The following is a 72089-nucleotide window of genomic DNA, read 5'->3' as shown; positions in this document are numbered from 1 at the left end:
TAAGTGCCCTAGAAATCTGATCCTCTGGTATCTCTAAAATAATCACCCACCATCCCTCCCACACTTAATCCTGTCTAGCTATAGAAGCCCATTAATGTCCCTGGAATAGGCCAGGCACCATGTAACCTCAAACTATTTCTAAGTCTGAACTCCAAATTGTGCTCACATATCCGTAGCTCACTTACATGTCTTCACTTACATCTTTGGATATTACCTTCCAATGAGCTCTACCTAGACCACACGATGTTAAATTATGAAAAACACTTCAACACTCTTGTCCCCCTCCCCCCATTTTTTGGCATTTTTAGAGCCACACCTGAAGCATATGGAAGTTCCCAGGCTAGGGTTAAAATCCAAGCTGCAGCTGCCACCTTACACCACAACAACAGCAACCAAGGATCTGAGCTGCATCTGTGACCTACACTGCACCTCACAGCAATGCCACAGCCTTATCCCACTAAGCAAGGCCAGGCATCGAACCTATTTACTCATGGATACTAGTCAGGTTCATTAGCACTGAGCCTTGATGGGTACTCCTTGATCTCCCCTTTTTAAGCTACCTTTACATATAGAAGCTTTGCCTACAAAATATAGAAATTATTTATTTCAGACATAGAAAATGATCTTCCATAAAACTTTCATCTCAGTAAAGAAACAATGACAATTTTTAAAATAAGTAAAATTTAGGAAGGTTAAATATTGCTATGGAAAAAAAAGGAGGAGGATGAGCTGGATCAAGAGTGCTGGAATGTAATCTCTACAAGGAAATACATCTTTTTTAACTTGTATTTCCAGAATGCAGAAAATTTCCTTGCACATAGTAGAAATGCCCATAGTTATTTTGAGGTGCATAAATTATAAATTCATGTATTTAGCTTTTTCATATTAGAAGTGAGATCTCAGGGGAAAAGACAACATTAATTTCCCAGACTACAATTAGTCCAATAGCTATAGACTGGTCTCTACACAAATATCCACTTTAGGGGGAAAAGTTAGTCTTCCTGGAATAGGGAAATTTGGCAATTGGATTGACTACTCTGTGAACCCCTATTCTCAAAAGAAAAATTAAATTAAAGTTTATTTATGTTTTAGAAAATCATCAAAAGTACATGTTACCGCATTAAGATGATAAGCATTTTGGACTTCACTAAAACTAAACATGAGAAACTTAACTGAATGTTTGTAGCTTTGGAAGGCAAGGGGCCAAGACAAGGAAGCAATGTAAATGTCCATCAACAGAGGAATGATAACAAAGATGTGCTACATATATATACAAGAGAATACTACTCAGCCAACAAAAAGAATGAAATTATGCAATTTATAGCAACATGGATGGAGCTAGAAATTGCCATACTAAATGTGCTAAACCAGACAGAGAAAAATATACATCATATGATATTGCTTATATGTGGTAACTTAAAAAAAATGATACAAATGAACTTGTACACAAAACAGAAATAAGACTCATGGACTTAGAAAACAAACTTATGGTTCCCAAAGGTGGAAATGGGGAGAGACAACTTAGGAGTTTGGGGTATACACACTGCTATATCTGAAATAGATAACTAACAAGGACCAATTGGATAGCACATGGAACTATACTCAATAGTTTGTAATAACATATGAGGGAAAACAACCTAAAAATACATATACTGTATAATACATATAAAACTGAATCACATTTTTATATACCTGAAACTAAAAAAAAATTTTAAGACAACTATAATCCAAATTAAATAGTAATCAATGAAAAAGTAAAAAACTAATGTCCAAGAATAGATCAGCATAATAATACTCAAAATATATGTATACATCAAAGAATCTGTAAAAATACCAAAAGTAATAAAAAATATAAAACATTAAAAAAAATTTAAACACACACATACACATACATAAAAAGCTGATTGGTGCTTTAAGACCACAAGATGAATGTGTGTTGTGGTTAATGTCCTATGTAGGGTTATGGAAGAATAAATGGACAAGAGATATGACTAAAGGGAAAGAGATTATTCAAACAACAATGAGAATTTAAAAGAAAGTTAGAAAAGGACTAAAGACATGGGTAATAAACACAATTTTTAAGTCTTTTCTAACAAGATCAGTGAGTGAAATAAGAATGTGGTTAGGTGATTCTTATGTGGTGAAAAGGTTACTGTTTCTGAAAAGTATCCCCAGAGCAAAGTCATGTCTCTGTTTCTCAGGCTGTAGATGAAAGTGTTCAGCATGGGGGTGACCACTGTGTACATCACTGAAGCAATGATGTCTTTGTCATGGGACTGGCCTGATGAGGAGGAAAGGAACAGGGCCATTATTGTTCCATAGAATAGAGACACCACAGAGAGGTAGTATCCCCAGGTGGACAAGGCTTTGCAGATCCCTTTAGTAGAGGGAACCTTCAGGATACAGGGCCCAATGCAGCCATAAGAGACCAGGATGCCACTCAATGACAAAACAACTACAGACCCTACAGTGAATATGACAAGCTCATTGTGAGTGGTGTCTGAGCAGGACAGCTTAAGAAGGGCAGCAGGGTCACTGAAGAAGTGGAGGATGATGTTGTCAGCACAGAAGGACATTCAAGCCAGGTGGAGGGTGTGGGTCAGGGAACTGGCACAGGAGAAGAGCCAGGATCCAGCCAACAGACCTAGACACAGATGTTCCCTCATGATGATGGTGTAGTGAAGAGGGCAACAAATGTCCACATAACTGTCATAGGCCAGAACTACAAGAAGAAGGTTATCAATGCAAGCAAAAAATATGAAAAAATATATCTGTTACCCATTCTGCATAGGTAATGGATTGATCCTGAGTCTGCATGTTCATCAGCATCTTAGGAACAGTGACAGATGAAAAGGAGATGTCTGTAAAGGCCAAGGGGCTGAGGAATAAGTACATGGGTGTGTGGAGTTGAGGGTCCAGACTGATGAGCAGGATGATGACCAAACTTCCCAGCACTGAGGTCAGGGACATGCCCAGGAACAGGGCAAAGAACATGCCCTGCTGCTCTGGCCTGATGGGGAGACCCAAGAGGAGGAACTAAGACATGCTGCCCTGGTTCACCCTCCTCATGCTGCTTTTTTCTCTTCTGGGAATGAAGATATATGGGAAATGCCAGGAAATTAGAAGTTTTAACTACAGCATTTACCACGTGGTCACACGTGGTTTCTCAGAGTGATTGTGTCAGTGTACAGACAGATCTCCCTGCACTGCACTCACACACTTTGCTCCATCCTGTCTGGTGAGAGCAATGCAACATGATTTGTCTGAACACTGACCCAGTCACATGGCAAAAGTACATGACTTCAATCCATGGCTTTGCTGGAAATCAGGAAAGGTCTTTTTTTACAGAATGGTGTGCACCTTCCAGTCCTGCCAGCCTTGGGGAAGCACTCCTTTCCCTCAGAGTGAGCTGATTAGTTCATCTGGCTCTTGGAAAGTGCTACACTTGCACCAAGAAACTCTCCCAGTCCCCTCTGCCTGGGGTAAGAGCACCACAGCCCAGGAGCACCAGGGCAAGCCCTGCCCAGCCATGGGAAGTGAGCCTACACTTCCTTGCACACCTGCCAGTCCCATTAGCCCTCAGAAAGCACTCCTTTGCCTCAGAGACAGCTGGTTAGCCCTGGACACACTCAGGAAGTGCTACACTCACATGGAGCAAGCTACCCAGCAAATCAGCCCTTGAGAAGGGCTCTATGGACCAGGAGAGCCAGGGAAAGCCCTGCCCAGCCATGGGAAGTGCACGTACAATGTAGTGCACATCTGCGAGTATGGCCCACACCTGGGAAGCACTCCTTTGCATGTGAGCAATCCAGTTAGCCCTGCCATGCCTTGGGAAGAGCTGTACTTCCATGGAGAAAGGCTCCCAGCACTTTCTACCCTCAGGAAGATTTCTGTGGCCAAGGAGCACCAGGGCAAGCCCTGCACAGCCACAGGGAGTGCACCTACAACATGAAAAAGAAAAACACAAGTGGACAGGATTAAGATGGCGGAATAGAGGACTGGAGCTCAATTCTCTCCTAAAAAAAACAAAATTCACAACTAAAGACTGAGCACACTTCACCCAAATGGACTGGAAACCTTAAAAAAGATATCCTGCTCCAGAAGAAAAACAGGACGACACATCAAGAATTAGGAGGGGTGAATTTGTGATATAAACAACCCCATACCTTCTGAGTGGGAAGCTCCACAGAATGGGAACTAACTGGTTCACAGAGACTCACCTACAGGAGTGAGGATTCTGAGCCCCACATTAAACTCTCTCATGTGGTGATCTGGCACAGGGAGAAACATCCCTGGAGCATCTGGCATTGAAGGCCAGTGGGGCTTGTGTGCAGGAACTCCATGGGACTGGGGGAAATGGAGACCGATTCTTAAAAGCTGCACACAGACTTCACAGGCACTGGATCTCTGGGCAAAGCAAAATCTCCATAGGAATCTGGGTCAAACCTGACTGCAGTTATTAGTGGACAACCTGGGAAAACAGGGGTAAATGTGGCTTGTTGTGAGGGAAGGACATTGAAAGCAAAGCTCTTGGGAATACTCAGCAGTGTGACCTCCTCTGGAGGTGGCCATTTTGGGAAAATCTGGCCCCACCTATCATCAGCTGCTGAGAAGCCCCAGGGCAAACAACAATCCAGGTGGAATTACAGCCCCAACTCTCAGTAAACAGGCTACCTAAAATCCCCTCAGGCACACAGCTGCCTCTAATCCCATCCAGAGACTAAGCCCCACCCACCAGAGAGATTAGAATCAGCCCCACCTGCCAGTGGGCAGGCATCAGCCCCTCCCATCAGGAAGCCTACAGCAAGCCCCCCATACCAACTTCAGCCACAGGGGGGCAGACACCAGAAGTAAGAGAGCTACAACTCTATTATCTGTAAAAACGTCACCACACCAAAAACCTATAAAAATGAAAAGACAGAGAACTATAACTCAGATGAGGGAGAAAGGAAAAACCCCAGAAAATCAGATAAGTGATCAGGAGATTCTCAGCCTCCAGAAAAAAGACTTTAGACTGTTGATGCTGAAAATGATGCAAAACATTGGACATAAACTGGAGGCAAAGATGGATAACTTACAGGAAATATTGACCAAAGAGATACAAGATATAAGACTTAAGAAGAGATGCAAAATACAATAATTGAATTAAAAAAATCACTAGAAGCAGCTAACAGCAGAATACAGGAGGCACAAGAATGAATAAGCGAGGTGGAGAACAGATTAGAAGAAATTATGAATGTGGAACAGAAAAGAGAAAATGACTGAAAAGAAATGGAGAGTCTCAGAGAACTCTGGGACAATGTTAAATGCACGAACATCCACATTATAGGGGTGCCAGAAGGAGAAGAGAGAGAGAAGGGGACAGAAAAAAATATTCCAAGAGATTTTAGCCAAAACGATCCCTAACGTGGGGAAGGAATCACTCACTCAAATCCAGGAACCACAATGAGTACCATATAAAATAAACTCAAGGAGGAACACCCCGAGACACATATTAATCAAACTGACCAAAATTAAAGGCAAAGAGAAAATCTTGAAATCAGCTAGGGAAAAGAAACAAATAGCATACAAGGGAACCCCGATAAAGTTATCGGCAGATTTTTCAACAGAAACTCTGCAGAAGGGAGTGGCATGATATACTCAACGCGATGAAAGGAAAAAACCTCCAACCAGAATACTTCACTCAGCAAGGCTCTCATTCAGATTTGAAGGAGAAATCAAAACCTTCACAGATAAGCAAAAGCTGAGAGAATTCAGCAACACTAAACCAGCCTTACAACAAATACTAAAGGAACTTCTCTAGGCAGAAAAGAACAAGAGAAGAAGGAAAGAAAAAAGAGCAGCAAAAACAAATCCAAAGCAATTAATAAAATGGCAATAGAACACATATATCAATAATTACCTTAAATGTTAATGGACTAAATGCCCCAACCAATAGACTGACTGAATGGATACAAATACAAGACCCATACATATGCTGTCCTCAAGAGACCCACTTCACTTCTAGGGACACATACAAATTGAAAGTGAGAGGATGGAGGAAAATATTCCATGCAAACAGGGATCAAAAGAAAGCCTGGAGTAGCAATACACGTATCAGACAAAATAGACTATGAAATGAAGAATATTTTAAGGGACAAAGAAGGACATTACATAATGATCAAAGGATCAATACAAGAAGATGATATAACAATATTAAACATCTATGCACCCAACATAGGTTCACCACAATATATAAGGCATCTGCTAACAACATTAAAATGAGAAATTGACAATAACACAATAATAATGGGGGAATTTTCAATGGTGAAAAGCTGAAAGAATTCCCTCTGAGATCAGGAACAAGACAAGGATGTCCGCTCACACCACTACTCTTCGACATAGTTTTGGAAGTCCTAGCCACAGCAATCAGAGAAGCAAAAGAAATAAAAGGAATCCAAATTGTAAGGGAAGAAGTAAAATTATCCATATTTGTAGAGGACATGATACTATACCTAGAGAATCCTAAAGACTCTATGAGAAAACATTTAGAGCTAATCCACGAATTTGGAAAAGGAACAGGATACAAAATTAATACACAGAATTCGATGGCATTTCTATACACTAACAGCGAAAGAGCAGAAAAAGAAATTAGGGAAGCAATCCCGTTTACCATTGCATCCAAAAGAATAAAATACCTAGGAGTAAACCTACCTAAAGAAACAAAAGACCTGTACTCTGAAAACTATAAGACACTGATGAAAGAAATCAAAGATGACACATAGATGGAAGATATACCATGCTCGTGGATTGGAAGAGTTAATATTATCAAAATGACTATACTACCTAAGGCAATCTACAGATTCAATGCAATCCCTAGCAAATTACCAAGGACATTCTTCACAGAACTTGAACAAAATATTTTAAAGTTTGTTTGGAAGCATTAAAGACCCAGAAGAGCAAAAGACATCCTGAAAAAGAAAAATGGAGCGGGAGGACTCAGGCTCCCAGACTTCAGACTATACTACAAAGCAACAATCATCAAAACCACATGGTACTGGCACAAAGACATAAATATAGATCAGTGGAACAGAATAGAAAGCCCAGAATTCAACCCATGCACATACAGCCAAATCATCTATGACAAAGGAGGCACAAATATACAATGGAGAAAGGACAGCTTGTTCAATAAGTGGTGCTGGCAAAACTGGACAGCCACATGTAAAAGAATGAAATTAGAACACTCACACACACCATACACAAAGATAAATTCCAAATGCATTAAAAACCTAGATATTAAGACCAGACACTATCAAACTCTTAGAGGAAAACATAGGCCAAACACTCTCTGACATAAATGATAGCATCATCTTCTCAGATCCACCTATCAGAGTAATGATGATAAAAATGAAAATAAACAAATGGAACCTAATCAAACTTCAAATTTTCTGCACATCAAAGGAATCTCTAAACAACACAAAAGGACAAGCCATAGAATGGGAGAAAATCTTTGCAAATGAATTGATGGACAAGGGATTAATCACCAATATTTATAAACACCGTCTGCAGCTCCATACCAAAAAACAAACAACCCCATCAAAAAATGGGCAGAAAATCTAAACAGACAGTTCTCCAAAGAAGACATACAGATGGCCAAAAAACACAGGAGAAGATGTGCAACATCCCTCATTATTAGAGAAATGCACATCAAAACCACCATGAGGTAGCACCTTACACCAGCCAGAATGGCCATCATCCAAAAGTCTACAAACAATAAGTGCTGGAGAGGGTGTGGAGAAAAAGGAACCCTAGTACACTATGGGTGGGATTGTAAATTGGTGCAACCTCTGTGGAAAACATGATGGAGATTCCTCAAGAAAATAAAAAACTGAACTACCATTTGATCCAGCAATCCCACCCCTAGGCATCTATCCAGAGAAAACCATGACTCAAAAATACACATGTACTCTGATGTTCATGGCAGCCTTCTTTTCAATAGCCAAGACTGGACACAACCTAAATGTCCATCAACAGAGGAGAGGATCAAGAAGATGTTGTACATATACATAATGGACTATTACTCAGACATTAAAAACAATGAAATACCAGCATTCTTAGCAATGTGGATGGACCTAGAAACTATCATGCTAAGTGAATTCAACCATACAATGAGACACCAACATCAAATGCTTTCACTGATATGTGGAATCTGAAGAAAAGGACAGACTGAACTTCTTTGCAGAACAGATGCTGACTCACAGACATTGAAAATCTTATGGTCTCCAGAGGATACATTTTGTGGGGTGAGAGGATGTGCCTGGGCTGTGGGATGGAAATCCTGTGAAATCAGATTGTTATGACCATTATACAACTACAGATGTGATAAATTCATTTGAGTAATTTAAAACACATAAATAATTAATTAAAGGAAAAACACAAGCAAGATGAAGAAGCTCAGAAACCATTCCCAGTTAAACCAACAGGAGAACTTGCCTAAAGTAGTCAACAATGAAACAGGCATCTGCAATCTGACATATTTGGAGTTCAAAAGGGAGATGGTGAAAATAATGAAGGAATTAAGAGAAGATATGGACAGTAATGCAGACTTCCTCAGCATGGAACTAGAAAATATAAGGAGAAGCCAAGAAAAAAAAGAAATTTGCAGAGATACAAACTGAGATAAAGGCAGTAACAACCAGAATGAATAATGCAGAGAAATGAATTAGTGATGTGGAAAATAGAATAATGGAACTCACCCAAAGAGGACAGCAGACAGAAAACCAAAAAAAAAAAAAAAACACAAACAGAATATAAGAGCCCTATGGAGACCCATGGGATAATATAAAGCAGGCCAATCTATGCATAATAGGAATTCCAGAAGGAGAAGAAAAAGAAAAGGGGATTGAAAATATATTTGAAGAAATTATCACTGGAAATTTTCCAAATATAAAAGATACTGATTTCAATATATGGGAAGCACAGAGGGCCCCAAAAAAGTTGAACCCAAATAGACTCACACCAAGACATAATAAAAATGGCAGACATTCATGATAAAGAAAGGATTCTAAAGGCAGCAAGGGAAAAGCAAAGTGTCACTTATAAGGGAAACCCCATAAGGCTATCATCTGATATCTCTACAGAAACTCTACAGGCCAGGAAGGAATGGCAAGAGATATTTAAAGCACTGAAAGGAAAAAATATGCAAGCCAGAATACTCAATCCAGCAAGAATATCATTTAAAATAGAAAGCAAAAGAAAGAATTTCCCCAAAAAAATAAGCTAAAAGAATATAACAATACAAAACCCATTCTAAAAGAAATACTAAAAGGGATTCTCTAAATTAAAAAAAAAAAGAGGAAGAACTAGGATGGAGGAAACCACAATCAGAGAGCAGTCACGCAAATAAGCCAGTATACAGATCTAATCATGAAGATGTTTAAAATAAAATAAATTTTAAAAAGACATCAAAATATTAAATTATGTTATATATATCTTATCACAATAAATTTTTTAATTTAGAAAATACATCACAAGAGTCAATGAATCATTAACTAAAAATAACAATCTAAAAAATAGTAACAATCCAAAAAATAAATAAATCAGCTCATTATTTGGGCAGGATCAGTAAGCAGACAATAGTAACTAAAGATGACAATGATATGAAGAGTTCACCAAAAAAGATCAAGTAGCTTCCTAAAAATGTGAGTTTACTTCTGAGGTCTTGCTCTCACTTCCAGGAAACAGTAAAGGTGCAGAACACATCCCTCTAAGAGGAGTAGATCCATGTCACTTGATTCATTGCATTTTTAATAAATTTGCCAATAAATAGTTTCCTTCATATCTGCTGTTGTCTCTCTCTCCCCTTCTATCACCAGGGTTTTAAAATGATTCAATTGTGAGCATACATGCAATGGAAGGAACATGAGAATTTGCCAAAGGAGGTGACCAGAGAGCCAAGATATTACAGATGCTGTAGGACCAAGGACCTATATAAGAATTCACAGCCATCTGATTAACTAGACAAGGTTCCAAAAGTGACCCCAACCTGTTCCCCAAAGTGGAAATGTGGATATCATTAAACATCAATTAGGAACATTGCAAGAAGTTTGGTAGCCTTCAAACCATCTGAACAAAGAGTACCAACTTAGCATAAAGAGGACTTTGTTTGTTACCTGTTTATGACCAGAGCTGAGACAAAGAAAAATTCAGGCTGTCAGGCTGTCTGACCAGGTCAAATGCATACATATATTTTCAAAGCCCTCACAAGGGCCTCTCTGCTCTACAGCCATCCAAGAGAGGAGTAGGATATTGTGAGTGTGTTATACACAGAAACAGACACTCAGCATGACACACATAGTGACACAAAAACAAAACCCCAGTTGCTGCATTTTGGCCCTCTCCTACCTAATCTCATCCTAGTCAGAAGTTCAGAGGTTTGCATGGATTCATGTCAACTTACTTACAACTTTATAATGAAATATGTGTCATATTCCACTTAAAAAGCATGCAAACATGAACACTTCTACACTGTTGGTGGGGAAGTAAAATGGTGCCACCATTATGGAAAACAGTATGGAGATTCCCCAAGACATTAAAAGTAGAAGTACTACATGATCCAGAAATCCCACTTCTGGGTGTATACCAGAAAGGATTGGAATAAGATGTATCTCAGAGATACATCTACACTCCCATGTACATTTCAGCACTGTGCACAATAGATAAACTACAAAAACAAGCCGAATTCCATCAACAGATGAATGGATAAATGTGGCATATACACACAATGGAATACTATTTTGCCTTAGAAAAGGAAATATTGCCAGATCTGACATGGATGAACCAGGAGGACATTATGCTAAGTGAAATAAGCCAGTCCTACAAGGATAAAAATTGCATAATTTCCCTTTGAGAAACTCATAGAAGCAGAGAATAAATGGCAGTCACCAAGGGCTGGGGGGAGGGGAATGGTAGTGTTGATATTTAATTGAAATAAATTGTCCACTATGCAAGATGAATTCATTCTAGAGACTTGCTCTACAGCATATTGCCTAGAGTTAAAAACACTATACTGTGCATCTCAAAATTCCTTAAAAGAGTAGATCTCATGAAAAGTTTTCTCACCGTGAAAAAAGGAAACAAGGACATTTTGAGAGGAGGCAGATATGTTGATGACCTTGATTGTGGTGGTAGCTTCATAAGTGTGTGCACATGTCCAAACTCCTCAAATTATATACATTAAATATGTATAGTTTTTTGTATATCAATTATACATCACTAGCTGTTAAAAAAAAAACATGCAAAGACCACATCCAGTAACCCATACATCTCATAAACCATACACATGCACACACACAGAAACTCCACTAAACACCCGAAGAATCATGTGTGGTCAAACCCAATACACAATTAATGTAAAAGGAAGAAACATGCACAGAGCAACCCAAGCACACACACATGTACTGCATATTTCCAGCCTCCATGTACAACAGGACTTTCCACAAGGATGGAAATACTCTATGGCTGTTTTGTCCAATATGGCAGCGCCAGTCTCTTGTGGCTACTGCAGACCTGAAATATAGCTAGTGCAACTGAGGAACCCAAATTTTAATTTCAAGTCATTTTAATTAATTTTAAGTTTATGGCCACTTAAGGCTGGTGGTACCATGTAGGTCAGTGTGTGAATCAGTCATTAAGAATACATGGCTACACAAGTAATGTAAACACATTTTCTCTATCTCTTTTTCCTAGTCCTCACATCATCACACACATGCAGGCCAAGTGATGGCTCCCCACCCTGTTCAGATTTTGGCTGGTCCAGGCTGCTACCTGAGCTCTCATTTCTTATGCCTCCATGGCCTCAGGATATTTAGCACTTCCCCACCTGTTTACAAGAAGGAGAACAATGAGTGGGATCCACATTTACCAACAGGACTGAGACCCCAGGGAACACACCCCCAAACTTCTGGTTGGAGAATAAGATAACTGAGTTAATTGCTCATTTTCTTGCCTTCCTCTTTAGATGCAGCTAGTGCAGGGACCAAAGAGACTGAACTACAGGTGTCCCAGAAGATGTCTCTAATGTCAGTGATACCTTGGTCTTCCCTTTGCCTGCTCATGAGGAGGAGAGGCCATGAAAACCCTTGAACTTTGAAGAACCTACAATGGTATCTGCCACTCCGTACACTGAAGGAAGGACCAAACAGAGTACTAGACCTTGAGATTCTCACATAACTGACCCTGAAGTGTGTTGGAGCTCACATCCCATCACCATCAATTATTCCATCCATATGAAAACACAAAAGACCCACAAAAGCTGAAGCCATCTTGAGCAAAATGGACAAAACTCTAGGCGTCACACTTCCTGATTGCAAACTATACTTCAAACCTTTAGAAATCAACACTGTATGTTACTGACATAAAAACAGAGATATAAAAATAAGTAACAGAATATAGAGCCCAGAAAGAAACCCGCACATATATGCTCAACTGATCTTTGACAAGGGAGCCAAAAACACACAATAGGGAAAGGTGAGTCTCTTCAACAAATGCTGCTGGGAAACTGATTATCCACACACAAAAACATGAAAGTAAATCCCCAACAGTGAAAACAACTATCTGTGCCATCCCATTATGGGGACAAAACTGTTTGCCACCTTTGTTGGCAACAATGTGTCCATAAGGGAGCTATTCAAGTGCATTTCACAGTTCTCAGTCATGTTCCAACAACATGCATGGATCTAGATGCTATTATCCTCTGTGAAATAAGGAAGAGAGACAATGTTAAATATCATGGTATCTCACATATATCTGGAGCCTAAGATTCAAAACAACTAATCAACAAAAAAAAATAAATGTAAACAGACTCAGAAGTACAGAGAAGAAACGAGTGATCGTGTCTGGGGAAGAGGAATGAAATAGGTGATGTGGGTGAAGAGGAACAAGCCTCCAATTATAAAATAAAGAAACCTTTGGATTTAATATACAGCATAAATAATATGATCAAAAATACTATAAAAGCTTATGGGGATATATTTTTATTAGATTAACAATTAATAATGTATGAAAATGTCAAATCACCATATAATACACCTGAAACGAATATAATATTGCTTATGAACTACATTTCACACAGCACCTGGAGAGGTACTTGAACCCTGGACCCTTAGATTAAAAGTCTGATTCTTTATGACTGAGCTACACAGGTCCTGCAAGCTGTATTTCAAAAAAAATATTCTTCAGAATTGCTTTGGAAATTCTGGATTTTTGTGGTTCCATGTAAATGTTTGGATTGTTTGTTCTAGTTCTGTGAAAAATGTCCTGGGTAATTGGATAGGGATTGCATGGAATCTGTAGATCACTTTGGGCAGTATGGCCATTTTTACAATATTAATTTTTCCAACCCAGGAGCATGGAATATCTTTCCATTTCTTTACATCTTCTTTGATTACCTTGATTAACATTTTATAGTTCTTGGCATATAAGTTGTTTACCTCTTTGGTCAGGTATATTCTGAGTTATTTGATTTTTGGGGGTGCAATTTTAAAAGGGATTGTATTTCTGTATTTCCTTTTCAATATTTCATTATTAGTATACATAAATGTTACTGATATCTGAATGTTGATTTTATATCCTGCTACTTTGCTGAATTTTTTGATCAGTTCACGTAGTTTTTCTCATACTGTGTGAAGTAAGTCAGAAAGAGAAAGACAAATACCATATGATATCACTTATAGTTAGAATCTAATATATGGCACAAAGGAACATTTCCACAGAAAAGAAAATCATGGACTTGCAGAATAGACTTGTGGTTGCCAAAGGGGAAGGGGAGGGACTGGGAGCTTGAGGTAAATAGATGTAGAATGTAGCCTTTGGGATGGATTAGCAATGGGATCCTGCTGTTTAGCACTGGGAACTATGTCTAGTCACTTATGATGGAACATGTAATGTGAGAAAAAATAATGTATACATGTATGTGTAACTGGGTCACCATGCTCTGCAGTAGAAAAAAAAAAATATATATATATAAATAAATGATGAAAATAAATAAATAAATAAAATATATATTCTAAATAAAAAAATCAGTAAAGGTGCTTGATGCTAAAATAGTCCACAAACTATCATTCATAATGGTGAACATTTTCATGAAACATAGGCTAAGGCCTTTACTCATGTTTACTAATTAATACCATACATCAGCCTTACATGCCCAGATTGTTTTCAAAAATTGCACAACTTCATTATGAATTTCTGTTCTTTGGAGTTCCCTTTGTGGCTCAGCAAATTACAATCCCAACTAATATCCCTGGCCTCCTTTACTGGGTTAAGGATCCAGCATTGCTGCAAGCTGCATTGTAGGCCACAGGTGCTGCTCAGATCCCTTGCTGCTGTGGCTGTGGCATAGGCTGGCAGCTGCAGCTCCATTTTTTCCCCTAGCATGGGAATTTCCACATGTCACAGGTAAGGTCCTAAAAAGAAAAAACTGTTTAATTACTAGTGATTTTATCCTTAATCAATTGGTTAAGTGGTTCTCTACATTAAGTTATAGGTTCTCTACATTAAGTTATAATTTTAACCTCTGTAATTAATTATCATTTGGTCAATATTTTGAGACTATACAGCCACAACACTTTTCTTAATATAGTTCTACCCACCATATCTAAAATCCATTGATGGTTCTCACATTGAGCACACTATTGCAAATGTGGTGGTCAAATGGTGATTTTCTAATTTGATCATTTCCTCCATGTTCATTAACTGTATTCTCCTATAGGAAAGAACTTCCCCATACTCCACAACATTTGATTTTTCATTGATTTATTTATATCATCATGGACTCATGAATTCTTATTTATTCTCTGAGTTGTAACACATTACTGATGTTTTTCATTTTGAAGCTCTAATTATTCTAGATTTGGCCAATGGGAGCCCTTCCAGATGGCTCCTGTGTCCCCATGATTCATTGAGCATATTTTATTTTCAAGCTCAGCAAAAGTTCCCTGGTCTTATCATGTCCTGGCTCCAGTCCTAGAATCTGCCATTTTTCTAAGTCACTTTGGTTCTTGTTAGAGGAGACTGATACTTAAAAATCAAATTTGACATTGTGTGTGTTCATCCCTTACAAGGCTTCTAAATGATCTCAGAGAATACAGCCAGGAAACATATATAAAAGAAACACAGGATGTAGAAACTAGAAACAAGCAAACTAAAGGAATGCTACCCATAAGATGTGGGTCAGGGGTGGGACAGAAAGAAGGGGAGATGGGAACCAGATTATACTGACATATAATTTCAGTCTGTTTATACATATCCTGGGTTCAAGTTGATATCTTCAATTCTAGCTCAACACCATAGGGTTCTTTCTAGCCTCTCTTTTTCCACATACATCACACCTTCTCCCAATAGAGTCAGTGCCTTTTTCAAAACAAGTTTACTTATTTATGAAATCTTTGAATATACAGAATTTCAGAATCTTGTATTGAAACCACTGTTAATGACCAACTAACTTCAGCTCCAAAAAATGAGCTTACCATAAAATGTGCTTACATTTTTGTTATTGTTAAGAGTAGTATACAGACAAAATTCACTGTTCAATAATAACTTAATTACTTTATTTTCCCCTTTACTATGATTATGGTATTAAGTCAAAATATAGTTAGGCTCATTTTTTGCTTTATTCTATTTTCCTTTATTTTCCACCACCTTCTTTTTATTTTTTAGTGGTAAAAGATAACACAGTCAAAACTACACAAAAAATATGCTCATCTCCCCATCTTTCCTATCCTATTCCCACTCCAACCCCTGTAGATAAGCAGTCTCATTAGTTTCAAATTGATTCCTCATGTGTTCCTTCTTCCTCATATACTGCCTTCCCTTCTTTTTCACATAGGAAGTAGCATGCTATAAATGCTCTTTTATGCACTGCTTTTTTCCATTTAATAATTTATATTGGAAATCCCTGCATATTGATTCATAGGTATCTATGCCACTATTTCTTCATAGCTGTTAAGTACTCAACTTCATCAATGTTCCATAGTTCCCTTTTGAAGACCTAGAATAAAATAGCAGTGATGAATGTACTAAATGCCACCTAATTGTATACCACAAAGTGTTAAAGTGGTACAACTCATGTTGTATACAATGTTATACCAAAATAAAAAAAATTAAGAAAAATAAGTCATAAACTCTATGTGAATCACAGAAAATAATAATAAAATAATAATAATGTATGGTTAATAAGTTAATGGAGGGGCTCTGGAATAACAAAATATATATTTAATTACTGAAAATGGACAAAGAGAAGAGACAATAAATATGAAATCAGTTGTCTCAACTACAAAACAAATAGAAACATGGAAAACATAAATTCAGACACATTCTGATTACATTAGATGTTAAGAGATCAAATTCTCCAGAAATACAATGATGGTCAAGATACATAAAAAGAATAAAACTGAACTTACACTGTTAACAAACAATGCTTTACAGCTATAAGGACATAAAAATGTTTAAAGTGTTAGAAAAGAAATGCCATGTAACACCAACTGAAAGAGTGCTGGTATATTAATATCAGAAGTAAATGAGTTGTGAAGGTAGGAGCCACTGCTAAAGACAATTCTCCCCACATTATAAATGCAGTGGTATGCTAATAAATGAATAATAAATGGCCCTTCATCATAGGAGAGCACTATTTTGTAGCATTTGCCAATTTACATAGCATTATTATGCGCATTGTGACTGATTTCAATCCACCAGCTTCATGTCACTGACTTCGGAGCTGAAAAGAGATATTAACAATCAGCTTGCAGCCAGTGCAAGCCAATTTCAGCACATTCTACAGAGAAGAATCTGTCCACAAGGCACAGAACTTAATGCTAAATTGGTGTGTTATCAATAACCAAGTATATAAAATATATAAGCAAAAGCTGACACATCTAAAAGGAGAAAGGGGCAAAACCACAATCATTATTATGTGTAATATATTGCACAGTGTTTTCCACATATATTAAAAGAGATGATGGAGCAGAAAAATAATTAAAGAATATTTAACAATGCAAGTAACAAACTGGACCTTATTGATATATTAGCACCATGTATGATGACTGAATGCATATTCATTTGAAGTTACAGAGTTGCCAACCACATGATAATTTTAAAAGATTATCTCACTATGCACATGGATACCATGTGAGGATTTAGTGATTATCACTTCAAGAAGTTAGCCCTATTGACAAATATCTCAAAGGCTTGTTTTATGTCTCTGTTCCTGAGGCTGTAGATGAAGGGGTTCAGCATGGGTGTAACTACTGCATACACAAAGGAAGCAATTATGTCTTTGTCATTAGATTCCCATGATGAGGAGAAAAAGTGAACACTAGCAATTGTCCCATAATATAAAGACACCACGAAGAGGTGGGAGCCACAGGTGGAAAAAACTTTAAAGAGACTCTTGGTAAAAGAGACACTCAGAACTGCAGTCCCGATATGAATATAAGAGCCCAAGATACTACTCAAAGGCAGGATGAAAAGTATTCCTCCCACAATAAAGATGACTAGCTCATTGATGGAGGTGTCTGAACAGCTCAACTTCAGGAGGGTAGTGAGGTCACAGAAGAAATGGGGGATGGTATTGTCCACACAGAAGGACAGCTGGACCAAGAGGAGGGTGTGCAACAGGGCAAGGGTAGAACAGAGAAACCAGGACCCAGCTACTAAGGAGACACACAGTTCCTGTCTCATGACAGTGGTGTAATGGAGGGGCTGACAAATGGCCACATATCTGTCATAGGCCATCACTGCAAGAAGGAAATTGTCAAGACAACCAAAAAGTAAGAAAAAATACATCTGGGAAATGCACCCTGCATAGGGGATGGATTGATCATGAGTGTGCATGTACATCAGCATCTTAGGGACAGTGGCTGATGAAAAGGAGACATCTGTGAGGGCCAAGTGGCTGAGGAAGAAGTACATGGGGGTGTGGAGGCGAGGGTCCAGCCTGATGAGTATGATGATGAGCAGGTTCCCCAGCACTGTGGTCAGGTACATGCCCAGAAACAGGGCAAAGAACAGGCCCTGCTGCTCTGGATGGATGGGGAGCCCCAAGAGGAGGAACTCAGACACGTGGCTCTGGTTCTCCCTCCTCATGCTGTTTTTCCCTCACCTGGGAATTGCGGGAAATGGGAAATGTCAAAGAACATGCCATAAGATTATAGTCATTTCCATTGTACTATGAAAGCTCTTAATTTTTGCTACATTTCCTTTTGTCTTAATTGTTGGTGAATGAATCAGTCTTTCCAATTCTGGCTCCAATAATACATCAAAACCTCACATTAACCAAGGCTTTTTGCCAAAGAAACAAATGGATATTTATTTTTCATTCAATAAATAGTTATTGAACAACTGCTTTGTCCCCTATTGAGTAGATAGGAGTCAAGAAGGACTGAGAAGTCTCTGTGTTCATCTTTACATCAAGCTAGGCTCAAATCTCTGTAATTTGCTAAGATGGAAATGGGAAAAGGGCACCAGGTAAGAGGCACCTCTTAAAAAGGAAATGAAACTCCTTACATTCAAAGAGAATTACTAAAGCTATGCCATGGGCTTTTGGTATAGTTCATTGCACCCTATCTGTTTTGAGTCACTTAAAATCCATGTTTATCAAAACTGTCCAATCCAGGCTTCCAAGCCACTGTCAATAGTCCCAGGCACTGTTCCAAGTGTTTTACACACACTTTCAAACTGAGTCTTCACAGTAGCCTTAATAAATATTCTAACACACACTTTAACCAGAAGAAAACACAGGTATACATTATTTAAATGTGCAAAGATACACACAATTAAGTGCAACAGATGGAATCACAACATAGGACTGTCTGACCAATATCCATGCTCTTAAGCACTCAGCATGGAAATTAGAGGGTCAGTAGTCAAAATATAAAGAGAAGCTCTATTATGTCAGCTAACTTTCTCCAATATGTTCCTAACTCCCTCTAAGAAAAATTTATGACCCATATTTACATATCACACAAAGGACTTTCACATACTTTTAACATCTCAAAACAGTAATTTTATTTTAAGACTGCTTGGCACAAAAGGTAGATTTTTTTTGTCTTTTGTCTTTTCATGGCCACACCTGTGGCATATGGAAGTCCCTAGGCTAGGTCTCCAATCTGAGCTGTAGCTGCTGGCCTATGCCACAGCTGCAGCAATGTGGGATCTGAGACAGGTGTGCAACTTACACCATAGCTCACAGCAACACTGTATCCTTTACACACTGAGCAAGGCCAGGGATTGAACCTGAGTCCTCATGGATACTGGTCAGGTTTACTAACCACTGAGCCACCATCAGATCGCCACAAGAGGCAAATATTATATCTTCATTTTATAAATGTGTAAAGTGTAGCTAAGAGAAAATTTACTTACCTCAGGTGACTTGGCTTTTGATGGTGGATTCCAAGTTAATATTTCTTTGGAAATTAGGTTAGAGGTAGGGTTACCAACCACATAGCCCTGAGGAAGGACTCAAGATGGGCACTCTCACTCAGGTATGATGGGGAATTGCATGTCTCCCTCAGAGACTAAAATAGAAGAACAAAGCTGACTTAATATTGGACCTATTTCTTTTACTTTAACTTTGTATTCTATTGTTTTTGCTATGAGTAAAGAATGTTGCCTCTGGCCTGAAATAGACAGAAGAGCCCATTCACAAGACTCTGATCTTTAAAGGTGTAAATTTTCCCATTCACATGGAGATTAAAAAGTTGCAGAACAGAGAATAAAGTTGTCTAGTTGGAGGTTTTTTGCAAGAGCACTGTGACCTGTCCTATGTGGACAGCTGCAAGAACAAAAGATTCCAACACCAAGAAGTTTGCAGAAACCAAATATACACTTACCTCCTTTAATATAAGAGAAGCATGAATGCTATCTTAGGGAAGATGGTTCTTTGGGACACCATCTTCTCCATATGCTGGCTTTCCAAATACATTCACTATTCCTTGCCCTCAACAAACTGTCTCTCGACTTACTGGCCTGTCATGAAGCAAGCAATACAAGTTTGGACACAGTAACAGGAGCAGGATCTTGCTTGGGTCACTGGTTATTTCAGTTCATGGCCACCAAGGAGGACAATAAAGACCATTTATAGTGGCATGGCCACTCACTCAACAAGCAGCATTGTTTTGGTCCTCACAGAGAAACTGGAAGAGAACAAGATGAGCTGAACCAATCAGTAATCTTGATTCAAGTAGGACCTTGTGAAGGACGCAGCTTGGCCATGAGCCATGGAAAGAAGGTCAGACTGTAAACTTGAAGATTGAGAAGGAGCCTTTGGATGGACCTGTTTTCCAAGACTTCTGCCAGTCCTGCCCCAGACAATAGAGAAAGAGGAAACTTCATGACACAAACATGGAGTTTGCAGCAAGATAATAAAAATACCTTCTTTTTTACCCAGCACCAATTATGTGTCAGGCTTCATGCTGAATAATTCATGTGCTTTCCTCACTTAATCCTCAAAATAACACTGTGGTGTAGGAAGAGTTACTTCTGCACCTGTGAAGATTCTTAACCCTCATCCAATTGAAGTCACTTCCTAAGACCACCTAAACATTTGAGGACCAGACTGAGGAGTGGACCCCAGTCTGACACAGAGCTCATATCTATTAGTATGTGCCACATACCCAGGGGTGGAAACACATGTGAACTTGCTCATCAATGCAGTGATCAGCCACTGTTGAAAGACTGTTAAAGGAATATCTCGGCTCATAGGCATGAACCAGAAGCCCCTAAAACATAAGCTAATGTGCACACTTAAATTACTGATGTGTAACTTCTCACCATCTTGATCTATAGAACAGTAACCATGGCTGCTACATAGTCACTAGTACAAACATTCATTGAAGGATGAAATGTTCCAGGCTCCACTGACCTACTTCCAACGCAGGTGAAGGTGATCAGTGAATGAGATATTCAGACCCCACCCATAAGAACCAACACTATAAACACTCCCTGCAAAGACAACATAGAGTAAACACACACACACACACACACACACACACACACACACGCCCCGTAGAGACAAAACTCATGAGGAAAACATACATATATCCACATTACAGGAGGAAAGAAACACAGGCCCATGTAGAATGACAAGCCGACATCCAGGCATAGAAACACATCTTGCCCACCTAGAACTCCCAGCTTGCTCAGATCTGGGCCACTCCTTAAGCGAGTTCAGGCACCATCTGATCCAAGACGTTTCCTGAGTCTTGACTTTCTATTGAGAACACCAGGAATAAAACAGAAAGCCTCTCTGAGCCCATGACCTCTTGAAGTTCTGTATCTGTTCTTGATCTCCAGAGCAGCAGGCAGGAGGACACCATTTTACAAGCCTTAGGAAGGATTCATAAATAGTCCCTAAGCTCCCTGTTAAGGAAAGAATCACTGTAGACTAATTGCCTCCAAATCCTTTTGGAACTTGGGCAAGAGCCTCTGCAGGGGCTGGAGGGACTTAGCTGCTAGAGCTACCTCAGGGGATGTCCCAGATCTCAGGGATACCCTGGGATCCTCTCTATCTGCTCATAGCGCCAACAGGGAAATAGGAAGAGCTTAGTCATCTTCCAACACCAATGTTGCCAATACCACACTATGGTCCAGGAACAGAAAGTCTGGCTTCTGCAAGCCCCCACACTGCTTATAGTTGCTGCCACAAGAACACAAATATAGCTTTCACTTCGCATCCTGCAGGAACCTTCTCTCACCTAGGAGAGACTTCAGGGCATGGAGGGAACCTTTTCCAGGGATGTGTAAAGGAAGTAGATTGAGTCCTTGGGCAGTACTCAGAAGAACTGGGTCTGGGTTATGCTTCTCATTAACTGTTGGCCCTGAGCAAATTAAGTGTCCTTTCAGTCCTGTTTCATCAGGTGTAAAGTGCAGATAGTTATAGCATTGTCATCATGAAACTATTACTGAGATTAAATGACATGATTCATGCTAAAGCACACAGTAAGTGCACAATAAATGTCATCTCTTGGCATGGATTATCTTTGTATCTTCCCAAATTATATAATTACATCTAACTCATTGACATTGTTATAGCACCGATAGTACATGAATCCCTGAATTAATTGGTTAATGAATTCTTTGGATCTTAGCAAGAATCTATTCCCTCCACAAGAAAGAACTACATTTGTCCCCACAGAATAATGATACAATTATATGATTCAAATTTCAGTAGACTAAGCTATCCACTTGTGTGCTCCCTTTGGGTAACGTATGATAACTGACATCTTCATTGGCTAGGTGGCTGCAAACTCCCTCTGGGCCAGAGAAAGCCCTCAGGCAGAGCCAAAGCACAGCTAGGAGCTGTCAGCTTGCTGAAAACTTTCTAATGCAGCTTCCAATAACCCAAGTGGGACAAGGAGCTTCACAGCAGCATCAAGTATAATCCACACCAAGTGCTGCCCACATATGCTTGTGCCCCACACTGAGCCTGAAGGATGTCAGTCATCACACACTTGACAAACAGAATTTAAAAGGGAGAGTTAGTGGAACAAACTACAGTCTTTGCTGCTACAGATGATCCCAAAGCTGTAAATGAAATTCATCATTGCCTTCCTCTACCACCCATACTGATTTCTTCTATGTTCCTCCAACATGACCTCCTTTCAAGACTGCTTCCCTGCTCTTCATTCCTGAAGTGTAAGAATTCTTGTTTATCCTGCTGTTTACCTATCATATGGCAGACCTACAATCACCTGATTAAGGATATCGCTGGTCAGGAAAGTTGCCCAGTCCTTCATGATAATTAGGATCAATTACTCCCAAACTTAGAGGGACACCTTTCTTTGTCTCAAGCTTTCCAGAATGAAGAAACTAAAATCACCAACTACCAGACTTTAAGATCAGGGAACCCTCGCATATTCTCTGTGGAAGCCCACCTCCCACAATCAAAGACTAAGACTTCTAAACTCACATTAATGTTACAGGGATGATAAATACCCATGTGATGAAAGATCCTGAGGGATGAATCATTAATTTAAATGTAAAACAAAGAACTAGTTACCCTAAAAGAAAAATGGGATAAAAACATAGATGACCTTGGATATGGCCATGGATTTTTAGATACAACACCCAAGGCACCATCCATGAAAGAAATAGTTGATAAACTGGAATTGATTAACATTAAAATCCTTGCTCTACAAAGGATAATGTCAAAATAATGAGATGACAAACAATAACTTATAGAAAAATTTGCAAAAGACATATCCAATATAGGACCATGGTCCAAAATATAGAAAGAACTCTTAAATGCAACAGTAAGAAAACAATCAGGGGATTAAGATGGTGGAATAGAAGGACTGGAGCTCACTTTCTCTGCAAAAACAAAAACAAAAACAAAATTACAATCAAATGCTAAACAAGCTTCAACCAAATGGACTGGGAACTTGCAAAAAGATATCATACTCCATAAGCCAAAAATAAGGTCACATCAAGATGGCAACTGGGGTGATTATGTGATATAAGCAACCCCATACCTGCCAGTGGGCAACCCACAAACTGGAAAGTAGTTTTATTACAGAGACTTATCAACAGGAATGAGAGTTCTCAGCCCCATGTCAGGTTCCCACACCTTGGATCTAGTATTGGGAGAAAGAGCCCCCTGGAGCATCTGGCATTGAAGGCCAGTGAGGCTTGTATGCAGGAGCTCCACAGGACTGGGGAGAACAGAGACCCCATTCTTTAAAGGCACACACAGGCTTTCATGCACACTGGATCCCAGGGCAAAGCAGCAGCTCCATAGGAAACTGGATCAGACCTGACTGCACTTCTTAGAGGATATTCTGGGAAAACAAGAGGTGGCAGTGGCTCATTGTGGGGTAAGGACATTGGCAGCAAAGCTCTTGGGAATATTCATCATCATGTGTTCCTCTAGGGGGTGGCAATTTTTGGAAAATCTGGCCCCACCCATCAGTGCTAAGAAGCCCCAGGCCAAACAATAATCCAGGTGGGATCACAGCCACACCCATCAGTAAAAAGGCTGCCTAAAGACCCCCTAGGCACACAACCACTTCTAATATCACCCAGAGACATAAAAATCACCCACCAGAGTGATAGAAATCAGCCCCACCTACCAGTGGGCAGGCAGCAGTCCCTCCCTTCAGGAAGACTACAGCCAGCCCCTGTACCAACTTCAGCCACAAGGGTGGCAGATACCAGAAGTAAGAGAGGCTACAACTCTATTTTCTACAAAAAGGACACCACACCAAAAACCTATAAAAACGAAAAGGCAGAGAACTATACCTCAGATAAGGGAGAAAGAAAAAACTTCAGAAAAACAGCTAAGTGATCTGGAGATTATCAACTTCCATGAAAGAAACTTTAGATTGATGATGCTGAAGATGATGCAAGACATTGGAAATAAACTGGAGGCAAAGATGTATAACATACTGCAAATATTGAGCAAAGAAATACAAGGTATAAAACTAAACAAGCAGAGATGAAAAATAACTGAAATAAAAAGTTATTTAGAGGAAGCCAATGGCAGAATACAGGAGGAAGAACAACAAATAAGTGAGGTGGAGGACTAGTGGAAATAACTGATGCAGAATAGAGAAGAGAAAAAAAAGCTGAAAAGAAATGAAGAGAATCTAAGAGAATTTTTGGACAATGTTAAATGCAACAACATCTGTATTATAAGGGTGCTAGAGTAGAAGAGAGAAAGGGACAGAAAAAATATTTGAAGGGACAATAGCTGAAAACTTCCCTAACATGAGAAAGGAACCACTCACTCAAATCCAAGAAGCACAAGTACCATATAAAATAAATCCAAGGAGGAACACTCCAAGACACATATTAATCAAACTGACCAAAATTAAAGACAAAGAGAAAATATTGATGGCAGCTAGGGAAAATAAGCAAACAACAAAGAAGGGAACCCCAATAAGGTTATTGGCAGATTTTTCAGCAGAAACCCTGCAGGCCAGAAGGGAGTGGCACAATACATTTAACGTGATGAAAGGAAAAAACGTCCTACCAAGATTACTTTACCCAACGAGGCTCTCATTCAGATTTGAAGGTGAAATCAAAAGCTTTCCAGATAAGCAAAAGCTAAGAGAATTCAGCAACTCTAAACCAGCTTTACAACAAATACTACAGGAACTTCTCTAGGCAGAAAAGAAAAGACAGCGACAGGAAACAAAAATACCACAAATGACAAGGTTTACCACTAAAGGCATATATACAGTAAAGGTAGGAAATCAACCACATACAAATACGCTATGAAAATCAGAAATCATGAGAAGAGGTGGGTACAAATGCAGGACACTGGAGATGCACTTCCAGTTAAGAAAACAACAACTTAAAACAATCATATATATGTATTCCTATATCAAAACTTCAGGGTAGCTCCAAACCAAAAATCCACAATTGATGCACACACAATTGAGAAAAATTAACTCAAATACAACACTAAAAATAGTCATCAAGCCGCAAGAAGAGAGAACAAGAGAAGAAGGGAAGAAAAAAGAGCAACAAAAACAAATCCAAAGCAATTAATAAAATGGCAATAAGAACATACATATGAACAATTACTATAAATGTAAATGAATTAAATGTTCCAACTAAAAGAAATAGACTGGCTGAATAGACACAAAAACAAGATCCATATATATGCTGTCTTCAAGAGATCCACTTAATTTCTTGGGACAAAAACAAATTGAAAGTGAGAGGATGGAATAAAATATTCCATGCAAATGGGAATCAAACGAAAGCTGAAGTAGCAATACTCATATCAGACAAAATAGACATTAAAATGAAGAATATTTTAAGGTACAAAGAAGGACATTACATAATGATCAAAGGATCAATCCAAGAAGAAGATATAACAATTGTAAATATATATTCACACCACATAGGATCACCACAATACATAAGGCAACTGTAAACAATCTTAAAAGGAGAAACTGACAATAACACAATAATACTGAGGGACTTTAACACCCCAATTACAGCAATGGACAGATCATCCAGACAGAAAATCAACAAGGAAACACAGGCCCTGAATGAAGTATTAGACCAGATGGACATAATAGATATTTAAAGGACACTCCATCCAAAAGCAACAGAACACACATCCTTCTCAAGTGCACATGGAATATTCTCTAGGACTGATCACATCCTGGGCTACAAATCCAACCTTGGTAAATTTAAGAAAATTGAAATCATATCAAGCATCTTTTCTGAACACAATGATATAATACTGGAATTCAACAACAGCAATAATACTTCAAAAAACCCAAACACATGGGAACCAAACAACATGCTACTAAACAACCAATGGCTCACTGAAGAAGTCAAAGAGGAAATTTAAAAATACCTAGAAGCAAATGACAACAAAGATATGACACTCCAAAACCTATGGGATGCAGCAAAAGCCATTCTAAGAGGAAGGTTTATAGCAATACAAGCCCACCTCAGGAAACAAGAAAAACCTCAAACCAAAAAGCTAACTTTACATCTAAAACAGCTAGAAAGAGAAGAACAGATAAGACCAAAGTTAGTAGAAGGAAAGAAATAATAAAGATCAGAGCAGAAATCAGTAAAATAGAAACAAAGAAAACCATAGAAAATATCAATGAAATGAAAAGCTGGTTCTTTGAAAAAATCATCAAAATTGATAAACCCTTAGCCAGACTTATCAAGCAAAAAAAAAGAGAGAGGCCTCAAATCAATAAAATTAGAAATTAAAAAGAAGTCACAACAGACATCACAGAAATACAAAGGACCATAAAAGACTACTATATGCAACTATATGCCAATAAAATGGAAAACCTAGATTAAATGGAAAAATTCTTAGAAAAGTATGATCTTCCAAGACTAAACCAAGATGAAATAGAAAAGATGAATGGACTAATCACAAGAACTGAAATTGAAACTGTGATTTAAAAACTTCCAATAAACAAAAGTCCAGGACCAGATGGCTTCACAGGAGAATTCTATCAAACACTTGGAGAAGAGATAACTCCCATTCTTCTAAAACTATTGCAAAAAAAACTGCAGAGAAGGAACACTCCCGAACTCATTCTATGAGGAAGGAACACTTACAAACTCATTCTATGAGGAAGGAACACTCCCAAACTCATTCTACCATCACTCTGATACCAAAACCAGACAGACACCACAAAAAAAAAGAAAGAAATTTGCAGGCCAATTTCACAATGAACAGAGATGCAAAAATCCTCAACAAAATAATAGCAAACTGCATCCAACAATATATTAAAAGGATTGCACATCATAATCAAGTGGGATTTATCCCAGGAATGCAAGGATTCTTCCATATCCATAAATCAATCAGTGATTGATATACCACATTAAAAAACTGAAGAATGAAAACCATATGATACTCTCAATAGATGCAGGAAAACCCTTTGACAAAATCTAACATCAATTTTGATTAAAAAAAAATCTTCAGAAAGTGGGCATAGAGGGAACCTACTTCAACATAATAAAGGCCATATATGAAAAATCCAGAGCTAACCTCATTCTCAATGGTGAAAGACTGAAAAAATTCCCACTGAGATCAGGAACAAGACAAGGATGTCCACTCTAACTGATACTATTCAACATAGTTTTGGAAGTCCTAGCCATGGCAATCAGAGAAGAAAAATAAATAAAAGGAATCCAAATTGGAAAGGAAGAAGTAAAACTACCACCATTTGCAGATGACATGATACTATACCTAGAAAGTCCTACAAATGCTACCAAAAAACTGTTAGAGCTCATCAAAGAATTTGGCAAAGTCACAGGATACAAAATTAATCCATAGAAATCAACTGCATTTCCATATACTAACAATGAAAGATCAGAAAGAGACATTAAGGGAATGATCCCATTTACCATCACATCAAAATAAATAAAATACTTAGGAATAAACCTACCTAAAGAGAAAAAAAAGACTTATACTCTGAAAACTATAAGGTGCTGATGAAAGAAATCAAAGATGACACAAGCAGATTCAAAGTCATGCCATGCTCTGGGACTGGAAGAATCAATATTATCAAAACGACTATACTACCCAAGGCAATCTACCGATTCAATGCAATCCCTATCAAATTACCAAGGAAGGATATTTTTCACAGAATTAGAACAAAATATTTTAAAGATTGTTTGGAATCTCAAAGGAGGCAAAATAAACACTGGAGAAAAGATAACCCTTCAATAAGTAGTGCTGGAAAAACTGGTCACCAAATGTAAAAGAATGAAATTAGAACACTACTTAACACCATACACAAAAATTAACTTGAAATGGATTAAAGACCTAACTATAATACTGGATACTATAAAACTCTTAGAGGAAAATATAGGCCAAACACTCTCTGACATAAACCACAGTAATATCTTCTCAGATCCACCTCTTGGAGTAATGATGATAAGAATGAAAATAAACAAATGGGACTTAGTTAAACTTAAAAGTTCCTGCACAGCAAAGAAACCCCTAAACAAAATGAAAGGATGACCCACAGAATGGGAGGAAATACTTGGAAATGAAGAGACTGACAAGGGATTAATCTCCAAAATTTATAAACACCTCCTGCAGCTCAATACTAAAAAACAAAAGGCCCATCAAGAAATGGGCAGAAGATCTAAACAGATAATTCTTCAAAGAAGACATACAGATGGCCAAAGAAAAGAAAAATCAAATGAAAAGAAGTTCAACATCACTCATAATTAGAGAAATGCAAATCAAAACCACTGTGAGGTACTGCCTTACACAGCTAAAATGGCCAACATCAAAAATCTACAAACAATAAATGCAGGAGAGGGTGTGGAGAAAGGGGAACCCTATTTCAATGTTCCTGGGAATGTAAATTGGTGCAACCACTGTAGAAAACACTATGGAGATTTCTCAGAAAACTAAAAATAGAATTACCATTTGATCCAGCAATTCCACTCCTGGGCATCTATCCAGAGATAACTATGACTTGAAAAGATACATGCATTCCAGTGTTCATTGCACCACTGCATACAATAGCCAAGACATGGAAACAACCTAAATGTCCATCAACAGAGGAGTGGATAAAGAATATGTGGTACATATACACATTGGAACATAACTTCCCCATTAAAAGGAAAGAAATAACGTCATTTGCAACAACATCAATAGACCTAGAAATTATCATGCTAAGTGAAGTTATCCAGACAGAGTCACCAACATCATATGCTATCACCTACATATTGAATCTAAAAAAGGACACAGTGAGTTTCTTTGCAGAACAGATATTGACTCACAGACTTTGAAAAACTTATACTATCCAAATGAGACATGTTGAGAGGTGGGGGGATTCACTGGGGGTTTGGGATGGAAAGGCTAAAAAAACTGGGTTGTGATAATTGTTGTACAACTATTAATGTAATGGAATTCATTCAGTAAGTTAAAAAATAAAGTTCATTAAAATATATTTATAAAATAAAATAAACAATTGGCTGAGGCATGGTGGCAGAAGAATAAGAGGACATGCTCAACCTCTCCCACAAACACATCAACATGTAAAACAGCTCACACAGAACATCAACTGAATGTTGGCAGAAGAACTTAAACCTCCAAAAAGGGCAAGAAACTCTTGACATAACTGCATAGAATAAAAGAAAAATAGAGAGAGAGAAAAGGAATCAGAACAGGACTAGCATTCCTGAGAGGGATCTGTGAAGGAGAAAGGGAACCCAAACCCTGGGAAGCCATCTAAACAACAACAACAAAAAAAAAAACCATCAGAATTGGAAGGACCTCCAAGACGCTGAGAAAAGTGCAGCAGGTCTGAGAATGGAAAAGCAGAGTGAGAGATAAACAGATCATTTGAACCACTGGCACAGAAACCACAGCCTAGGTGCTGAGACTTAGGCTCTGGAGGTCATTCCCTGGTTATGAACTAGGGTTGACAGTGTGGAGACAGCCTTAGGGAATAAGGAGCGGTGCACTGAGGGCAGAGGGAGCAGTACACTAAGGGCTGGGGAGTGGAAAGCCACAGCAGAGGGAACCTGGGAGAAGGTGTGGACCTGCAGAAGAGGCAAGGTGCCACTGTTTGGGAGGGGAGAGGAGGAGGGGTGGGGTGCCAAAGGAAACTACTTGCACCCCAGTGTGTATGTGTGCCTGCAGGCTAGCAGAGGGCAGAACATCCCCAGTGCAGCCCCCCTCCCACAGCCAGAAGCTGCTTGCCATCTGCCATAGACCAGGCCTCCCTGCCTGTGGGAAGATGCTTGCTGACCTGCTATGGACTGGGCATCTCAGGCAAAGCCGTCCAGTGGCCAGGATCTGCTTGCTAGCCTGAAGCAGACCTGGTATCCCTAGCAGTGGGAAGCTACTTGCTAGCCCATGGAGGACTAGACCTGCAGGTGGTGGGAGCAAATCACCACTGTTATGCCTGACTCCAGAGGAGGGTGTGGCCTACCACCCCTGGAGATATCCAAACAAAAATCACTTGCAGCCCTAACCACTTCAGAGGGCATCACAGAGAAGGAAACTATGGCAGAACACCACCTGATATTGCTCTCGCTCCCCTGGGAGCACACCCGCCCTGGAGCTACAACTGCCAAACATTCTGGGCAGTGCCCAGATGCTTGATCACTGTCCATTCCCAGGAACCTGCAACTAAGAGCGCCTCATGCAGCACATTCTGTAGAGGTTAAGCAGGATGAGGTGCTTCTTGTATGACTTACAGGTGGTAGTGGGAAACTGCTGCAGTTATATCTGGCTACAGAGGTGGCAGGGGCCCAACACCACTAGGGGTCAGTAAAGAGACACCATTTGTAGCCCCAATCACATCAAGGCATCACAGAGGAAGGCATTGTGACCGAATCAAATGTTGGTGCTCTCAAACCCTTGGGAACACAACTGCCCTGCTGCTGCCACTGCTGAATGTTCAGGGCAGTACCCATATGCCAGATCTCTGTCACTTCCCAGGACCCTGCAACAAGGAGCAGCCTGTGCAGCACCCCCATGTGGGTTAAGTAAGACAGATCGCTTTATGCATGGTCTACAGGTGGTGGAGGCAAACCACAGTAGTAATCACTGATGCTAGAGATGGTCATGGCCCACTCTCACTCAGGGTCCCTGAACAGGCACCGCCTTTGATTCCAATCACCTCAGAAGAGGTCACTGCAGTCAAACACATGCTGTTGTTGCTCTCACACACCCCCCACCCGGGAACTCACACACCCTGCTACTGCTACTGCCTAATGCACTGGCAACATTGCAGATCCTTCTAGAGCTCACTCACTGCCACTTCCCAGGGACCTGAAAATAGGAGTAACCTATACCACTTTCCTGCAGGTCTTTGCTTCTGCTGAGAGCCCAACAACCAGGCACTAACTGCTGGCCCTACCCATTGCCTCCTTCTCCCTGAAAACACATTGAGCATCCTGGGGATAACAGCTTGCTCACACCAAAGAAAGAGACAACAAACATTCAAGCTCCCACACCAAAAATAAATAGCAACCACCCCCAAAAATACAAAGCGGTATTCTTACATAGAAATAGACTTACAAGACTACATTTTGGCTTCCCCAAATTCACAGAAAATCATGAGCAAGATGAATAAGCTCAGAAACCATTCCCAGGTAAAGCAACAGGAGAATTCACCTAAAGCAGACAACAATGGAACAGACCTCTGCAGTCTGACAGATACTGAGATCAAAAGAGAGAGAGTGAAAATATTGAAGGAATTAAGAGAGGATATGAATAGGAATGCAGATTCCCTCCAAAAGGAACTAGAAAATATAAGGAGGAGGCAAGAAAAACTAAAATACATTTGTAAGAACACAAACTGAGCTAAAGGCAATAAAGACCAGAATGAATAATGCAGAGGAAAGAATTAGTGATGTGGAAGATAGAACAATGGCAATCACCCAAATGAGACAGCAGACAGAAACCCAAATGAAAAAAGATGAAAGCAATATAAGAGAGCTATGGGATAATACAAAGAATGCCAATCTATGCATAATAGGAATTCCAGAAGGAGAAGAAAAAGAAAAGGGGATTGAAAATATATTTGAAGAAATTATGGCTGAAAACTTTCCAAACCTAAAGGAAAGATACAGGAAGCACAGAGGGCCCCAAACAAGTTCAACCCAAACAGGCCCACAACAAGACATATTATAATAAAAATGACAGGAGAGAACATAGACAAAACCTTCTCTGACATCAACCTTACAAGTGTTTTCTCTGGTCAGTCTCCCAAAGCAAAAGAAAGAAAAGCAAAAATACACCAATGGGACCTCATCAAACTGACAAGGCTGTACAAGAGATGTACTGACATAATGTATAGGAGAAAATATGTATATATAAATAAATGATTGAAAAATGAAAAATAAAAAATAATAATAATTCAGATAAAGAGAGGATTCTAAAGGCAACGAGAAAAGCAAAGCATTAATTATAAGGGAACCCCAATAAGGCTATCAGCTGATTTCTCTACACAAACACTACAGGCCAAGAGGGAGTGGCAAGATATATTTAAAGCACTGAAAAGAAAAGTATGTAACCTAGAATACTCTATCTAGCAAGAATATCATTTCAAATAGAAGGGGAAATGAAGAATTTCTCCAAAGAAACAAAAACTAAAAGAGTACAGCAATACAAAACCCATTCTGAAAGAAATACTGAAAGGGCTTCTCTAAATTTAAAAAAAAAATAAAAGGGAAAATCTAGGATGGAGGAAACCACAATTGGAAAGCAGTCATTTAAATAAGCCAGCATACTGATCTAAACATGAAGATATTAAAAGAAAAAGCAAAAAAAAAAGACATCAAATTCATACAATGTGGGCAAGGGAAGTAAGAAAAATTAGATTCCTTTTCTTTTTTTAAGGATGTGTTTGAGCTGATATGATTATCAGGCTAAAGCAAGCAGATATAGGAAGGGGTAAACATACTTAAAAAACAGGGTAACCACAAGTCAAAACCAGACATTGCATTCACAAAATCTGAAAGGAAATGTATTCAAACATAAAATAAGTGGAAATCATCCAACCAAAAAAATAAAAAAGAAAGAAAAGAGAAACATAGTATCAACTGGAAAACAAGGTTTAAAATGGCAATAAATACATATCTATCAATAATCACCTAAGGAGTTCCAGTCATGGTGCAGTGGTTAACAAAACCGACTAGGAACCATGAGGTTCATTCCCTGCCTTGCTCAGTGGGTTAAGGATCTGGCTTTGCCATGAGCTATGGTATAGGTTGCAGATGTGGCTCTGACTCATGTTGCTATGGCTCTGGCGTAGACTGGCAGCTACAGCTCTGATTGGACCCCTGGCCTGGGAACCTCCATATGCCACTGGAGCAGCTCAAGAAAAGACAAAAAGACAAAAAAAAATATTCACCTTAAATGTCAATGGACTGAATGCTCCAATCAAAAGACCCAGAATGGAAGATGGGATAACAATGCAAAAACCTTCAATTCGCTATCTACAAGAAACTCACATTAGGATGAGGGACAGATATACATTGCAAGTAAGGAGATGGGAAAAGATGTTTCATGCCAATAGAAAGACTGGAAAGCATGAGTTGCAATACTCATATCAGACAAAATAGACTTTAAAAACAAAGGCCATAAAGAAAGACAAAGAAGTACACTACTTAATGGTTAAAGAATCCACTCAAGGGAGTTCCCATCGTGGTGCAGTGGTTAACGAATCCGACTAGGAACCATGAGGTTGCAGGTTTGGTCCCTGCCCTTGCTTAATGGGTTAAAGATCTGGTGTTGACATGAGCTGTGGTGTAGGTGGCAGACGTGGCTCGGTTCCTGCGTTGCTGCGGCTCTGGTTTAGGCCTGTGGCTACAGCTCCGATTCGACCCCGGCCTGGGAACCTCCATATGCCGTGGGAGTGGCCCAAGAAATAGCAAAAAAAAAAAGACAAAATAAAAAAGAATCCACTCAAGAAGAGGACATGGTAATCATCGACATATATGCCCCTAATATAGGAGCACACAGATACATTCAACAAATATTAACAGACATAAAAGGAGAAACTGATGGGAATACAATCATAGTAGGAGACTTTAATGCCACACTCACATCAATGGAGAGATCCTCTAGACAGAAAATCAACAAAGCAACAGAGATTCTAAAGGAAAAAATAGAAAAGCTAGACTCAATTGACATTTTTCAGGGCATTACATCCAAAAAATCAGAATATGCCTTCTTCTCAAGCACACATGGAACATTCCCAAGAATTGATCACATACTGGGGCACAAAGCTAACCTCAACAAATTTAAGAGTATAGAAATTATTTCAAGTATTTTCTCTGATCACAATGGCATGAAACTAGAAATTAACCACAGGAAAAGAAATGAGAAAAAACCTATTGCATGGAGACTAAACAACATGCCACTAAAAAAACCAGTGGGTCATTGAGGAAATCAAGAAGGAAATTTCAAAATATCTCAAGACAAATGATAATGAAGACACAATCACTCAAAATCAATGGGAGGCCACAAAAGCAGTGTTCAGAGTGAAGTTCATAGCAATACAGGCCTTCCTCAAAAAAGAAGAAAGATCTCAAATTGACAACTTAACACACCACCTGAATGAATTAGATAAAGAAGAACAAGAAAAACCTAAAATCAGCAGAAGGAAGGAAATCATAAAGATCTTAGAGGAAATCAATAAAATAGAGATTCAAAAACAACAGACAAAACCAATCAAACCAAGTGCTGATTCTTTGAAAAGGTAAACAAAATTGACAAACTGCTGGCTAGACTCACCAAAAGGAGGAGAGAAAAAACTCGAATAAACAAATTAATAAATGAAAAAGAAGTCACAACAGATACTACAGAAATATGAAAAAAACATAACAAATAATACTACCAACAACTATATGCCAACAAATTCCACAACCTAAAAGAAATGGACATCTTTCTTGAGACCTACAGCCTGCCAACACTGAATCAAGAAGAAATAGATCAACTTAACAGACTGATCTCTAGAAATGAAATTGAATACGTCATAAAAATACTCCCTACAAATAAAAGTCCAGGACTATATGGCTTTACAGATGAATTCTACAAAACATACAAAGAGGAATTTATACCCATCCTCCTTAAACTTTTCCAAAAGGTGGAAGAAGAAGCAATACACCCAAAGAAATTCTATGATGCCACAATCACCCTAATTCCAAAACCAGACAAAGATAGCATCAAAAAAGAAAACTATTGACCAATATCTTTAATGAATTTAGATGCAAAAATTCTAAACAAAATTTTAAACAACTGAATTCAACAACATATCAAAAAATCATACACCACAAGCAGGTGGGATTCATCCTAGGTTCACAAGGATGGTTAAACATATGCAAATCAATCAACATCATACACCAGATTAACAAAAGAAAAGTCAAAAACAAGATGGACATCTCAATGGATGAATAAAAAGCATCTGACAAAGTCCAATTTTTATTATTCATAAAAAAAACTCTTATCAAAATGGGTATAGTGGGAACATATATACAAAACCAAAGCCATTTATGACAAACCCACAGCAAATATAATCCTCAATGGATTATAATGCCTTCCCACAAAAATCTGGAACAACACAAAGATGCACACTCTCACCACTGTAATTCAACATTTTAATGGAAGTCCTAGCCACAGCAAACAAAAAAATAAAGGCATCCAAATAGGGAGAGAAGAGGCAAAACTGTCACTGTATGCAGATGACATGATACTATACATAGAAAACCCTAAGGACTCAACCCCAAAACTACATGAACTGAACAACAAATTCAGCAAAGTAGCAGGATAGAAGATTAACATTCAGAAACCAGGCACATTTCTGTATACTAATGATAAAATATTAGAAAAGGAACACAAAAATACAATATATTTTAAAATTGCACCCCACAAAATCAAATACCTCAGAATACACCTGACCAAGGAGGTAAAGGACTTATATGCCAAGAATTATCAAACTTTAATCAAGGAAATTAAAGAAGATGAAAAGAAATGGAAAGATATTCCATGCTGCTGAGTTAGAAAAATTGATATTGTGAAAATGGCCATACTACACAAAGCAATCTACAGATTCATTGCAATTTTCACAGAACTAGAAGAAACAATCCAAAAATTTATATGGAAACACAAAAGACCCAGAATTGTCAAAGCAATTCTGAAGAAGAAAAACCAAGCAGGAGGCATCTCTCTCTGTCAGACTTCAGGCAATATTACAAAGCCAAGTCATTAAGACAGTGCAGTACTGGTACCAAAACAGAAAGACAAAACAATAAAACAGAAGAGAACCCATAAATAAACCCAGACACCTATTGTAAATAAATCTTTGACAAAGGAGTCAAGAACATAAAATGGGAAAAAGACAGTCTTTTCCGCAATTATTGCTGGGAAAACTGGACAGATACATGCAAATCAATGAAACTAAAACACAAACTCACACCACGCACCAAAATAAACCAAAATGGGGAGGAGTCAAGATGGTGGAAGAGTAGGGGGACACACTCACCCTCTCCCACAAACACACTAAAGAAAACACATCTACAAGATAAAAGACTCACACAGAACAGCAACCAATCGCTTGTGGAAGACCCTAAACTCCAATAACGTCAAGAAGTTTGTGGCATTACTAGGTAAAACAAGAGAAAAGAGGAGAGTGAGAAAAGGGGAATCTGAGCTGGACAGATGCTCCTGAAAGGGAACTGTGGAGGAGAAAGGGATTCCACACCCTGGAAAGTCACCTACTCGACAGAAATATCAACCGTACTGGAGGAATCTCCAGATGCAGAGAAGAGTGTAGCAGTAAGTTGGAGTTCTGAAAAGCAGAACAAGAACCAAACAGATCATCTGAACTATGGGCACAGTCACCAAAAATTGAGATGCCTGGGTGGGAGCTGGGAGGTTAGTCACTGGGAAAGCGCTGGGGGGATGGGGAAGAGTGGAGACTGCTTGGGAGGTCTAGAAACCAGTCTGTCAAGCTTGACGGGGCAGAGACTGCCTGGGAGACTAGAAAGCAGAGTGTTGCAGGGGGTGGGAGCAATATGCTAAGGGCAGGAAAGTGGAAAGCCACATCAGAGGGAACCTGGGAGAAGAGCTGGGTCAGTGCCAGTGTTGGGGAGGGGAGAGAAGAAGGGGTGGGCCCACATAGAATACTCCCCACTCCACAGCGAGCTTACTGGCCCACCAGCTATTAGAAAGCTGTGCTTCCCAGTGCATCCCCACCCCCCACCACCCCTTACACACACCGGACCTGGGGTTGCCTGCAACCTGGGAGGGCTGACCTCAACAATTGCCTGAAGCCACCACAGGGTCTGTCCCTGCCTTGGCCTGCTTGCCCTTTGGAGGGGCTACACCCCCGTGGAGAGGCACCAAACACCGCCAGGCCCTGGGAAAAGGCCTGCAGCCCAGAAAAGCTGGAACAGCTTGGCTGGGCCATGAAAAGATCTGCCTAATTCTTGGAAAGTCCTTCCTAGTTGGGCTACCCTGGGGAAGAGCCCCTTGGGTTTGCAGAGGCCCAGCTAGCTGTTCCAGCCCTCTGGGGGTGCCACACTCTTGCAGAACAGCTGCCCAGGACCGCCAGCCCCCTGCAGGACCCCCTGCACCCCAGAAAATCTAGAACAAGCTTGGCTGGGCAGTGAAAAGATCTGACTAATTCTCAGAAAGTCCTTCTGAGTTGGGCTGCACTGGGGAAGAGCCTCTTGGGTTTGCAGTGGCCCAGCTAGGTGCTCCAGCCCTCTGGGGGTGACACACTCCTGCAGAATAGCTGCTCAGCTCTGCCAACCCCCTGGAAGAGCCCCTGCAGCCTGGAAAAAGCTAGAACAAGCTTGGCCGGGCTGTGAAAAAATCTGCCTAATTCTCATTCAGTCCTTCTGCCTCAGGCTGCCCTGGGAAAGAGCTTCTTGGATTCACAGCAGCTCAGCTAGCTGTTCCAGCCCTTGGGGGTGCTGCACTCCAAGACAACAACTGCCCAGCACTGCCAGGCCCCTGCAAGAGCCCCTGCAGCCCAGAAAATCTAGAACAAGCTTGGCCAGGCCAGGTAAAGATCTGCCTACATTCTTAGGCAGTCCTTCTGAGTCAGGCTGCACTAGAGAAGAGACTCTTGGGTTCTCAGTAACCCAGATAGCTGCTCCAGGCCGTAGGGGGTGCTGCACCCCTGAAGAACAGCTGCCCAACACTGACAACCCCCTGCAAGAAACCCACAGGCTAAAAACACCAGATAAAGTTCTGCCTGGCCAAGTGAAATCTGCTCCAATCGTGGTGTGGATCTCACAGTCCTGTCTGCCCTCATGACCTCCTCCTTTGCTTCACAGAGACTCTGTTAGCCCTTCCAACACTCCAGAAAAGCCACACTGCCTCAAAAAAAACTGACCAACAATGCCAGCCCTCAGAAAACATTCCACAGCAGTGAAAAGGAAAACACTGCCCCACCACAGAGAGTGCAACTCCACCAGGAAAAAGAAAACAAGCAGACGAAGAAGATGAAAAACCACCCCCAGTCAAACCAACAGGAGAACACACCTAAAGCAGTCAACAATGAAACAGATCTCTGCAGTCTGACAGACCTGGAGTTCAAAAGAGAAATAGTGAAAATACTGAAGGAATTAAGAGAAGATATGAACAGTAATGCAGACACCCTCATTAAGGAACTAGAAAATTTAAGGAGGAGGCAAGAAAAACTAGAAAATTCATTGGCAGAGATACAAACTGAACTAAGGGCAGTAAAAATCAGAATGAATAATGCAGAATAATGAATCAGTGATGTGGAAGATAGAATAATGGAAATCACACAATCATGTCAGCAGACAGAAAAGCAAATCAAAAAATAGGAAAGCAATATGAGACCTATGGGATAATATAAAGCGGGCCAATCTACACTTAATAAGAATTCCAGAAGGAGTAGAAAAAGATAAGGAAATGGAAAATATATTTGAAGAAATTATCACTGGAAACATCCCAAATATAACGGACACTGAGTTCAAGATATAGGAAGCACAGAGGGCCCCAAACAAGGTGAACCCAAATAGACCCACACCAAGACACATAATAATACAGACGACCAGCAAACACATGAAAAAATGCTCAAAATCGCTGAATATAAGAGAAATGCAAATCAAAACTACCAAGAGATACCACCCCACACCAGTCAGAATGGTCATCATTAAGATGTCCACAAATAACAAGAGCTGGAATGGGTGTGGAGAAAAGGGAACCCTCCTGAACTGTTGGTGGGAATGTAAACTGGCACAGCCACTATGCAGAACAGTTTGGAGATACCTTAGAAGTCTATACATAGAACTTCCATATGACCCCGCAATCCCACTCTTGGGCATCTATCTGGATAAAACTCTACTTAAAAGAGACACATGCACCAGCATGTTCATTGCAGCACTATTCACAATAGCCAGGACATGGAAACAACCCAAATGTCCATCAACAGAGGATTGGATTAGGAAGAAGTGGTATATATACACAATGGAATACTACTCAGCCATAAAAAAAGAATGACATATTGCCATTTGCAGCAACATGGATGGAACTAGAGAATCTCATACTGAGTGAAATGAGCCAGAAAGACAAAGACAAATACCATATGATATCACTTAGAACTGGAATCTAATATCCAGCACAAATGAACATCTCCTCAGAAAAGAAAATCATGGACTTGGAGAAGAGACTTGTGGCTGCCTGATGGGAGGAGGAGGGAGTAGGAGGGATTGGGAGCTTGGGGTTATCAGACACAACTTAGAATAGATTTACAAGGAGATCCTGCTGAGTAGCACTGAGAACTATGTCTAGATATTCATGTTGCAACAGAACAAAGGGTGGGGGAAAAATGTATGCATGTAAGGATAACCTGACCCCCTTGCTATACAGTTGAAAAATAAATAAAATTAAATTAAATTTTAAAAATAAAATAAAAAATAGATAAACTCAAAATGGCTGAAAAACTTATATATAAGACAATACACCATCAAACCCTGGGAAGAGAACATAGGCAAAACATTCTCTGACATCAACTTTACAAATGTTTTCTCCAGTCAGTCTCCAAAAGCAAAGAAATAAGAGCAAAAATAAACCAATGGGAGCTCATCAAACTGACAAGATTTGCACAGCAAAGGAAACCAAAAAGAAAACAAAAACAACTTATAGAGTGGGAGAAAATAATTTCAAAGGATGCAACTGACAAGGGCCTAATCTCTAAAATATAAAAGCAAGTTACACAACTCAACAGCCAAAAAGCTAACAACCCAATGGAATAATGGGCAAAAGACATGAAAACACATTTCTCCAAGCAAGATGTACAGATGTCCAACAGGCACTTGAAACAATGCTCGACATGCCTGATTATTAGAGAAATACAAATCAAAACTACCATGAGATACCACCACACACCAGTCAGAATGGCCATCATTAATAATCCACAAAGAACAAATCCTGGATAGGATGTGGAGAAAAGGGAACCCTACTGCACTGTTGGTGGGAATGGAACCTGGTACAGCCACTATGGAGAACAGTATGGAGGTACCTTAGAAATCTATACATAGAACTACCATATGACCCAGAAATCCCTCTCTTGGGCCTCTATCCAGACAAAACTCTACTTTAAAAGACACATGCACCCACATGTTCATTGCAGCACTATTCACAATAGCCAAAACATGGAAACAATCCAAATGTCCCTTGACAGATGATTGGATTAGGAAGACATGGTGTATATACACAATGGAATACTACTCAGCCATAAAAAATAATGATGTAATGCCATTTGCAGCAACATGGATGGAACTAGAGACTCATGCTGAGTGAAGTAAGTCAGAAAGAGAAAGACAAATGCCATATTATATCAGTTATATCTGGAATCTAATACATGGCACAAAGGAAACTTTTGACAGAAAAGAAAATCATGGACTTGCAGACTAAACTTGTGGTTGCCAAAGGGGGAAGGGTAGATAGTGGGATGGACTGAGAGCTTGGCATTAATAGGTGCAGACTATTTCATTTGGAATATGTTTGTAGTGAGATTCTGCTGTGTAGCACTGGGAACTTTCTCTATTCTCTTCTGATGGAATGTGTAATGAGAGAAAAAAGAATGTACACATATATGCGTTACTGGGTAACCATGCTGTACAGTAGAAAATAAATAAGTACATAAATAGTAAGAAGATAAGGAAATTTAAAAAAATCAGCCTGATTTTAAGTGGCTCAAAGATCTTAACAGACAATCATCAGGAAAATACACATATTACAAAGAAGCAAATGAAAGCAGCTCCACATCATATATCATAAGGGAAGTACAAATTAAAACCTTAATGAGATACCACTACACATCTATTAGAATGACCAAAATCTGAACCATTGACAACACCAAATGATGATGAGGATGTGGAGCAATGGAAACTCTCATATGTTGCTAGTGGTAATGCAAAATGGTACAATAGCTTTGGAAAATGTTTGCTAGTTTCTTACAAAATTAAACACATACACTTGCTATACACTTCAGCGATCACACACCTCAGTATTTTCCCAAAGGAATTGAAAGCTGTGTCTACACAGAAACCTACACACAGATGTTTATAGCACCTGTACTCATAATTGCCAAAAATGGTAAGCAATCAAGATGTCCTTCAGTAAGTGAATGGATCTGTAAACTGTGACACATCCAGTCACTGAAATATTACTCAACACTAAAAAGAAATGAGCTATCAAGTCATGAAAAGGCATGTAAAAATCTTAAATGCATATTACTAACTGAAAGTAGTCAGTCTGAAAAGGCTACATACTGTATGATTCCAACACATGACACTGGAAAAGGCAAAATTACAGAGACAGTAAAATTGTATTAGTTATGGCAGGGGCAAGGATGAATAGGTGGATCACAGAGAATTTCCAAGACAGTGAATATACTCTGAATGTTATTATAATGATGGATACATGTCACTATATATTTCCCCAAACCCCTAAAATGTACAACATCCAGAGTGAGGTATAAGATAAACTAGAGGCTTTGGGTGAAGTAGTTTTTCAGTGTAGGTTCATCAGTGGTGACAAATGCACCACTTCTGTAAGTGATGTTGATGGTGGGAGAGGCTTTGCAACTGTGGGGGCAGGGAATGTATGGGAAATCTCTGTATATTCTTCTCAGTTTTGCTGTGAACCCAAAACTGGTCTAAAGATGTTTTTAAAAAGATTCATATGAATAAACACTAAGTGTATCTTTATGTCTCATGTCAACAGCCCACAGAGCTGTTGTAGAGAGCTCAAACCTACTTCCACATCTTGGTCCCTAGACATATGTATTCTGCACACAGGACAGAACAATAAATGGCCAGAACTTGTGTCTGAGTGCCCTCTCGGTAAGTTACCACATACGGCTATTAATCACACGTGAGGTAATGAGGGTTTGTTTTGAATACTGGGGAAAAAGATGAATATTTCCAAAGACCCATTCTTTTTTTAGTGCAGTAATTACAAGGTCACTTGATTACATATGAATAATTCTGGCAAGAACTATTAAGGAGACACAAACGTATTTCTGTGGTAAGTGGTAGGTACCAATTGTCCTCACTTAATTGTAATGATTGTAGAGGAAAAACATCTTGGCTATACTTAAGTAAATCAAGAAACAGGTTCTGGGAGCTCCCATTGTGGCTCAGTGGTAACAAAACCTACTAGTATCCATGAGGATGCGGGTTTGATCCCCAGCCTCATTCATTGGGTTAAGGATTTGGTGTTGCCATGAACTATGGTGTAGCAACCATGGCTTGGATCCCACATTGCTGTGGCTGTGGTATAGGCTGGCCATGGCCTGGGAACTTCCATATGCCACAGATGTGGCAATTAAATGACCAAAACAATCAAACAAAAAGAAACAGGTTCTGTATAGCTCTATAAAATAATATTATCCAAAACCTCAGTCTGATGAAACTTTCTGGAAATCCTTTCTCTCTCTTTGAGGATCTGGAACCTCTCAGTGAAAGAAGCTAATTTTTGCTATCTTAAGGTCCAGTTAAATCTTATAAATAAGTATGGATTTTAAAAACTCCTATATGAAAGAGAATGTGATGCTTTATTTTAGGATTACAGCTAGTATCCTTGGGCCTTACAGGTATGGCTATAAGATCAAATGCTTTCTCCTCCATTAAAGGATATCTAAAAATGTCTCAGATACACTTAGTTTAGCTTGAGAGTTTGCTATACATATACAAAAATATTTTGAAATAACAGAAAATAGACTTCAATCACTGAAATGGCAAAAACAGGACACATCAAGAGAGAGAGAAAAGAAATAACAGAAAAGTCTGGCTATTCTGATTGACCAGAAACTATCAAAGGCAACAGAGTGTCCAGAGCTGGGCCCCTGGGTCATGAGGGGAAATAATGGAGTATCTGAAAACACTTTAATGTTTATCTATTGACCATGTCTCTGGGTTGTATTTGCTAGTGATTTTCCATCAGTGCTTCTGGTTTAGATAAGCCACCAGTCACCATTTCCATCATTAAAATTGCTCAGTATGAGGGAGTTCCCTGGTGGCCTGGCAGTTAAGGATCCAGCATTGTCACTGCTGTGGTGAAGGTCCAATCCCTGACCCAGGAAAGGCTTTATGCCATGGCTGCAGCCTAAGGAAAAAATTACTCAGTATGAGTAACAGTAAACGCCCTCCCCAACATAAAGTAGTTGAAAAAGCTGTATAAATTACTTCACATAATGCACTTAGAACATTGCCTGGGATTTTGTAAATCTTCAGTAAACACTGGGTATTTTCTCATTGTTGTTTACAGACTCATCACCCTCAGCTGCTCACACAGGCAGACACCATTTATTTCATGACCACTGTAGTTAGTGACAGCTCCATCGGTTCAAATCAAAATGTAGGAATCCTTGATTCCTATCTTTTCTCTCACATTTCTCTCAATGTGTCAGGAGCTCTTGTTGGTTCAGACTTAAAACCAAATACAGTTTTCTCCAAATATTGACTACTTCCTCTGCTATTATCATAGCCTATCGATCTTTTAATGGCACAGTTGCTAGAGCTCCTAGGTTGTCTTTCTGCTTCCACCAAGCCCTCTTCTCTACATGAAGTCAGTGTTATCCCCTGTAAAGCTGAATCATGTTCCTCTTCTGATGAAGAGCTACCAAGGGCTACACACATAATTCACAGTGAGATTCAAATTATAAAGATTTAGGGAACTCATTCCCTGTTGGTCATGATTGATTCACACTGCTCTTCTCCGCTCTGCCTCCCATCACACCTGCTTATTTATTTCCTGGAGTGTAACTGACAGTTTCACATCTCAGAGCTTTGCAGTTGCTGTTTTCTGGCCTTGGAATCATTTTCCTGCAAATATCCCCATGGCTCTGTTTGTTGGTGCCTTCAATTCTTTCAAATATCACCTTCTTGAAGAGACCAATCTTCACCCCACTACTTAAAATTGCAACCTATCCCCATCATTCCTGATGTCTTCACACTGCTGCTTTTTATAGCAATTACACACCATGACATTTATGCATATTGTGTTTATTTTTATTCTCTCCCCACTGATATACTCTACAAAGGAAAAATATTTTTGTCTCATTTGTTCACTTCTACAAATTTCCATAAACTCAGTAGACACATAATAAATGCTTGTCAGAAGGAATTACTTATATATACATTTAGCATTGTCTTTTCTGAAGATCAGTTCTTGCTGTTTGTGAAGCAACAGGTAACTAATTTTAATAATCTAAAATTAAGCAGGCATAAGTAGGATGTCCTCACAAAGAAAGACCCAATTGGAAATACATCCTACATTGCAAAAGAGAATTTGGAAATGGGGTTCAATGATCTATGCGTCTCCACTGGATTTTTGTCATAGGCAGAAACAAGTTTAAGAATGAATAATAAAGCCAAAAACTTTGCAATATATTTAGATTTTAGGAAACAATCAGACACAACATATAACTAGCAACTGCATTAAAAATGAGAACAATCTCAACATCACAACTTAAGTAACATTTACATTGTACACCTACAGAAAATGATAGACAGGGAACAAAGAAACAAAAAACTTCCTTGCTATCTTAATTACATATGTATATATATAATATGGATTATCATTAAATTTCATCTTAGCTACTTTGATGACTTTTTATTTATCAAAAACAATATTCCACCATCCTTGATACTAACTAAACTCTATGGAATCATAGTTTTGTTTTTTGATTTTGGGTTTTTTTTTTGTCTTTTTGCCATTTTTTGGGCTGCTTCCACTGCATATGGAAGTTCCCAGGCTAGGGGTTGAATTGGAGCTTTAGTTGCTGGCCTATGCCAGAGCCACAGCAACATGGGATCCAAGCCACGTCTGCAACCTACACCACAGCTCACAGCAGAACCAGATCCTTAAACCACTGAGGAAGGCCAGGGATCGAACCCACAACCTCGTGGTTCCTAGACAGATTTGTTAACCACTGAGCCACATTGGGAACACAAAATCATAGTTTAAAGAAAAGGAAAATATCACGCTTGAGAATTCTTATCTTTTTAGCTTAGTTTCAGTAAATTAAGGAGTAAGGAGGTATTACTGATACAAAATGCAATATTATTCACAACTCTAATCATAGTCTAAGATTGTTTCTCAAAGAGGAAACACATAATAATTATTTCCTCATAGGATATCAACTTGACAAAAGTTAGCATTTCTGGCAATGCCATATTTGAAGGATTATTAGATACTAATGAGGTACAAGAGATATACTTAAGCTAAGACAATAGGTCATGGAGGCCATGACCTATTGGAGGTTTGAAAGTCAGTGGGTTCTAGAAAAATAGGCAGAGACCAGGACAATCAAAGCAGAAGACTAAAAAGGGGGAGGGACCATGAAAATCAAGGAAAGTCTGAGGGTACCAGAGACAAGGGCAGTAAATATATCAGTTAGATTTTGCTGCATAACAAACCATCCCAAAACTTCGTGGCTTACACAACAACCCCTTCGTTGTATGACATTTCCATGGGCTGGAAATTGGGGCTGGAACTGTGATCAGGTAGATGGTGCTTTTTGTCTGGCTTCAGCTGATCTCATCAAGGGCTCACTCATGCCTCTGCAAACACCTACCAGGTCACCTGGGAGCTGGTGATTGTTTGCTGGAGAAGCTTGGTTTGCCATGTGGAACTAGAGCTTCACACAGCCCATCCTGGACTAGTTCACTTGGTGGTCACAGAGTTCTGAGAGTAGCAGGACACAATCTACCTAGGCTTGGAACTCTCACCACATCACTTTCACTAAATCTTCTAGTCAAAATTTTTAAGTCACAAGTCCTGCCCAGATTCAGTGGGTAGGGAAATAAACTCCACACTTGCAAGGAAAGGCTGCAAAGCATTGGCCAGTTTCAATCTACACAGTTGCCTGCACAATTTTTCAAGGACATATCTCTGGAAGTGTCACTTGGAAAATTAAAAATATGAGTGGGTAGCTCTTACATGGCAAAAATAATCCCCCTCCTATAAAGTATCCCCAGAGCCAATTTCATGTCTCTGTTCCTCAGGCTATAGATGAAAGTGTTTAACATGGGTGCCACCACAGTATAAATAACTGAAGCAATTATACCTTTGACATTGGAATTATTTGCTGAAGGGAAGAAGTAAGTCATGGCAATAGTCCCTTAGTACAAAAACACCACAAAGAGGTGGCAGCCATAGGTGGACAAGGCTTTGCAGATTCTCTTCATGGAGGAGACCCTCAGGATGCTGGCCGCAATATGGACATATGAGCCCAAAATAGCACTCAGTGGCAAGGAGGTAAGCAGGCCCCCCTCAATAAAGATAACTATTTCATTGATGGAGGTATCTGAGCAAGTCATCTTCAAAAGAGCAGTAAAGTCACAAAAGAAGTGGGGGATGGCATTGTCAGCACAGAAGGACAGGCGGGACAGAAGAAGAGTGTGCAACAGTGCGTGGACACAAGAGAAGAACCAGGATCCAACTACCAGTAAGACACAAAAGCCATCTCTCATGATGGTTCTGTAGTGGAGAAGCTGACAAATGGCCACATACCTGTCACAGGCCATCACCGCAAGAAGCAAATTGTCAAGACAAATGAAAAGTATGGAGAACAGTTTGGAGATACCTTAGAAGTCTATACATAGAACTTCCATATGACCCCGCAATCCCACTCTTGGGCATCTATCTGGACAAAACTCTACTTAAAAGACACACGTGCACCTGCATGTTCATTGCAGCACTATTCACAATAGCCAAGACATGGAAACAACCCAAATGTCCATCGACAGATGATTGGATTTGGAAGATGTGGTATATATACACAATGGAATACTACTCAGCCATCAAAAACAATGACATATTGCCATTTGCAGCAACATGGATGGAACTAGAGAATCTCATACTGAGTGAAATGAGCCAGAAAGACAAAGACAAATACCATATGATATCACTTATACCTGGAATCTAATATCCAGCACAAATGAACATCTCCTTAGAAAAGAAAATCATGGACTTGGAGAAGAGACTTGTAGCTGCCTGATGGGAGGGGGAGGGACTGGGAGGGATCGGGAGCATGGGCTTATCACACACAACTTAGAATAGATTTACAAGGAGATCCTGCTGAATAGCATTGAGAACTTTGTCTAGATACTCATGTTGCAACAGAAGAAAGGGTGGGGGAAAAATGTAATTGTAATGTATACATGTAAGGATAACCTGACCCCCTTGCTGTACAGTGGGAAAATAGAAAAAATTAAAAAAAATTTAAAAAGAAAATAAGAAAAAATACATCTGAGTAATGCACCACCCATAGGAGATGGATTGTTGCTGCGTCTGCATATTTAGGAGCATTTTTGGGAGGGTTACACATGAGAAAGAGACATCAGAGAAGGCCAAGTGGCTGACGAAGAAGTACATGGGGGTGTGGAGGTGAGGGTCCTGCCTGATGAGCAGGATGATGAGCAGGTTCCCCAGCACTGTGGTCAGGTACTTGCCCAGGAACAGGGCAAAGAACACAGCCTGCTGCTCTGGCTGGATGGGGAGACCCAGGAGGAGGAACTCAGACATGCCACTCTGGTTCTCCCTCCTCATGCTGTACTTGACTCAGCTGGGAATAAATGGCATAAAAATTAGCAGAGACTGAGATATGGTGTGATGTGTACATTATAGCCATGTGCCTTTTTTTGTCCTGGAGACTGTGTCAAAATTGAGACAAATTTTCTGTTTCAATTGTCAGTCTGCCCCATTCTGTCCCAGAGTGCATCAGATTTCCAGGGGCCAATGAGAATTTCCTTCAAAGGACATGAGTGTAAATGTGTTCACTTATTCACCCATGTTCCAGTTGTTATTCTTGGCCCTGGCAACAGAACAGAAAATAAAATATCCATCCCCTTCCTTCTTGGAGCTTTCATTCTATGGGCACATATAGAGTACTGATCAAGAGCTAGGGCTTTTGAACCAAAGGCTTGAGTTGGATTCCAAGCTCAACAAGTGACTACATGCATAGCCTTGGGCACTTTATATACCTCACTTGCTCCTCTGTAAAATGAGAATAATATTATTACCTTGTTATGGCAAGTTGGGGGATTAAAGGATTGAATGCCTGTGATACATTTAGAACAGTGCTCTTCATGCAGAATGTACTCAAAAATGCTTGCTATAATTACAGCAGGATGTGTTAAAATCATAAACTTGGCATCAAACTCAATGAACTCAATAGAACAGAAATGTTGTAGCTGACCTAAGAAATTTGTTAACCTCCTAGATTATAACACTCCCCGAGAAACCGTAAAGACCCAGACCATGGTCCCTGGGAATTGATTCCCTGATGGTAGTGATCTTAGGACCATGATTTTTCCTTCTTCACTTCACTCAACTCTGTTATTTTCCATCTCCCTCTCCCTACCTTCTCCTTTATCATCAACTTTCTCTCTCTAATATATAAACACATATATGAAGTGGGAGACTTAGGGATTTTCCCAGGGACCTTCCCAGAGACCTAAGAATATGTTGCTGATATAGGATTTGGGATACCTATTAGAATTCACGGTCATCTGATTAACTATGACTAATTCCCCAAATTTATCTTAACATTGATAATAACACATATTTCATGAGTTCCTACTATGATACAGGCATTAACAATGTTAAGTTTATGTTTTAGGAAACTAAACCTCAGGAGAGTTATATATATCATTAGCCCAAAGATACAAAGTTAATAATGTCTAATACAGTCCTAATTCTAACACATCAGTATGATAAGAGACCCTACTCTTCACCATTCCACTGGTCCTGACCTTCATTTATTTGGCAGGACACCCTGGGCCCTGCTTCTTGCAATTGTTTCAAGGCTTCAAAATTACCCCAGTCACACACTTGATTATCTACTGATATTCATACTTATATATATGATGACCCTGTGTTTTACTATCTGAGGCAGGATGCTTTGAAGAGTAAAAGGAGAAGTTATATAATAATTATACCAGAACAACAGGCCTACAGAAAGGCTTTCTTGGGCAAATCAGAATGGATGGTGACATAGATGTCACCTTTTCTGATTTGCCAAAGACTTTTACATGCATTTAATTTTGTTAATCAGTAAACTTGTACTGCGTGCCTATGAAGCAGACATTCCAATGATGTTTTGATGTCACTTTTGGGAAAACAGGTACGAAATCACATACTTGATAGTACATAGCTTTTGCTGGATCCTGATCACAAGCATAGGACTTCTGAGAGTTGTTGCACCAGATGCCTGGCAACTCCTTCACTGGGAGTTAAATGAGAGAGAAAGAGAACCCAGTGAGAGACCATCCCTCTAAGCCAAAAGTATCTGCCGAAGGAGCATCTTCAGGAATAGAGAGGAGCTTGGTCATGCAGGTAATCTCCATCAGTAGGGGCCAGGAGGAAGTCAATGACTTACAGCTTCCTCTGATACTTGGCTGCCCACTGGCATTTACTGGACCAGCATTCTCCTTGGAACTCAAGCATCTCCAAGAGGGAAATCCTGAAGTTATGTGTCAAGCTGGATCTTCACATTCAATGATTGGATCAGGAGGAATAGAACCCTGATGCAAGCCACCCTCTGAGCAAGAGACAACTGGATACATGCTCAGGAAGGAAGAAAGGAAGCAGTCAGCCTGAGGTTGACCGGGTGTGTCCTCTGCCTATGCACAAAATACTCTGCCCAAACAATTAAGAAATGACTAGCAAGTTAAGAATCTTATGCTTTTTGCGTTCCCGTTGTGGTGCAGTGGTTAACGAATCTGACTAGGAACCATGGGGTTGTGGGTTCGATCCCTGTCCTTGCTCAGTGGGTTAAGGATCAGGCATTGCTGTGAGGTGTGGTGTAGGTCACAGATGCAGCTCAGTTCCCACATTGCTGTGGCCCTGGCGTAGGCCGGTTGCTACAGCTCTGATTGGACCCCTAGACTGGGAACCTCCATGTGCTGTGGGAGCAGCTCAAGAAAAGGCAAGAAGACAAAAAAAAATAATCTTATGCTTTTAAAGAATAATCATGCTGTTACCACTCATTTAGTGCATACTTGTATAATGAGTTAAATACTCTCCTTGCATTTGACAGCTCAAGCTTCTGAGCCTCACAGAGGTTGAGTCCAAGGTCATAATACTAGGAAGCATCAAAACAGGAGATGTGGATCAAAATGTGTGTGACACCAGGGCCTAACCACTTAATCCTACCATATTCTTGAGTAGAGATAGGGTATTTTTGAAAGCCAGTGGGAAAAAAAGTGCCCTGAGAGCACCATGGGGGCTTCAAATCATATGGTCACTGGGCTTACAACTTGGCTGGAGGACTCTGCTTAGAACTACATATCTCTGTCTGGAATAAAAGGAGATAAGACAGAGGAGAATGTATCTGTGTGGTCTATCTCTCTCTCTCTCACACACACACCCACACTCTCTCTCTCTCTCTCTCTCTCTCTCTCTCTCTCTCTCACACACACACACACACACACACACACACACACACACACACACACACTTCCTGATCATGGTCCTAGTTCCCTCTCTTCTATACCCATTCTTGGTTACAGTAGAGTGGGAGTGTGTCATTTTTTAGTTTTTAATTTTTCATCTTTTTTAGGCCTGCACCCATGGCACATGGAATTTCCCAGGCTAGGGACTGCACAGAAGTTGCCAGCTTACACCACATACAGAGCAACATGGGATTTGAGCCACATCTGTGACCTGAACCACACCTTATGGCAATGCTGGATCCCCAACCCACTGAGCGAGGCCAGGGATTGAACCCACATCCTCATGGATACTAGTTGGATTCATTCCTGCTGTGCCACAACAGGAACTTCCACACATATCTAGTCACACACACAAAAGCACAGACCTTGGACCAACACGCATTCCCTCTATGACCTGTAAAAACCAGTCAGAATTTCTGTTACTTTCAAGCACATTTACACATAACATGATACATAAATATCACACCTAGTAAAACACATACACAAAACAGCACAGAAAACATCAAAACAAGCACAACCCACACAAAAAAGTACATAGTATACACACACATAGATACACACAGTCATGCAGTCAAATGCAGCACACAAACATAAACCACAAGACCACATGCATCTAGACACACACACGCACACTGCCAAGATTTTTCCAGCCCTCCATAAACTATCTAATCCCTTCCTACATAAATAGAGTCATTATGTGATTCAGTTACCCACTAAATACCCTGTTATACAAATACAAAAATACATATGTGCCTACACTTCCTTGCATAAACATATACATATATGCCCAATACCAAGCAATGGTTCCCCATCTTCCTCTGACCTGTGAAGATCCTTATTGAGCTCAGAAACCTATGCTCAAGCCTGCTTCCTGAGCCTTTAGTTTCTAGTCAAGAAATTGGTATCCAAGGAACCAAAGATCAAGAGGAAGTTATCCGTGACCCCAGGATCTTCTGAATGCTTGATACCTGTTTCTGAGCAGCAGAAAAATGGGCAGGAAGATCCCCACTCACCAACAAGATTAATACCAATGGGAAAACAGCCCAGAGCTCTGAAGAGAGAAGGACCTAACTACCTAATTGTCTGCCTTCCCCTTGAGAAGTAACTGGTGAAGGGACAAGAGGGCTAAGCCATGAGTCCCAGGAGAAAGTGTCCTTGATTTGGTGGTGACACTTAGAAAGCAGAAGTGACCAGGATCACCTTGCCTTTTGCAGTCAAGTGCTCTGCCACTGAGCTATATCCCCTCTCATCTTGGCTTCTGAAGGAAGCATAGCATGGGGCTGGCCCCTCCATACTTCACAGAATGGCACAGAGAGGGTAAATCCTGGCCCTTGCATATGCCCACATCATGGGCCCCAGCCTCCAATAGAGCACATTTTCTTTGCCCCTTGAGAGCTTGCAAGTCTCCCCACTCCTGAAGAGCAAGGGCCAAGGATTGTTCAGAAAGCAGTGGAGTGGTGACATTGATCCCAAGGGCATTAGACAGAGACTGGCCTGAAATCAATACTATCTCTGACACCTGTTCACTGGGTGCCCTAAGCAAGGGCTGATGTTCTGGGAAATCCTATTTTCTCAGGTCTGGTAATAGTACTCTGCTCATTAGGTTTTTGGGAGGGTTAAATGGGATATTGCAATTTAAAGCACTAAACCCAGGCAGTTTCCCGAAAACCAAGTTGTCTAGTGGATGAATATCCTGATTAATTTGCCAAATGAAATATTCACTTTTATCATTGTTCTTATACCTTCACTCTTTCACACACCAACACAAGTTTTCATTTAATTTTAAAATACGAAGGTAACTAACGAAAAGCAGACTGTAGATGGGAGATAGGAACACAAGATTTTTATTTTCATTTTTTTTTTGTAGACAAATATCCAGGGCAGGTTTATTTATAGTTACCCTAAACTGGAAACAATCCAAATGTCCATCAACAAGGAAGTCAATAAATACCACACACACACACACACACACACACACACGCACGCACACACATGATTACTGATATGCACAAGATACATAGATGATTGTTTTAATTTTATTGGAGAATAGTTGACTTACAAAGCTGTGTTAGTTTCAGGTTATACATATATCCTTTCCTTTTCTGACTCTTTTCCCACAGAAGTTATTGCACAGTATTGAGTGGATTACTCTGTGCTATACAGTAGGACCTTGTTATCTATCTCTTTTATACACAGTAGTGGGATTTGTCCATCTCAACTCCCCAATGTATCTCCCCACAAAGTATCTCATTTAGAACCACAAACCTGGTTTCAAAATCTTTGAGTGCTTCTGTTTTATAAGATCTTCTGTATCATTTTTGGTGGGAATGTAAGCTGATGCAACCGCTATGAAGAACAGGTATGGAGATTCCTTTAAATATGAATATAGAACTACACGCATGATCCAGCAATCTCAGTCATGGGAATATATCCATAGAAAACCATAATTTGTAGCACTTGGAACTATGTTGAGTCACTAATGATGGAGCATGATGATGTGAGAAAATATAATGTGTACATGTATATGTAACTGAGTCACCATGCTGTACAGTAGAAAAAAAATTGTATTGGGGAAATAATAAAAAGAAATCTAAAAAAAAAGATACATGTACCCCAAAGTTCACCACAGAACAATTTACAATAGCTAAGACATGGAAGCAACCTAAATGTTCATCAACAGAGGGCTGAATAAAGAAAATGTGGTACATACTTACAATGGACTATTACTCAGCCATTAAAAGTAATGAAATAATGCCCTTTTCAGCAACATGGATGGACCTAGGAATTATTTTCCTAAGTGAAGTAAGTCAGGCAGAGAAAAACAAATATCATATAAGATCACTAATACATGGAATCATTTTCATTTTTCACTTTTGAGAGTGGTTCTTCATTTCTTTGTAAATAAGACAGATGGAAGGATATGCCATCATAAAACCCAGGTCACTAATAGCAATGAGAATAACAGTCAAAGCAGCAACCTTGAAACATAAGGAGCCAAATGGATTCAATTTTTATAGTAATTGAGGTAACAGTCAGGGTTCTATGGAGAACAGAACCAAAGGGAGATATATATGTGTATAAACACACACACATTCATCCTATCATATACATTCATACATGTCTGTATATACCCATACATTTATATATATATATTGAAATGATGCAGATAATCTGGATATCACACAGAATGTAACATTGTTCTGCTATATCAATGATACCATGGTAATTGGACCAGAAAACTAAGAAATTGCTAGCAAGTTGGAGACTTGGCAAGACATCTTCTCCTGAAGTTAGGAGATAAATGTTACAAAGATGCAAGGGAGCTTTTACATCAGTATCATTTTTAGTTTCAGTGACATAGAAGAGGAATCAGAAATCAATGGCTTGCCATTTTTCATTTTCCAATGAATTTTAGAATCAACTTGTCTATGTTCACCTGATACACACAGAAAATGAAAGAGAGAAGAGGGGAAGAGGGAGACAGGGAAGGAGAGAGAAAGAAAGATTTTGACTGGCATTAGGATGAATTTACAGATTAATTTGGGTAAATTGACGGCTTTCCAATATTAAATCTTTCAATCCATGAACATGGTATATTCTTCCCCTTTTGTGGAACTTGAACATTTTTCTCAGAATCATTTCGTAGTTTTTACTATTGAACTCTTATAGCTATTTTCTGAGATTTATTTCTAGGTCCTTGATAAACTTTGATACAAGTATAAGTTGCCCTTTAAAATTCCATTTCAAGGATACAAGATTAAATTTCAGAAATCAGTCACATTTCAGTATACTAACAATGAAATATTAGATAAGGAATACAAAAATACCCTTTAAAATTGCACCCACAAAAATTAAATACTGGGGGATAAACCTTGCCAAGGAGTTGAAAGACTTATATTCTGAGAATTATAAAACACTAATTAAAGAAATTAAAGAGGATTCAAAGAAATAGAAATCTATGCCATGTTTCTGGGTTGGAAAAATTTATATTGTGAAAATGGCCATACTACTCAAACCAATCTACAGATTCAGTGCAATCCCTACCCAATTATCCAGGACATTTTTCACAGAACTAGAACAAACAATCCAAACATTTATATGGAACCACAAAAGACCCAGAATTGCCAAAGCAATCCTGAGAAACAAAAACCAAGCAGAAGGCATAATTCTCCCAGATTTCAGGCAATATTACAAAGCCAAAGTAATCAAGACAGTGTAGTACTGGTACCAAAACAGACATACACACAAGTGGAACAGAATAGAGAACCCACAAATAAACCCAGACACCTATGGTCAATCTTTGACAAAGGAGGCAACAACATAAAATGGGAAAAGACAGTCTTTTCAGCAAGTATTGCTGGAAAACCTGGACAGCTGTATGTAAATCAGTGAAGCCATAACACAACCTCACACCATGAACAAAAATAAACACAAAATGGCTGAAAGACTTAAACATAAGACAAGACACCATCACACTCCTAGAAGAGAACATAGGCAAAACATTCTCTGATCAATCTTAAAAATGTTTTCTCAGGTCAGTCTCCCAAAGCAACAGAAATGAAAGCAAAATAAACCAATGGGATCTCATCAAACTGACAAGCTTTTGCACTGCAAAGGATAACTTAACAGTAATTGGTAATTGCAAATAGTAATAGTAATTGCAAACATGGCTCTGATCTGGCATTACTGGTATAGGCCAGCAGCTACAGCTCTGATTTGACCCCTAGCATGGGAATTTCCATATGCTGCAGGGGAAACCTTAAAAAGAAAAAAAAAGGAAATTAATACATCAGAGCATGGAATGCTGTCCAATACAACTTATGCTCTCAATATCCCAAGCATGGTACCCGAACCAGCAGCATCAGTGTCTCCTGGGAGTTTGTTAGAAATGCAGAATTTCAGACCCCTCCCTGTCCTTCTGAAGCAGAATCTGCATTTAACAAGCTCCCTAAGTGCATTAAAGATTGAGAATCTCTGACACTCAGGGGTCCCAAATCAAGCTACATATCAGAATCACCTGGAATATTTTCTTACAAGTACAGATTTTTGAGCCCTTCTCTAGATGAATTGATTCAGAGTTTTTTACCACTGTGTAGAACCATACAGTTTTTCACAAAGTTCCACTGGTAACTCCAGCGACAGAGGTCCACAAAGTAGACTGGAAACCCCCGATCTGACCCAATATGCTTCATTTAAAGATGAGAGGACTGAGGCAACACAGTGACAACTCTAATTTCATAATCTTTTCAGAGAGATAATTAGGGTCTCTGCCTAGAGACAAAGAAAACTGGATTTGGTGCCAGATCTGAGTTCAACCCATTCCTTTACATCTGTGTATCTTATCTCCCTCCTTCTTTGGAATTCCATCATCTTTACTTCAAGGTACAAAATGAATGTCCCTGAATGTCAGGATTACTCCCCATGGGCAGTAAGGCAACAGAGAGAAATTAATGGAGAATTCACTCTATGTTTTCTGAACACACACGCCATAGTAACTGCTTAACTAATGTTTTGGGCTCCTTGCACCCCAAAATTTCAAAGCAATTTCAAAGCCTTGAAGTCTCATGGTCCCCATTTTACAGATGCTCCTCACTTTGTGATGGTAACTAGTGCTTGCTTCCATGTGAGTAGATGGAAACACACATGGGCTTTGCTTCCAACTGGGTTCTGGATGCAGAACCTCAGCCGGCAAGCTGATTTCATTCATGGAGAATGTGTGGTTGGGTGGATCTGGATGTCCACAGCTTTCTACCCCCAAACACTGTCTGACCTCTAGCAGTGACCCCAACCAAGGAGGAGAAGACCCCTAAAATTCTTTTTTTCTAAAATTCTGTATCATGAGGATTAGAGGAAAGAATTGGGCATGGTCCCAACTGTCCAGTTAGGTGAGGGAGAACATCACTTAGGTAATTATAAAATGATGAAGTAGGGTTATAATAGAGATAGCCCAGGGAGTGAGGTTCCAGAATGAGAGGTGGGATAGTTGGATGTCCACATAAACTCTCCTGGGAAAAGTTGATGACCCCTGAGCTGAGTCTGAGAAGATAAGAAGGAAGTTCCTTGGGAGCCTATCGGTGTTGTCAGTGCTGTGGCTCAAAGTACTACTGTGACATGGTTCTCCTGGACAGGGAACTTCTGCATTTCACAGATGGGGCCAAAAAAAGGAAAAACAGAGAAAAAGGATGGGCTATGAATATGGAGATGAGGCAAGGCTGATGAAATCCTTTGAGATGTCCTGAGGCCCTTTAAACTGGGACCTTGTCTCTGCTTGGAGCAACCAGCAGTACATTTGGTGTACAAAGAAAACCATACAATATTTTGTGCTTTTTATTCAAACTATATATTTTTCCACAAATTAGGCTTTTATCTCAATATGTTTATGAGATTTCTCCACATTGATACATAGACATCGAATCCACATTTAACTCCCATAAGCCTACAGACAAAACATTTAGGTTTGGCTAGTGTTTGGCCATTACAAACAGTCCAAGACTGTAGGCATCTCTTATGCATCTCTCTAGTTGTGTACATGTGGGAGAGTTTTCAAAACACCAAGAAGAGGAGTTACTAGATATTATGGACTGAATATGGTGAAGCCCTAAAATTCACCACCCCCAAAAATTCATATGTTGAAGCCCTAACCCCCAATGTGATGGTATCTGGAAGTGGGGCCTTTGGGAGGTAATGAGGTTTAGATATGGTCAGAAGGGTGGGGTCCTCATGATGGAATCAGTGCTCTTATGAGAAGAGTTCATCTCTGTCTTTCAAGACCATATGAGAGAAAGTCAGAAGGCAGCCATTAGCAAGTCCGAAATTGGACCCTCACCAGAATCCAACCATGCTGGCACCCTGACCTTGGATTTCCCAGCATCCAGAACTGCAAGAAATAAATGTCTTTTGCTTAAGTCACCCAGTCTGTGGTACTTTCTGACAGAAGCCCAAGCAGCCTAAGACATAAGATATACATGGTTGTGGGTAGTTCATTGCCAAATTGTCCTCCAAATCGTTCAGTTTACATTCTACCATCACAACCTCACTAGCATGTGATATAATCAATTTTTGGTCTATTTTTAGGGCTGCACCCGTAGCATATGGAAGTTCCCATGCTAGGGGTCAGATCAGAAAAACAATGGTCACTCCATACCACAGCCAAAGCAAAATGGTATCTAAGCTATGTCTGTGCCTTACACCACAGCTCAAGGCAAGACCAGATCCTTAACCCAGTGAGGGATGCCAGGAATCAAACATGAGTCCTCATGGATACTAGTGAGGTTTGTAACCTCTAAGCCAATGGGATCTCCATATAATCAAATTTTTATCCAAACTGTGCGCTGGAGAAAGATCCTCATCATTCTCACCAGCCACTGTTAAGGTCCCAAACATTAAAACTAGTCTGTTCGTTTGTTGGTCTACAATCACATCATATGGAAGTTCACAGGCCAGGGATCCAAGCTGTGACAAAGCAGTGATTTGAGCCAAAGCAGTGACAATACCAGGTTCTTAGCCCTCTGAACCACCAAGGAACTCCTAAACTCCTCTTAAAGGAAGGAGAAAGAGCATTTGCTCACCTCCAGGTGCTGCACACTGCTTTTCTCCTACAGAGATATTACATCTCCCACTTGGCAACAAGAAAAGAGCCTGTGGAAGGTGAGGTGACCTGCCCCAAGTTACACACCAGAAAGTGGTAGAACCCAGTCTTAAAACCAAGTCCACAGGCTATTAACATTCACATTCTTTTCAGTTTCATATTTTCAACTAATATTTATGAGCACTGATTACATACCAGACCCTGGAGGGAGAAAAATGAATCACAGGGCCATATGTAGCACAGACAAGGACTCAATAAATGTTTGCTGAATGAATATTGAACCAAAGAGCTCAAAGCCCACAGGATAGACAGTCACATAAGTAATATGTGCAATAGAATAAAGAAACACTGTGATAGACATAGGCTCCAGTGCAGCCAGCACAAAGAAGGGAGAAGTTTACTTTCCTCTGGGTCATTTCAAGGAAGGTTTACACCCAAGGTAGTTTTTTTGTCAAACTCAAAAAGAGGAAATGGGTTCCAGGCAAAAGTAACAATGAAAAGGCACAGGAGGGTGAAGCAATGTCACATTTTCTGGAAACTGGTTGGTTGCCATAAAGTTGCTTCCTTCCATGATCAAGGAAAGACATCCAGCTAAATTCAATTTAATTAACTGACCCTTCATTAAAAGCCTGCTGTGTGCCAGGTTTTGTGCAAGATGCTTTACATGCATTATCTCATTGAATCCTTGCAGCTTTTTTTTTTCTCATTAAACACATGAGAAAATTGAGGCTTGAAAAGAAGAAGAGTCCAGTCCTGGAATACTTTCAAATCTGTTCCTTCCCCTCCTGGATGTCTCCCCCAGATGCCAGCCACTGCTACACTATCCCATCCCAGCTCTTACTCCAATGAGAAGATGGCCTCCCAGCCAACCTAAAGACCCATAGCTAGTTACCTTTTGTCTAAGGAGACTCTGCCCATTTCATTGCCTCTTTTCCTCCTTGAGAAAATGGAGAGGAGAATCATGAGGATTGGGAGTTCCCCTTGTGGCTCAGCAGGTTAAGGACCCAACATAGTCTCTGTGAGGATGCAGGTTAGATCCCTGGCTTCACTCTTTGCATTAAGGATCTGGTATTGCCACAGCTGCAGGGTAGGTCACACATATGGCTTGGATCTGGTGTTGCCATGGCTGTGGCATAGGCCTCAGCTGCAGCTCAGATTCACTCTCTAGCCAGGCAAACTCCATATACCACAGGTGCACTGCAAAAAAGTAGAAGAAAAAATAATCATGAAGTTTTTAATCCTTGGCTAGACACTACTACCCTATTCATCATTCATTCATTTAACAAATCAAGCAGACTTCATAGATGTGGGTTTAGTTCCAGACAAATGTGGTATAGCAAGAAAGTTACTCACACTCATATTTTGGCTTCCCAGTGCATATAAAAATTACCTTTATGCTATACTGCTGCCTATTAAGTATGCAAGTGTATCATGCATAAGGCAAGCAATGTATGTAACTTAACATTAATATACTTCATTGCTAGCGTTCCTGTTGTGGCACTGTGGAAAGGAATGTGACTAGGCACCAATTTAAACACAGGTCAGGATGTTCACATTGTAGCTCAGCAGGTTACAAAACTGACTAGTATCCATGAGGATTCAAATTTGATTCCTGGCCTCATTCAGTGAGTTAAGGATCTAGCATTGCCATGAGCTGTGGTGTAGGCTGCACACAGCTCAGACCTGATGCGGCTGTGGCTGTGGCTGTGGCTGTGGCATAGGCTGGCAGCTGTAGCTCCAGTTCAATCTGTCACCTTGGAACTTCCATATACTGTGCGAGCGGCCCTAAAAAGCAAAATAAATAAATAAATAAATAAATAAATACATACATACATACATACATACATACATACATACTTCATTGCTAAACAAAATACTAACCATCATCTAAGCTTCAGGGAACCCACTAATGGTGGTAGAGATCACTGATCACAAATCACCAAGAAGAAAATTAATAATAATGAAATAATTTACCAAGAGAATTACCAAAATGACATAAAGACCCAAAGTAAGAAAATGCTATGGAAAAATGGTGTCACACCAATGGGGACCTATACAGCACAGGGAACTCTACACAGTATTTTCTGATAATCTACATGGGATAATAATCTGAAAAGGAATGGAAGTGTGTATATGTATAACTGAATCACTTTTTGTGTGGCAGAAATCAAATTTTTTTTAATTAATTAAATATAAAAAGAATGGGAAATAAAAATTTTTTCCAACAAACAAAAACTTAAAGAATACAGCAACACAAAACCCAGGCTAAAGAAATTCTGAAAGGGCTTCTCTAAACCAAAAAGAAAGGAAGGAAACAGAAGAAAAAAGAAAAGAAAAGAAAAAAGAAGAAGAAGAGGAAGAACTAGGACTAAGGAAACCGCAATCAGAGAGCAGTCACTCAAATAAGCCAGCATACAGATTTAATCATGAACATGCTTCAAACAAAATCAAATTAAAAAGAAAATAACAAAAAAGAATCATCAAAACCATAAAATGTGGGCAAGGGATGTTAGGAAGTAAATAACCCTTTATGTTTGTATGTTTCTCTTCTTAATTTTAATATAGTAATGAAGGGTTTGAATTTACGGGACCATCAGGATAAAACACACAATTATGGGAAGGGGTTAGCATACTTAAAAAGCAGGGCAACAACAAGCCAAAACCAAATACTGCATTTGCAAAAAATGAAAATAAAAAAAAATACACTCAAGCAGATAATAACAGGAGACAATCCAACCCAAAAAAAAAGGAAGAATGGAGAACCATAGAATCAACTGGAACACGAGGTTCAAATGGCAATAAATAATCATCTATCAATTATCACCTTAAATGTCAATGGACTGAATGCCCCAATCAAAAGACACAGAGTGGCTGAGTGGACAAAAAGGCAAAAACCTTCAATATGCTGCCTACAAGAAACTCACCTTAGGACAAAAGATACGTATAGATTGAAAGTGAAAGGGTGGGGAGAAATATTTCACACCAATAGACATGACAGAAAAGCAGGAGTCGCAACGCTCACATCAGACAAAATAGACTTTAAAACAAAACACATAAAGAAAAAGAAGGACACTATTTAATGATTAAGGGATCCATTCAAGGAGAGGATGTTACTATCGTCAACATATGTGCCCCAAATATAGGAGCACCCAGATACATACAACAAATATTAACAGACATAAAGGGAGATATGGATGAGAATACAATCATAGTAGGAGACCTTAACACCCCCCTCACATCAATGGACAGATCCTCTAGACAGAAAACCAATAAAGCAACAGAGATACTAAAGGAAACAATAGGAAAGGAAGACTTAATTGGTATCTTCAGGACACTACATCCAAAAAAAGCAGAAGACACATTCTTCTCAAATGCTCATGGAACATTCTCAAGAATCGACCACATATTTGAACACAAAGCTAATCTCAATAAATTTAGGAGCATAGAAATTAACTCAAGTAACTTCTCTGACCACAACGCCATGAAATTAGAAATCAACCATGGGAAAAGAAATGAGAAAAAACCTCCTACATGGAGACTAAACAACATGCTACTAAAACACCAATGGGTCAATGAGGAAATCAAGAAGGAAATTAAAAATTACCTTGAAAGAAATGATAATGAAGACACAACCTCTCAAAGTCTATGGGATCCTGAGAAAGCAGTGCTCAGAGGGAAATTTATAGCAATACAGGCCTTTCTCAAAAAAGAAGAAAGATCCCAAATTGACAACTTAACCCTCCACCTAAATGAATTAGGAAAAGAAGAACAAAAAAGTCCTAAAGTCAGCAGAAGGAAGGAAATTATACAGATCAAAGAAGAAATCCATAAAATAGAGACTCAAAAAACAATAGAGAAAATTAATAAAACCAAGAGCTGGTTCTTTGAAAAGGTGAACAAAATGGACAAACCCCTGGCCAGACTCAATAAAATGAGGAGAGAAAGAACCCAAATAACCAAAATTATAAATGAAAAAGGAGAAATCACAACGGATACTGCAGAAACACAAAAAACCATAAGAGAATTCTATGAACAACTATACGGCAACACGTTTGACAATCTGGAAGAAATGGACAAGTTTCTAGAATCTTACAGCCTGCCAAAACTGAATCAAGAAGAAACAGACCAACTGAACAGACCGATCACTAGAAATGAAATTGAAGAGGTCATAAAATCACTCCCTACAAATAAAAGTCCAGGACCAGATGGCTTCCCAGGCGAATTTTATCAAACATATAAAGAGGAACTGGTGCCCATCCTCCTGAAACTCTTTCAAAAGGTTGAAGAAGAAGGAATACTCCCAAAGACATTCTATGATGCCACCATCACCCTCATTCCAAAACCAGACAGAGATACCACCAAAAAAGAAAACTATCGCCCAATAGCATTGATGAATATAGATGCAAAAATTCTCAACAAAATCTTAGCCAGCTGAATCCAACAACATACCAAAAAAATTATACACCATGACCAGGTTGGGTTCATCCCAAGTACACAAGGATGGTTCAACATACGCAAATCAAACAGCATCATACACCACATTAACAAAAAAAAAGTCAAAAATCATAGGATCATCTCAATAGACGCAGAAAAAGCATTTGACAAAGTCCAACATCCATTCATGATCAAGACCCTCGCCAAAGTGGGTATAAAGGGAACATTCCTGAATACAATCAAAGCCATTTATGATAAACCCAGAGCAAATATAATCCTCAATGGGGAAAAACTGAAAGCCTTCTCACTCAAATCTGGAACAAGACAGGGATGCCCACTCTCACCACTGCTCTTCAACATAGTTTTGGAAGTCCTAGCCACAGCAATTAGACAAACAAAAGAAATAAAAGGCATCCATATAGGAAGAGAAGAGATCAAACTGTCACTGTATGCAGATGACATGATACTATACATACAAACCCCTAAGGACTCAACCCCAAAACTCCTTGAACTGATTCATAAATTCAGCAAAGTAGCAGGCTATAAGATTAACATTCAGAAGTCAGTTGCATTTCTGTATACCAACAATGAAACATTAGAAAAGGAATACAAAAATATGATACCTTTTAAAATTACACCTCACAAAATCAAATACCTCGGAATATACCTGACCAAGGAGGTAAAGGACCTATATGCCAAGAACTATAAAACTTGAATTAAAGAAATCAAAGAAGAAGTAAAGAAATGGAAAGATATTCCATGTTCCTGGATTGGGAAAATCAATATTGTAAAAATGGACATACTACCCAAGGCAATCTACACATTCCATGCAATCCGTATCAAATTACCCAGGACATTTTTCACAGAACTAGAACAAACAATCCAAACATTTATAGGGAACAACAAAAGACCCAGAATCGCCAAAGCAATCCTGAGAAACAAAAACCAAGCAGGAGGCATAACTCTCCCAGACTTCAAGAAATACTACAAAGCCACAGTCATCAAAACAGTGTGGTACTGGTATCAAAACAGACAGACAGACCAATGGAAAAGAAGAGAGAACCCGGAAATAAACCCTGACACCTATGGTCAATTAATCTTTGACAAGGGAGGCAAGAACATCAAATGGGAAAAAGAAAGTCTATTCAGCAAGCATTGCTGGGAAACCTGGACAGCTGCATGCAAAACCATGAGACTAGAACACACCCTCACACCATGCACAAAAATAAACTCAAAATGGCTGAAAGACTTAAATATACAACAGGACACCATCAAACTCCTAGAAGAAAACATAGGCAAAACACTCTCTGACATCAACATCATGAATATTTTCTCAGGTCAGTCTCCCAAAGCAATCAAAATTAGAGTAAAAATAAACCCATGGGACCTCATCCAACTGAAAAGCTTTTGCACAGCAAAGGAAACCAAAAAGAAAAAAAGACAACTTACAGAATGGGAGAAAATAGTTTCAAAGGATGCAACCAACAAGGGATTAATCTCTAGAATGTATAAACAACTTATACAACCCAACAGCAAAAAATTCCAATCGATCAAGGGAGAAATGGGCAAAAGAACTGAATAGACATTTCTCCAAAGATATACAGAGGGCCAGCAAACACATGAAAAAATTCTCAACATTGTTGATTATGGAGAAATGCAAATCAAAACTACCATGAGATACCACCTCACACCAGTCAGAATGGCCATCATTCATAAATCCACAAATAAGGGGCTGTGGAGAAAAGGGAACCCTCCTGCACTGTTGCTGGGAATGTAAACTGGCACAGCCACTATGCAGAACAGTTTGGAGATACCTTAGAAATCTATACATAGAACTTCCATATGACCCTGCAATCCCACTCTTGGGCATCTATCCGGACAAAACTCTACTTAAAAGAGACACATGCACCTGCATGTTCATTGCAGCACTATTCACAATAGCCAAGACATGGAAACAACCCAAATGTCCATCGACAGAGGATTGGATTTGGAAGATGTGGTATATATACACAATGGAATACTACTCAGCCATAAAAAAGAATGACATCATGCCATTTGCCCCAACATGGATGGAACTAGAGAATCTGATACTGAGTGAAATGAGCCAGAAAGACAAAGACAAATACCATATGATATCACTTATACCTGGAATCTAATATCCAACACAAAAGAACATCTCAGAAAAGAAAATCTTGGACTTGGAGAAAAGACTTGTGGCTGCCTGATGGGAGGGGAAGGGAGTGGGAGGGATCGGGAGCTTGGGCTTATCAGACACAACTTAGAATAGATTTACAAGGAGATCCTGCTGAATAGCATTGAGAACTTTGTCTAGATATTCATGTTGCAACAGAACAAAGGGTGGGGAAAAAATGTAATTGTAATGTATACATGTAAGGATAACTTGATCCCCTTGCTGTACAGTGGGAAAATAAAAAAAAAAAAGAAAATTGAAATCATATCAAGCATCTTTTCTGACCACAATGCTTTATGACCGGATATCAACAACAAGAAAAAACTGAAAAATAACACAATCACATGGAGAATAAACAACATGCTACTAAACAACAAATGGATCACTGAAGAAATCAAAGTGGAAATTAAAAAAATACCTAGAAGAAAATGACAACAAAGATACGACACTCCAAAATCTATGGAATGCAGAAAATCCATTCTAAGAGGAAAGATCAGAGCAATACAAGCCTACCTCAGGAAACAAGAAAAAGCATAAATGAACAAGCCAACTACATCTAAAGCAACTCAAGAGAGAACAGACAAGACCTAAACTTAGTAGAAGGAAAGAAATCTTAAAGATCACAGCACAAATCAATGAAATAGAAACAAAACTATAGAAAAGATCAATGGAACAAAAAGCTGCTTCTTTGAAAAGATCAAAAAAAATTGATAAACCCCTAGCCAGATATATCAAGCAAAAAAAGATAAAGGACTCAAATCAATAAAATTAGAAATGGGAGTTCCCGTCATGGTGCAGTGGTTAACGAATCCAACTAGGAACCATGAGGTTGTGGGTTCAGTCCCTGCCCTTGCTCAGTGGGTTAATGATCCGGCATTGCCGTGAGCTGTGGTGTAGGTTGCAGACATGGCTCGGATCCCGCATTGCTGTGGCTCTGGCGTAGGCCGGTGGCTACATCTCCGATTCAACCCCTAGCCTGGGAACCTCTATATGCCGCGGGAGTGGCCCAAGAAATAGCAACAACAACAACAACAACAACAACAACAAAGAGACAAAAAGACAAAAAAATAAATAAATAAATAAATAAAATTAGAAATGAAAAAGGAGAAGTCACAATGGACATCATAGAAATACAAAGGATCACGAGAGATTTCTATATGCCACTATATGCCAATAAAATGGAAAACCTAGAAGAAATGGACAAAGTCTTAGAAATGTACAGTCTTCCAAGACTCAACCAAGATGAAATAGAAAAGAGGAATGGACCAATCACAAGTACTGAAATTGAAACGGTGATTAAAAAACTTCCAACAAACAAAAGTCCAGGACCAGATGGCTTCACAGGTGAATTCTATCAAACATTCAGAGAAGAGCTAACACCTTCTGAAACTACTTCAAAAAATCACAGAGGAAGGGATACTCCCAAAATCATTTTATGAGCCCATAATCACCCTGAAACCCAAACCAAAGATACCACACACAAAAAGAAAACTACAGGCCAATTTCCCTGATGAACATTGATGCAAAAGTCCTCAACAAAATACTAGCAAACCTCATCCAACAATACATCAAAAGAATTGTACATCATGACCAAGTGGGATTTATCCCAGGGATGCAAGTGTTCTTCAATATCCATACATCCATCAGTGTGATACAGAACATTAACAAACTGAAAAATCAAAACCATATGATTCTCTCCATAGATGTGGAAAAAGCCTTTGACAAAATCCAACACCCATTTCTAATAAAAAAAAAAAAAAAACATCAGAAAGTGGGCATAGTGAGAACCTACCTCAACATAAGAATGGCCATATATGACAAACCCTCAGCTAACATCACTGTCAATGGTGAAAAGATGAAAGAATTCCCACTGAGATCAGGAACAAGACAAGGATGTCCACTCTTGCCACTACTCTTCAACAAATTTTGGGAAGTCCTAGCCACGGCAATCAGAGAAGTAAAAGAGATCAAAGGAATCCAAGTTGGAAAGGAAGAAGTAAAACTATCGCTATTTGCAGATAACATGATATTATACCTAGAGAATACTAAAGACACTACCAGAAAATTATTAGAGCTCATCCACAAATTTGGCAACATCACAGGATACAAAATTAACACACAGAAATTGACAGCATTTCTATACACTAACAATGAAACAGTGGAAAAAGAAATTAGGGAAGCAATCCCGTTTAACATCGCATCCAAAAGAATAAAATGCCTAGGAGTAAACCTACCTAAGAGACAAAAGACCTGTACTGTGAATACTATAAGACACTGATGAAAGAAATCAAAGATGACACAAATAGATGGAAAGACATACCATGCTCATGGATTGGAAGAGTTAATATTATCAAAATGACTATACTACCCAAGGCAATCTACAGATTCAATGCAATCCCTAGCAAATTACAAAGGACATTCCTCACAGAACTCGAACAAAACATTTTAAAGTTTGTTTGGAAGCACAAAAGACCCAGAAGAGCCAAAGACACCCTGAAAAAGAAAAATGGAGCTAGAGTAATCAGGCTCCTGGATTTCAGACTATACTACAAAACAACAGTCATCAAAACTGTATGGTACTGGCACAAAGACAGAAATATACATCAGTGGAACAGGATAGAAAGCTCAGAATTCAACTCACACACCTACAGCCAACTAATCTATGACAAAGGAGGCACGAATATACAATGGAGAAAGGACAGCTTGTTCAATAAGTGGTGCTGGGAAAACTGGACAGCCACATGGAAAAGAATGAAATTAGAACACTCCCTAACACCATACACAAAAATAAACTCCAAATGGATTAAAGACCTAGATATAAGACCAGACACTATCAAATTCTTAGAGGAAAACATAGGCCAAACACTCTCTGACATAAACCACAGCAAAGTCTCCTCAGATCCACCTCTTGACAATAAAAACAAAAATAAACAAATGGGACCATATCAAACTGAAAAGTTTCTGCACAGCACAGGAAACCCTAAACAAAATGAAAAGACAACCCACAGAATGGAAGAAAATCTTTGCAAATGAATTGACTGACAAGGGATTAATCTCCAAAATTTAAAAACACCTTCTCAGCTCCATACCAAAAACAAACAAACAACCCCATCAAAAAATGGGCAGAAGATCTAAACAGACAGTTCTCCAAAGAAGACATACAGATGGCCAAAAAACACAGGAAAAGATGTTCAACATCACTCATTATGACAGAAATGCAAATCAAAACCACTCTGAGGTACCACCTTACACCAGCCAGAGTGGTCATCATCCAAAAGTCTACAAACAATAAGTGCTGGAGAGGGTGTGGAGAAAAAGGAACGCTAGTATGCTGTTTGTGGGATTGTACGTTGGTTCAGCCACTGTGGAAAATAGGATGGAGATGCCTCAGGAAACTAAACATAGAACTACCATTTGATCCAGCAATCCCACTCCTGGTCATCTATCCAGAGAACACCATGACTCAAAAAGACAGTTACTCCAATGTTCATTGCAGCACTATTTGCAGTAGCCAAGACATGGAAACAACCTAAATGTCCATCGACAGAGGAGTGTATCAAGAAGAAGTGGTACATATACACAATGGAATATTACTCAGCCATTAAAAGGAACAAAATATCAGCATTTTTAGCAACATGGATGGACCTAGAATTTATCATGCTAAGTGAAGTCAGCCATACAATGAGACATCAACATCAAATGCTTTCACTGACATGTGGAATCTGAAAAAAGGACAGACTGAACTTTGCAGAACAGATGCTGACTCACAGAATTGAAAAACTTATGATCTCCAGAGGAGACAGTTTGGGGGATGGGGAGATGTGCTTGGGCCATGGGATGGAAATCCTGTGAAATTAGATTGTTGTGATCATTATACAACTACAGATGTGGCAAAGTTATTTGAGTAATAATGAAAGAAAAGAGAAAAAATAGATTTCATGAGTAATGAGTGAGACCATCCTACAATGGGGAAACTCTCAGCAATAGAAATGAACAAATTACCACTCCATACAGCTATCTAGATGACCAGGCAAATGTATGACTGAACAAAAGATCCAGAAAAAGAATACATAAGGTCTGAGGGCATTAATATAGACTTCCAAAACAGGCAAAACTAAAATAACATATCTGGAAGAGAGTAAGGATAGTTTACTTTGAGATGGAGAGAAGAGGAATGACTAACAAGATACACAAAAGGAGATTCAGTAATAATGTTCTCCTGTTAAATCTGGGAAGTGATACACAGGTGATTGGATTATAATAATCTGGGGGCCATTATGCTAAGACAAATATGTCAGACAGAGGAAGATGAACACTGTATGATACCACTTAATGTGGAATCTAAAATACAACAAACAACTGAATAAAAAAATTCAGACTCACCGACACAGAGAACAAACTAGTGGTGACTGATAAGGGGGGGGTGAAGGGGGAAGGTGGGGGGATGAGAGATACAAATTTTGGGGTGTAAGATAGGCTATAGGATGTATTGTACAGCACAGGGAAATAACCAATATCTTGTGATAACTGTAAATGGAAAGGAACTTTTAAATATTGTGTTAAAATTTGTTAATTAAAAAATTCATATGGAATCATAAAAGACCCAGAATTGCCAAGGCAATCCTGAGGAACAAAGCTACAGGAATCAAGACAGTATGGTACTCATACCAAAACAGACATACAGTCTAATGGAACAGAATAGAGAACCCACATAAACCTAGACACCTATGGTCAATTAATCTTTGACAAAGGAGGCAAGAATATAAAATGGGAAAAAGACAGTCTTTTCTGGACAACTGCATGTAAATCAATGAAACTGGAACACGCCCACACATCATGCACAAAAATAAATTCTAAATGGCTTGAAGACTTAAACATAAGACAAGACACCATAAAACTCCTAGAAGAGAACATGGGCAAAACATTCTCTGACATCAACCATGCAGATGTTGTCTTAGGTCAGTCTCCCAAAGCAATCAAAATAAGAACAAAAATAAACCAATGGGATCTGCTCAAACTTACAAGCTTTTGCACAGCAAAGGAAACCATTAAAAACACCAAAAAAAACACTAACCTACAGAATGGGAGAAGATAGTTTCAAATGATGCAACCAACAAGGGTTTAATCTCCAAAATATATAAGCAATCCTTACAACTCAACAGAAAAAAAAATTGAAAAGTGGGCAGAGGTCCTGAATAGACATTACTCCAAAGAAGACATTCCTATGGCCAACAGGCACAGGGAAAATGTTCAGCAAGACTAATTATTAGAGAAAGGCAAATAAAATTTACAATGAGGTACTGCCTCACATGTCAGAATGGCTTTCATTAATAAATCTACAAATAACAAAACCTGGAGAGGGTGCAGAGAAAAAGGAACCCTCCTACACTGTTGGTGGGAATGTAAATTGGTACAACCACAAAGGAAAACAGCATGGACGTACCTCAGAAACTAAATATAGAACTACAATATGACCCAGAAATCCCACTCCTGGGCATATAGCCAATAAAACTTTCATTCAGAAAGATACAGGCACTCTTATGTTCATTGTGGCATTATTCACAATAGCCAAGTCATGGAAACAACCTAAATGTCCATCAAAAGATAAGTGGATTAAGAAGATTTGTTACATATACACAATGGAATACTGCTCAGCCATAAAAAAATGTCATTTGCAGCAACATGGATGGAACTAGACCATACTAAGTGAAATAAGTCAGAAGAGTGAAAGACAAATACCATATGATATCACTTTTATGTGGAATCTAATATATGGCACAAGTGAACCTTTCTACAGAAAAGAAACAAACTCATGGACATAGAGAACAGACTTGTGGTTGCCAAGGGGGGCAGGGAGGGAAGGATGGACTGGGAGTCTGGGGTTAGTACATGCAAACTATTCCATTTGGAATGGATAAGCAATGAGGTCCTGCTGTATAGCACAGGGAGATATATCCAATCACTTGTGATGAATCACGTGATGGAAGATACTATGAGAAAAATAATGTACATATATGTATAACTGGATCATTTGGTTGTACAGCATAATGTGACAGAACATTGTAAATCAACTATAATAGAATTTTTAAAAAATGATATCCAGGAGTTCCCATTGTGGTGTAGCAGAAAACAATCTGAATAGTAACCATAAGGTTACAGGTTCAGTCCCTGGCCTTGCTCAGTGGGTGAAGTATCTGGCATTGCCATGAGCTGTGGTGTAGGTCCCAGATGCAGCTTGGATCTGGCATGACTGTGGCTCTAGTGTTGGCCAGCAGCTGCAACTCCGATTAGACCCCAAGCCTGGGAACCTCCATATGCCATGGGTGTGGCCCTAAAAATAAAAAACAGACAAATAAATAAATAAATAAAGTCCAAAAAAAGAAAAATTAAAAAATTAAAACCCATCTTATTGAAATTAATTATTAATTAAAGATTGACACTTACACTATTTAAGCTGAGTGATGGAATAGGCATAAATTTTATAAACATTATTAATAGACCATACATGTTTCACACACTCTTTTATATGTAACATATATTTAAATAAAAGCAAATGAATCATGCCAGAAATTATTTTACTTTCATAAATAAATTATTAGGCACCCTGGGCCCAAGGCAGAATCAAATATTATTCATATCTAGGTTCTCTGAGATCATTAAATAAGAATCTTTCCTCTTTGACATGACATTTAAAACAATGACTGTGACCTCTGAACTAGCCTCTTATTTTTTACTTATTTCTTGGGACATCAAGTAATCCCCCACGGGGACAGGACTAATTAGGAAGTGTGGATGCCATGAACAGAGTGTGGACCTGTTCATGGTTAAGGCTGGGAGGATGGATCACAGTGGCTCCTCACCCAGGGGAGAAACCAGGTTGTGGCCATGGACACCAGCATGGTCTGCCTGAATAGAATTATCACAGATGTTGCTGGG

General features: G+C 39.3%; 1 protein-coding gene and 1 pseudogene across 1 annotated transcript; both read right to left on the bottom strand.

The window, feature by feature from the left end:
• Window positions 1–2078: 2078 nt before the first annotated feature.
• On the bottom strand, window positions 2079–2994 carry LOC125120864 (olfactory receptor 1J4-like; annotated as a pseudogene).
• Window positions 2995–17181: 14187 nt separating this feature from the next.
• Window positions 17182–48034, bottom strand: LOC125121357 (olfactory receptor 1J4-like). The gene is made up of 3 exons (XM_047769593.1): window positions 47719–48034; window positions 46865–47045; window positions 17182–18121 (listed from the first exon to the last, which is right to left on the bottom strand). The coding sequence occupies exons 1-3, from the start codon at window positions 48032–48034 to the stop codon at window positions 17182–17184; spliced, it is 1437 nt and encodes a 478-aa protein (XP_047625549.1).
• Window positions 48035–72089: the final 24055 nt, after the last annotated feature.

The sequence above is a fragment of the Phacochoerus africanus genome, chromosome 2 (assembly GCF_016906955.1).
Source record: "Phacochoerus africanus isolate WHEZ1 chromosome 2, ROS_Pafr_v1, whole genome shotgun sequence".
NCBI lineage: Eukaryota > Metazoa > Chordata > Mammalia > Artiodactyla > Suidae > Phacochoerus > Phacochoerus africanus.
This window is presented reverse-complemented; position numbering and strand designations above follow the sequence as displayed.

Coding starts and splice junctions, on each gene's coding strand:
- LOC125121357 (XM_047769593.1), bottom strand. CDS start 48,034: ATGAGGAGGGAGAACCAGAGTGGCATGTCTGAGTTCCTCCTCCTGGGT. Junction 47,046..47,718: donor TCAGATGTATTTTTTCTTAT/TTTCTTTTTAAA, acceptor TGTTCTCCATAC/TTTTCATTTGTCTTGACAAT. Junction 18,122..46,864: donor ACTCTTCTTCTGTCCCGCCT/GTCCTTCTGTGC, acceptor AGGGAAAAACAG/CATGAGGAGGGAGAACCAGA.